At 34.5% G+C, this 69,265-nt stretch overlaps 10 protein-coding genes across 17 annotated transcripts in view; 4 read left to right on the plus strand and 6 right to left on the minus strand.

Moving 5' to 3' along the window:
• Positions 1–5,845: 5,845 nt before the first annotated feature.
• LOC114713792 (AP-2 complex subunit mu) lies at positions 5,846–12,908 on the plus strand. The gene is made up of 13 exons (XM_028898463.1): positions 5,846–6,222; positions 7,064–7,241; positions 8,427–8,517; positions 9,718–9,812; positions 10,209–10,298; positions 10,378–10,426; positions 10,499–10,637; positions 10,836–10,952; positions 11,428–11,518; positions 11,609–11,751; positions 11,897–12,011; positions 12,360–12,404; positions 12,491–12,908. The coding sequence occupies exons 1-13, from the start codon at positions 6,140–6,142 to the stop codon at positions 12,569–12,571; spliced, it is 1,317 nt and encodes a 438-aa protein (XP_028754296.1). The 5' UTR covers positions 5,846–6,139; the 3' UTR covers positions 12,572–12,908.
• Positions 12,909–16,406: 3,498 nt separating this feature from the next.
• On the minus strand, positions 16,407–16,974 carry LOC114713776 (late embryogenesis abundant protein 6-like). Its single transcript, XM_028898451.1, has 2 exons — positions 16,877–16,974; positions 16,407–16,691 (listed from the first exon to the last, which is right to left on the minus strand). Exons 1-2 carry the CDS (start codon positions 16,961–16,963, stop codon positions 16,407–16,409), a joined length of 372 nt encoding a protein of 123 aa, XP_028754284.1. The 5' UTR covers positions 16,964–16,974.
• Positions 16,975–20,456: 3,482 nt separating this feature from the next.
• LOC114713802 (protein LOL1-like) lies at positions 20,457–23,594 on the minus strand. Of its 3 annotated transcripts, XR_003737385.1 has the most exons (7): positions 23,315–23,594; positions 23,081–23,221; positions 22,429–22,548; positions 22,082–22,195; positions 21,849–21,958; positions 21,206–21,454; positions 20,457–21,055 (listed from the first exon to the last, which is right to left on the minus strand). XR_003737385.1 is itself a non-coding variant. In XM_028898479.1 (6 exons), exons 2-6 carry the CDS (start codon positions 23,139–23,141, stop codon positions 21,416–21,418), a joined length of 444 nt encoding a protein of 147 aa, XP_028754312.1. In that variant the 5' UTR covers positions 23,142–23,221; positions 23,315–23,594; the 3' UTR covers positions 20,457–21,415. The 3 variants fall into 3 exon arrangements, 1 of the variants encoding a protein (XP_028754312.1); XR_003737386.1 differs by having other exon boundaries at positions 20,457–21,454; positions 22,065–22,195; XM_028898479.1 differs by having other exon boundaries at positions 20,457–21,454.
• A 3,672-nt stretch (positions 23,595–27,266) lies between these two features.
• On the minus strand, positions 27,267–29,966 carry LOC114713798 (eyes absent homolog). Of its 5 annotated transcripts, none has more exons than XM_028898474.1 (6): positions 29,832–29,966; positions 29,076–29,364; positions 28,830–28,997; positions 28,190–28,283; positions 27,908–28,057; positions 27,267–27,809 (listed from the first exon to the last, which is right to left on the minus strand). In XM_028898474.1, exons 2-6 carry the CDS (start codon positions 29,319–29,321, stop codon positions 27,550–27,552), a joined length of 918 nt encoding a protein of 305 aa, XP_028754307.1. In that variant the 5' UTR covers positions 29,322–29,364; positions 29,832–29,966; the 3' UTR covers positions 27,267–27,549. The 5 variants fall into 5 exon arrangements, with proteins under 5 accessions (XP_028754307.1, XP_028754306.1, XP_028754303.1 ...); XM_028898473.1 differs by having other exon boundaries at positions 27,908–28,102; positions 29,076–29,337; positions 29,832–29,963; XM_028898470.1 differs by having other exon boundaries at positions 27,908–28,102; positions 29,832–29,963.
• A 5,700-nt stretch (positions 29,967–35,666) lies between these two features.
• Positions 35,667–38,465, minus strand: LOC114713797 (plant intracellular Ras-group-related LRR protein 5). Its single transcript, XM_028898469.1, has 3 exons — positions 37,778–38,465; positions 36,290–37,206; positions 35,667–36,067 (listed from the first exon to the last, which is right to left on the minus strand). The coding sequence occupies exons 1-3, from the start codon at positions 38,448–38,450 to the stop codon at positions 35,939–35,941; spliced, it is 1,719 nt and encodes a 572-aa protein (XP_028754302.1). The 5' UTR covers positions 38,451–38,465; the 3' UTR covers positions 35,667–35,938.
• A 6,338-nt stretch (positions 38,466–44,803) lies between these two features.
• LOC114713796 (MND1-interacting protein 1-like) lies at positions 44,804–49,376 on the plus strand. Its single transcript, XM_028898468.1, has 2 exons — positions 44,804–46,670; positions 48,722–49,376. Exons 1-2 carry the CDS (start codon positions 45,006–45,008, stop codon positions 49,238–49,240), a joined length of 2,184 nt encoding a protein of 727 aa, XP_028754301.1. The 5' UTR covers positions 44,804–45,005; the 3' UTR covers positions 49,241–49,376.
• Positions 49,377–52,127: 2,751 nt separating this feature from the next.
• On the plus strand, positions 52,128–55,659 carry LOC114713803 (aluminum-activated malate transporter 12-like). The gene is made up of 6 exons (XM_028898480.1): positions 52,128–52,495; positions 52,661–52,801; positions 54,129–54,401; positions 54,490–54,620; positions 54,711–54,854; positions 54,973–55,659. The coding sequence occupies exons 1-6, from the start codon at positions 52,207–52,209 to the stop codon at positions 55,606–55,608; spliced, it is 1,614 nt and encodes a 537-aa protein (XP_028754313.1). The 5' UTR covers positions 52,128–52,206; the 3' UTR covers positions 55,609–55,659.
• An 8,847-nt stretch (positions 55,660–64,506) lies between these two features.
• On the plus strand, positions 64,507–66,208 carry LOC114713800 (NAC domain-containing protein 71-like). The gene is made up of 4 exons (XM_028898475.1): positions 64,507–64,836; positions 64,921–65,207; positions 65,309–65,545; positions 65,641–66,208. The coding sequence occupies exons 1-4, from the start codon at positions 64,680–64,682 to the stop codon at positions 65,887–65,889; spliced, it is 930 nt and encodes a 309-aa protein (XP_028754308.1). The 5' UTR covers positions 64,507–64,679; the 3' UTR covers positions 65,890–66,208.
• On the minus strand, positions 65,645–67,482 carry LOC114713801 (uncharacterized). 2 transcript variants are annotated; one of them, XM_028898478.1, is made up of 3 exons: positions 67,267–67,482; positions 66,630–67,166; positions 65,645–65,727 (listed from the first exon to the last, which is right to left on the minus strand). In XM_028898478.1, the coding sequence occupies exons 1-2, from the start codon at positions 67,439–67,441 to the stop codon at positions 66,643–66,645; spliced, it is 699 nt and encodes a 232-aa protein (XP_028754311.1). In that variant the 5' UTR covers positions 67,442–67,482; the 3' UTR covers positions 65,645–65,727; positions 66,630–66,642. The 2 variants fall into 2 exon arrangements, with proteins under 2 accessions (XP_028754311.1, XP_028754310.1); XM_028898477.1 differs by lacking the exon at positions 65,645–65,727 and having other exon boundaries at positions 66,561–67,166.
• A 1,780-nt stretch (positions 67,483–69,262) lies between these two features.
• LOC114713784 (protein phosphatase 2C 29-like) overlaps positions 69,263–69,265 on the minus strand; it is a 3,215-nt gene continuing 3,212 nt past the window's right edge. The window contains exon 4 of the mRNA XM_028898457.1: positions 69,263–69,265. This exon is cut by the window's right edge and continues 323 nt beyond it. The gene's annotated coding sequence lies outside the window, so the exon portion shown is untranslated.

Consider the following 69,265-nt stretch of genomic DNA (forward strand, 5'->3'; position numbering starts at 1 on the left):
ATAAGGCCTAATAATATTATATGTGATCATATAATGTGATTTATATAATTATAGCTTCATTGTTTATAAATTTATATTTATTTCATTTATTTCACCGTAGCATTATCTTTGTTTTTAATTTAAATTGTTATTATATATTAGTTAGTCTATTGTAATATTTATATATTTATTTATATTACTACTTTTCCCCCTCCCTCTATATATATTTATATACATTGTCTCTATATTATTGTTGTAACTAATTATTTGTGTTGTTTATCTTTTTTTTATTCTCATATATGTTTATTTGTCATTGTTTATTTATTCATTTATTTTGTTTGTAATTTTAAAGGAATAATTTATTTATGGCTGACTTTTGAATCCTAATATTTTATTATGTTTCAATGTGCATAAATTTTATTATAATTCTAATTTTTGTTATTATCATTTTAGTTTGATTCATGGCCAATCTTACCAAACTCGAGTTTATAGCTCTTGATATCACTGGAAAAAATTATTTGTCTTGGGTCTTAGATGTTGAAATCCACCTGGATGCCAAAGGTCTAGGAAGTACTATTTTACCTGGAAATGAAGCAACTAGCCAAAACAAGGCTAAGGCTATGATTTTCCTACGCCATCATTTGCATGAAGGTTGAAAGTTGAATACCTGAAGGTGAAAGACCTGTTAGAATTGTGGAATAATTTAAAAGAAAGGTATGATCATCAAAAAACGGTAATTTTGCCTAAAGCTTGTTATGAATGGATGCATTTGAGGCTCCAAGATTTTAAATCTGCGACTGAATATAATTCAGCAGTTTTCAAAATAAGTTCTCAATTGAAATTATGTGGTGAGAAAATAATAGATGATGACTTATTAGAAAAAACATTTTTAACTTTTTATGCTTCAAATGTGCTCCTGTAGCAACAAGATCGTGAAAAGGGTTTTAAGAAACATTCTGAATTGATCTCATGTCTTCTTGTGGCTGAACAAAATAACGAGCTATTAATGAAAAATCATGAAATCCGTCCTACTGGATCAGCTCCATTCCCCTGAAGCGAATGTGACTATACGCAATAATTATCATATGCGTGGACGTGGTCGTGGTCGTGGCTGAGGCCGTGGTCATGGTAGGGGACGCATAAATTACCATTATTCTGGTGGTGGAAGTAACAATTATAACCCAAATACCCACCAAAAGAAGAAACTTGGTGATGGGCAGAAAAAAGATAAGAATGGCCCTTCAAGAGTTGTTGAAAATCAATGTTACCGGTGTGGCATGAAAGGACATTGGTCACGTACCTGTTGTACGCCTGAGCATCTAGCAAAACTTTATCAAGCCTTTATAAAAAGAAGTTCAAATAATGTGGAAGCAATGATGTGGAGGCAAATTTTGCATGCAAAAATGATGGTATCAATGAGCTAGATGATGTTAATGGCCTTGATGCTATGGCACATTTGGATGTAGCTGATTTCTTTGAGAATCATGATTAGAAGAATTTGGATAATTTTAGTTAGCTTTATTTATGCTTTTTAATTTAGTTTATGTTTATTTATTTCTCTTCTTTTAAGAGTATTATTAATCATGATGTACTTCGAATTTATGTTAATGAATGTTTTTTTTTCCTTTTGGTGAAGAATATGGATATTTCTCTTCCTTTTGTTGGACACAAGAATGAAAATATATGCCTAATAGATAGTGCTATAACACACACCATATATTTTTCTCATCTTACGATAAATAGTGCAAGCATCAATACTATAGCGGGTAATACAAAACTAATTGAAGGCTCTGAAAGAGCAATTATAATATTACCCAGAGGAACAAAATTTGTTATTAATGATGCTTTATATTTCTCTAAGTCTCAAAGAAATTTATTAAGTTTTAAAGATATCCGCCAAAATAGATATCATGTTAAGACTATAAATGAGAAGAACATTAAATATCTGCATATTACAATGGTAAGAAATGGAGAAAAATATGTCATATAAAAATTATTGACATTATCTTCTGGTTTGTACTATACAAATATTAGTACAATTGAAACAAATGCTATAGTATACCAGAGGTTTACTGATAAAGATACATTTATTGTTTGGCATGATCGGTTAGGCCATCCCGGATCAACTATGATGCGAAGAATTATTGAAAATTCACATGAACACCCATTGAAGAGCTAGAAGATTCTTCAATTTAAAGAATTTTCATGTGCTGCTTGTTCTGAAGGAAATTAATTATAAGGCCTTCATTGACAAAAGTAGGAGTTGAATCTCCTACATTTCTAGAGCGTATCCAAGGAGATATATGTGGACCTATTCATCCACTATGTGGACAATTCAAATATTTTATGGTTTTAATAGATGCATCTACAAGATGGTCCTATGTGTGTTTGTTATCAACACGTAATTTAGCATTTGCTAGATTACTTGCTCAAATAATTCGATTAAGAGCACAGTTTCCAGACCATATAATTAAGACAATTCGTCTTGATAACTAGTGAGTTTTCATCTCAAGTTTTTAATAATTATTGCATGGCAACTGGAATAACAGTAGAAAAATCTGTTGCTTATGTCCACACTCAAAATGGCCTAGTAGAGTCATTCATTAAACGCCTCCAATTGATTGCTAGACCAATGCTCTTGAGAACAAAACTTCCTATTTCAGCCTGGGGACATGCAATTCTACATGCAGCAGTAATTATACGCATCAGGCCAACAAGTTATCATGAATTCTCCCTGTTACAATTGACTTTTGGTCGAGAGCCAAATATTTCCCATCTTAGAATTTTTGGATGTTCGATATTTATCCCTATTGCTCCACCACAGCGTACAAAGATGGGACCTCAAAGCAGGTTAGGGGTATATGTTGGCTATGAATCTCCTTCTATAATTAAGTATTTAGAACCATTAACAGGAGATTTGTTTACAGCACGTTTTGACGATTGTCATTTTGATGAGACAATTTTTCCAATATTAGGGGGAGATAATAAGCAGCTGGATAAAGAAATCATATGGAAAGTATTATTATTATCTCATCTAGATCCTCGTAAACAACAATGTGAACTTGAAGTTCAAAGAATAATTCATTTGCAAAACATTGCAAATCAACTGCCAAATGCATTTACTGATCCTAAGAGAATTACTAAATCTCACATTCCAGCTGAAAATGCTCCAATTAGAATTGATGTCCCAACAGGACAACTAGAAAGCGCAAATGAAACCAAACCACACTTGAAGCGGGGTAGACCAATCAGTTCCAAAGATAAAACTCCTAGAAAGAAAAAAGGAGCAAATAATCATGATGGTCATGATAGTCAAATTGAGGAGGCAAGTCCTATAGGAGAGGACCGAAACATAACTAATCAAAAGACCTCAGAAGAGACTCAGGTACCTGAAAATAATGAAGAGATCTTGATAAGTTATGTTACTACAAGAAAAAGATGGAACCGAGAGAACACAGTTGTTGACAATATTTTTTCATATAATGTTGCTGTTGAAATAATTAATCAACATGAGAATCTTGAACCTACATCAGTTGAAGAATGTAGACATAGAGATGATTGGCCAAAATGGAAAGATGCAATTCAAGCAGAGTTAAATTCACTTTCAAAACATGACATTTTTGGACCTATAGTCCATATACCAAATGGTGTGAAACCAGTTGGATACAGATGGGTTTTCGTGCACAAATGAAATGAGAAAAATGAGATTTTTAGATATAAAGCACAGCTTGTAGCACAAGGATTTTCACAAAGACCTGGTATTAATTATGAAGAGACATATTCTCCTATGGTAGATGCAATCACTTTAAGATATATAATTAGTTTGGCAGTCCATAGAAAACTTGAAATGTGTTTAATGGATGTTGTTATGGCATATTTATATGGTTCTTTAGATACTGAGATTTATATGAAAATCCCTGAAGGATTTAAATTGCCGGAAGCATGTAAGAATTCTCGAGAAAATTATGCAATTTGTTTGCATAAATCCTTATATGAATTAAAACAATCTGGAAGATGTGGTATAACCGACTTAGTGAATATTTGTTGAAGAAGGTTATAAAAATGATCCAATTTGCCCATATGTTTTTATAAAAAGAAATGGATCAGAGTTTGTTATAATTGCTGTCTATGTGGATGATTTAAATATAATTAGAACTTCTGAAGAGCTTTAAAAAGAAGTTGATTGTTTAAAGAAAGAATTTGAAATGAAAGATCTTGAAAAACAAAGTTTTGCCTTGGCTTGCAAATTGAGCACTTAGCAAATGGAATTTTCCTCCATCAATCAACTTATACTGAAAAAGTATTAAAGCGATTTTATATGGATAAGGCACATCCATTATCTACTCCTATGGTTGTAAGATCGCTGGATAAGGATAAAGATCCTTTTCATCCTCAAGAAGATGAGAAAAACTTCTTGGTTCTGAAGTACCATATCTTAGTGCCATAAGTGAATTAATGTATCTTGCCAATTCAACACGACCTGATATTGCATTTGTTGTTAGTTTATTGGCTCTTCCCCAACAAGAAGGCATTGGAATGGAATTAAGCATATATTTCGATATCTTCAAGGGACAATTGATAGTGGATTATTTTACTCTAATGAATTAGAATCACAATTAATTGGCTATGCAGATGCAGGATTTCTATCAGATCCACATAAAGGAAAGTCTCAAATAGGATATTTATTTATTTGTGGAGGTATAATGATCTCATGGCGTTCAACAAAACAAACTTTATCAGCTACCTTTTCAAAATCATGCGAAAATAATTGCAATTTATGAGGCAAGTCGAGAATGTGTTTGGCTGAGGTCAGTGACTCAATATATTGAAAAAAAAAATGTGTGGTTTTTCCCTTGAACAGAAGATTCCAACAGTATTATATGAAGACAATACAGCATGCATAGCTCAATGAAATGGAGGATATATCAAAGGAAACAGAACAAAACATATTTCTCCAAAGTTCTTTTTCACTCATGATCTTTTAAAAAGTGGTGATATAGATGTTCACTCATGTGACAACCTTGCTGATTTGTTTACCAAGACACTGCCGACTAGAACATTTGAGAAGTTAGTGTATGGTATTGGAATGCGCAAACTTAAAGACTTAAAATGATGTTATCATTAGGGGGAGTAAATATTGTGTACTCTTTTTCCTTTACTAGGTTTTTGTCCCAATAGGTTTTTCCTAGTAAGGTTTTAATGAAGCACAATACTCATTATGGACATCCAAGGAGGAGTGTTATGAATATTGCATGAGTGGATGTCCATAACCCTTAATCCTTAGAATTCTCATAGGATTCCTTACCTTCAAGTGTCATAAACTACATAACTTCTCTAATGAATGACTTGGGAGAAGTTTCTCATTGTTAATGCCATTATAATGCTCTTTATTCCTTTATAACCTTAGTATAGGATTTCAATGCTTGGAGGCCTATAAATAGAGGGCATGTACGAGGCATTTGCACCTTGAACCAAAGTGAATGAGAAAAAGCCATTCTCTTCTCTATCTCTTGCTTTCTTTTCTACTCTCCGGTCTCTTTATTTCTTGTAGTTTTACAATATTAATCACTTTATAAGAAAGTTAAAAACTAACTAGCATTAATTGAAATTTGAACGTAAAAATTAGAAAATTAAAAAAAATTAATATATGAATTAGTTAATCTGTTTTTTTTTAAAAATATGTATACATTAGATAATTTTATTTAGTTAACTACTAGCAAGTTCTGGTAAGGGGGGGAGAAAATGCAAGTCAGATAATTTTCGACAAGCGAAAATCGAAAATAAACAACAACAACATCGCTCCTTCGAGGGCCCCGCACGGGCCGTGAAAGTCCAAATAGGGTGCCGAAGGTTGATTCCGCTGACTGGAACCCCGCGGGACTTTACCGAAACCTGGATTCTGCAAATTTCCTTCAAATTTATTTGTATAATTTTCATTGCTCAATTCTCATTTCCACGTAGCTACATATCGACGACGACTTCGTCTGATGCAGCATTTGGTTGCTGCTACCATAGAATTGTTGCTGTTCATGGTCTAAGCCCCAACTTCGGAACCGCAGATCTACTGGGTTATCTGTGAAGTCACGCTTTTTTATCATTTCTGCTTGATCTTCCGAAGCTCGTTGCCGGCGAATCTGGAAGTCAATACGCTGGATCGGAGATGCCGGTTGCAGCTTCCGCTATATACTTCTTGAACCTCCGAGGGGATGTTCTTATCAATCGTCTTTATCGCGACGATGTCGGGTAACTGAATCTCTTGCTGCTTTTCCTACTTCTTTGTCGGTTGTCGCTAATTCTTGATCTTAAGCTGGGGAACAAATTATCAAATGGGATGGACCTATTCATATATTAGTGATAGAGCACTGTCCTGGCTGTAGATAGATTGTCAACAGAAAACAATAAAAACATAAATGTAGAGTATGGTCTCTTTCTGCAGACAATTTTTGTCCCAACGCTTTCCACTTGGCTGGGAATGCAGCTAGGACTTCTGATTACGCGTATTACCTTTAGGGTGCACTTTATTGAAGCCCTGGAATTTGGTTTTAGCTTGCATAAGATCTTGGAATACTGTATTATGCTCCTCCTTGTCGTATCAGAGTTAGTTGAGTGGCTTTTGTTAGCCATTTTGTCTCCTAGAGGCTTGAAGATCCATACATCAGAAGTTTAGTGTGATGTTTATAAAAATTTTAACATTCTTTTGTTATTTGAGACGTGCAAACCTGGAATGTCTGCTCCTGCTGCACCGCTAGTCAGTAGTGCCTTGCATGTACAGTGAGCAGCACATTTCTTTTCAAGTATTGTGAAGTTCATTCTCAGCGTACGTAAGGTACCACAGTGCCTTGTGGATGGGAAGCGCAGAGCACTAAATTGCACACTAGAAATTCCAGGTCCATGCAATAAATAGACTTTTATTTTTCATATTTCTAATACCCAAGTATCTTCTGAAATTCCGAGTACTTGAAAAATTAAATTTCTGTCGTACCAGAGATCACCTGAGCTCTCGTGTGGGCTTCCTTTACTTCTTTGTGGGTGATGGGAGCTCAATCATGGACAATATTGTCTCCACTAATATATAATTTTACAGGGGAAATATGGTGGATGCTTTCCGGACTCATATAATGCAGACAAAAGAACTTGGTACTTGTCCTGTGAGGCAGATAGGTGGCTGCTCTTTCTTTTACATGAGGATCAGCAATGTCTACATTGTGATTGTTGTTAGCAGCAATGCTAATGTAGCTTGCGCTTTTAAGTTTGTTGTGGAGGTAGTTAACATCTACTTGTTTTTCACACTTTGCTGATGACTATTTTTGTGCATCAAATTATTGTTGTTATTGTTGCATGATAAATCTGGATGATGTTTGGATCACTTTACACAGATTATCTGCACGTCAATTTTTGACTTCTACCATTGCTATTTGATTTGTTATTATCATTTAGCTGAAATTATTGGTTATCTAAATGACTGCACATCCTTAAGTTCTTTTGTAGGACTCTATTTCGGCAAAAAATGTTTCTGATTGGATTTGGCATTCACGATCCCGTGGATTTAAGCTCATACTTTTCTTGGCAATTCTATCCTGGTCATTTGAAGTTTTGGGTTGATTGAGAAATTATCTCTTTTATATCTGGATAGCTTTATTTCTCTATGCTTTGCTTTAGTAGGGAAAACAATTATTTGAATGGAAGAAAGATGCTGACTACATGCTAGTTTGACATGTGTTATACACGAAGATGCCTCCTTTTGGATGTGTCTATGCTTCATTTACTACAACGCTTTTGAACAACTGGTGCTTAGGCTATCTTATAGATAAGATGCAAACAAATCAGTGGTAATCTTGTCTGAGTATCTCAAAACCTAATCTAATAATTTTGTACGTTGCCAGCCAACAATGGTGTGCAATGGGCTAGTCATGTCAATGCTGTTTAATTGTGATGCTATTGGACGTCACAAGGGGAATAAAACATTTACCACTTGGAAAATGAATGCTATATTTGGATCTCTCAGACTTAGCAATGTAGTTATATGTTCTTTGAATTTGTGTTGGCATGAATGATTTGAACTTGTTAATGTGTCTTTGCCTCAAATGGATGTTAATGAAATCAGTTTGGGCAGGTTCATTCAACAATGATAGGTCAATCTTGATTCTCATTCCCCATTTTATGTTTCACTGTCATGCTATAGTTCTTTATTATTGGTTTATAACCTCGAGTCTGACAAACTGTTAAGGCTAAGAACATAACTGTGTTATGTAGAATTTATGATTTTCTTGTGCCAATGAAATTATGATTTTCTGCTCTTGATGTTGTGATACAGTTGTCTTCCATCTCTTAATTTTGTGCAGCTTGTTTTTAACTATTGCTGTTCTCCTCATGTGTTTTTCACCATCTGCACTGATACAAAAGTTTGATCTTTGCGGTCCATGACACTTGTACTTCTTTCTTTCCAGGCCGTTGCACTATTTAAATCATATTTTGGTGGAGCTTTTGATGAAGATGCAATACGCAATAATTTTGTTCTCATTTATGAGCTTCTGGACGGTATGTTATTCATATGGCAATTGAATTAAGAGAAAATGTATTTTTGGTCTCTGAAAGATTTATGCTTCAATTACTTGATTCCTAAATCTTAGAAATGACATTAATCCTTGAGCATTTATTGATTGGAGCTAGTGATTAGTGTCTGAGAAGACCTTAATGGACTGGATTATATATTTTCAAGATTCAAGAAGCAAATGACCGAGACATGTCTTTCAATGACAGAATGCTATATTTTTAAGATTCAGAGACTATTGAGGCATGTATCTATCAAGGGCTAAAAACTATATTTCCTTTAGAATTAAAGGCCTTACACGTTCTTTTTTTTTATATAACTAGACCAATCACCCTGCTAGGCTGTTAGAAAAAGGTTAAAGGACAGGAAACTAGTGCAACTCAAGGATAAACAGTAATTGTACGCTATCAGTTTAGTGTACTGTATGTAATTGTTGAAATTGTTTTTCTTTGGCTTTTAATATTTGCTTCACATAACTGCAGAACTGACCTTATCAACTAAGTTCATATATCTGTAAGCTTCAACAAGCGAGGAATATATCATGTATATAAACTCAAGAGGGAGATGCAAGAGCATGATTATGCACCTTACAAAATAGCCATATTATTTCTATTTATAATTGATGGAAACACAAAATAAAGCTTACAGATAACTCATAACCCACTCAACAACAACTAATCTATATATTTGCTCGTTTTGTGTAGAATATAAGAAATCAATTTTCTTTTGAAGTAACATATGTTAATGATGACAAGAAAATTCAGGCAAACTTTGGGAGAGATACTGGTTACTTCTTGCTTTCATAATGCCTCTTGCTGATCTATAAATTCATTCTATTGGTAATAACAACCATACAAAGCTGATTTTTTTTTTTTTTTGAATCTTCAGAATCTGATCATTTTTCCTTGATCAAAATGGGTAACAAGTTAAGGCTTTGTGAGTTGTGAACCGCTATGGTCATTGGTGCTAGCTAATGCTTTATACATAATTTTATTGCCCTATAAGTATGGGGTGTTTTGTCGTGCACCTTTTCTATATTTATGCAGATAGGTAGCTGGGAAAAATATGTTTTTGCCTAGTCCGACCATGTATAACAATGAAAGACCTTGTCTCCTCTTGCTAAAAGGAGAAACATTAGTCATATAAATGGGAAAATCACAGATGATTAACATGATGCGTATTTGCAGAAATCATGGACTTTGGTTACCCACAAAATCTTTCACCAGAGATCTTGAAGCTTTACATTACTCAGGAAGGAGTGCGGTCTCCTTTCTCATCCAAGGTTAGTCCACCCATGCTATTGTGACTACCATGAAGCAAGAAAACATGAAATGGGATGTGTAGGACGCACAATGGTCATTGAAAAATGACAATGTTAAAAGGGAAACCTAGAGTACATCATAGATGATTGAATGAATGCATGTAATTGGACTATCACGTAATTCTTGGATGACATTTTGTTTTGCATATTTATATTTTCACCACTTTCCACTTCTTAACCGTAGGCTGTTGAACCACTTAGAAAAGGCTAACATAAACTTGTAACTGCTGTCTATACAGCCAACTTACCGGCATATATCCATTCTCTCGTCCAAATTTAATTCTTACATGTTTTCTTGATTGAGTATCCTGTTAAATCCTTCACTTCATTTGATGCTGTGTGCAATGGGGGAAACAGCCCACAGATAGACCTGTTCCAAATGCAACTTTACAAGTAACTGGAGCTGTTGGATGGCGGAGAGAAGGTCTTGTTTACAAAAAGAATGAGGTGAATTTTATGTTACCTAGCATCGCACTTATTGATCATTGAATATTGGCACTGTAACTCTAACGTCGACTTATTGCAGGTTTTCCTGGATATTGTGGAAAGTGTAAATCTTCTCATGTCTTCAAAAGGTTGGTTATTCATTCTAATTGCCTCCATGTTGATGTCTATTGTGTTTCATACTAACTGTTTTATGATTTCAGGTAGTGTTTTGCGGTGTGATGTGACAGGGAAGATTCTCATGAAATGCTTCCTTTCTGGAATGCCTGATTTGAAGTTGGGCTTGAATGACAAAATTGGTCTTGAAAAAGAGTCACAACTTAAATCTCGTCCTACCAAAAGGTTTTCATATGCACTATTTCCCTTGATTACTTTTCTTGCTTCTAGTGATAGTTTTCTTTTTTGATATTATTGTTCTCAGTCTTCTCTGTTTTCATCTATTAGAAATATCATTAAAAAAATGTTCCAGAGAGTTGATGTGTTACTTTTTCTCATTTTTTTAAATGGTCCCTTTTCTCATCAACTAAATATATTTTGCAGCGGTAAAACGATTGAGCTTGATGATGTCACTTTCCATCAATGTGTAAATTTGACGAGGTTCAACTCAGAGAAGACTGTTAGCTTTGTGCCCCCTGATGGTGAATTTGAGCTAATGAAGTAAGATTTTTGCTTTTAATGCCATATCATCTCAACTGTTTTTGTTTAATCTACTTCAAACACATAACTTGATGTGGTAGTAGAATTGAAAGAGAGGGTTTCAGTGGTTTGTGACTCCCTTGCTCTGCCCCTTCATGGTAGTCAGTTTCCTGGGATCTCCCATCTCGTTTATTCAAACTGATAGGCTATGTTTACTTAGTTGTTAAATTACTTTCTCCCTCCTTGAATTTTTTGTGGATTAGATCGATTCTTGACTACTTTTTTCAAATCTTATCTTGTTGTTCTTTATTTTTTTGGTAGTTCAAATGAGGTGATTTTCTCATTGCTTGTCACTTAGAAATTTGACATTGCTAGAAAATAGCAACGTCTGCTCCTCTAAGATATTTTTGTAGCTTCCATAAGATGTATAGCATTTCTTGTTGCATAATACTAGAACTTCACTAGCGATATCTACTAACATGATTGTCTTGGGTAGGTATCGTATAACTGAGGGTGTTAATCTCCCCTTTAAAGTGTTACCTACCATCAAGGAGCTTGGACGAACACGGATGGAAGTAAATGTTAAGGTTTGGAATTTTACATGATGAAGGTCCAATATTTTGGAGGTTTGCAATCGTGTCACTCGCTGAATTTTCTTTTTTAAAAATCTTTTTCAGGTGAAGAGTGTCTTTGGTGCAAAAATGTTCGCACTTGGGGTGGTTGTGAAAATTCCTGTGCCAAAACAAACAGCAAAAACAAGTTTCACAGTAACATCTGGCCGGGCAAAATACAATGCTGCTATTGATTGTTTAGTTTGGAAGTGAGTGTTATTTATTAGGAATGCTAGGGGAAAAGTTTGTGTCACCCCGCTTTGTTGTTGCATATTTTAAAGTTTCTACAATCTTGATTTGTATGCTTTTATGGTTCCAGTCAATTATGTTCTGATAACTCCGTTTGATTTATAGGATTAGAAAATTCCCTGGGCAGACCGAGCCAACCTTGAGTGCAGAAGTTGAACTTATTTCCACAATGGCGGAAAAGAAATCTTGGACAAGACCACCAATTCAGATGGAATTTCAGGTTTGTCATCTGTTATTCTACTAATTCCCCAAAGATGGGTGGCAATTGCTTGTAATCTTTACAGTACTTGGGACGGGTTATTCTATACTGCATTGTACAACTCCTCAGTCCTCACTCAACAATCACATCTAAGAATTGGAGCAGAACATTAATTCTTGGGAATCTTCCATGTTATGGGCTATATAATCTTGGCTCATATGTCATATTGTCTCTCTGCTTCGGGCAGAGGCTGGGAGTGGGGAATATAACATCTTGTAGTCCTGGTGACATTTTTAAACAATTCTCCACACTTGTTAAACTTGTACCGTCTCCAAAACATGATAGTTTAACCTTGTTTTGTGCGCGCAGGTTCCCATGTTCACAGCATCTGGTTTACGTGTTCGATTTCTAAAGGTGTCCATCCTGACTTTTCCCCCACTCTCGTTTTTAGATGCATTCTCTTTTTAAGTTGCGGTTTAATTAAATTTTTCTCTCTGCAGGTGTGGGAGAAAAGTGGGTACAACACCGTTGAGTGGGTTCGTTATATTACAAAAGCGGGATCATACGAGATTAGATGCTGAAGAAATGTAGATTGGTGGTTTCAGACGTCATGGATGGAGGACTATGGCTAGAGACTGAAGCAATCCCAAATTTGGCGTTCAATGCTGCACTGTTTTCTTGTTAACCAGAGGATGAGGGGTTACTCATTATAGTGTGTTATTGTTGATGTGAATGCTTGTGTGGAATTTTAGTTTGATATTTGTGAGGCCAGCGTTTTACTGGAATATTAAATTGATTCTTCCCTCCCCCCCTCCCTTTCTTTCTTGAAAGCTTCAATATTTTGTTCTGATGTACCCTCTCCTGTTGTAATGCTAATGATTATTTAGTAATGCGCTCTGTATTGTACATTTTAGATTACTGAAACCTCATTACTGGCCATTCCACAAAGTCAGAACACTGGGAGCGCAGTTTTCTCATCCCAAAATGTCATCACGGGGGAAAGACCAAATTCATAAATTAAATAATTTTATAATTTTGACTCGGAAATTTGACTCAACGCATTTAAAACGTTAGATCCCCTAGAAAATAAAGTTATAGGAATTAAAGTTGTTTTTTTGAAACTAAGGGATTGGTGTTTTAGATGGTTAAAATTATAAAAACTGAGTTGGATTGAATCAAAATCATACGATTTGAGTTAAAATGTTAGTGTTGAGTTACAACTGAATTACTTTTTAGGCCAACTACAAGTCTACAACTGAATAAGAATTACAGAGACCAAATCATTAATTTTCTCAAATTTTTTTAATACAAAGCTAATATGATGAGCTTGCAAAAAAATTCAAAAGTATCAACACAACAAGAAAATTTGTTGATGCTTGGTAACTAGATTTTCTTTGGTCTGAGTACTAATGTGTGACTACCAATTTTTTTTTTTCCCAATTGAATCAATTTGACGTATTTATAAAAAAAGTTTTTGACAAGAACATTTTATGAGGTTTGACAACTTAATTTTCTGTCTCAGTGCTAAGTTTTTAATTTGTAACTACTAAATAGTTGTATTTTTTATAGATAATATTTTGGTCATTTCAGGAATTTTTAATTTGCTAAGGGTCATTTTACTTTCAAAAGTAAGTTGAAAAATTTTGGGGCATTCTTAATAACTAACTCGCCAATTTAGTGGTTAAATACAATAATTTGTCAACCCATACTAGATATAGCACTTTTACCAGAATACTTAAGTCTTATACTCTTATATAGTAGTCATGTTTTAAAACAAATTAACGATATTACACATTAGTCTTTTTTTTTTAATAAAAAATGAAGTATTAGCTAACCTTTTTCAAAATCAATTCCCTAGAATTTTTTATTTATTCTTGTAAATAAAAATAAACTTAGGAATCATTTTAATTTTTTGAAATAATTTAATAAATTAATGACCTTTGCTTACTTTTTGTGACATAATTAGAAGGGAGAATTACAACCAAATCTCACATAAGAGAAATAATTACTAAAAAGTCTCAATAACAACCTCAACAGCCTATAATAACAAGTCCTATAGTGAGAATGACAACATCTGGGACTTGTTTTTTAATTGTTTTCCTTATTTGGAACCTCATTGTAATTCTCCCTAATTACAACTTACATGTGTCCTAAATTTCTAATTGGAAACGTAGAACATGACGGCGGTTATCTTGATTCTTGGCCATGCAAACCTAATTGCCACGTCACAGAGTTATAGTATCTGCCTCTGGCGCTATTCAAGTAATCAATAGACAATAATCATAGTATCGCTTCTTGCCATTCAACTTTACGCTCCTCTAGAAAGATTGCCGTTAACTTTAAGAACATTGTTCCTTTCGTTCCGGAGGCTCGAAATGCATAAGATGAGTGCATGAACCACCATCCTCATTCCTCCGTACTGCTTCTGCCCCCTGTTCTGCTCGGTGCTCACTGTGTTCTTTCCTAAGATCTCTCTTCAATTTGGTAACATTTTGCGTTCTTAATTTCCCGCTCCGTTTGGGGATTGGGTTGCCCAGAAAGTAAGTTGGGTTCCTGGGGTTTGTGAAAGGACGGTCTCCACGAATCCAAGGACGACGTCGATGATCAAACTCAAGCTCAAGCTCATCATGCTCGTGCACTCTTGCTTACGAAAGAAACTGGATTTCGCCGCAAATGCTTTAGCTTCCCAGTTTATATTATCGTTGATCGCCGGCAGAATCAGATAGCTCCTCTCTTGCTCATTGTACGTCAGGTGTGGAGGAGTTCAGGTTCTTCATTTTTCTTCGTTTTCATTCCAATTATCTCTCTTTATTTTCATTACTGCATTTGTGTGTTTGTGTTTTTGTTTTATGGAGTACTATGTCGTGCCTATGCTGCCATCGCGTCCTCAAGCCCTTATTTTCCAGAATTTATCGGGTTCCTCATTGTATATTTGTATTGGCTTCATTTCTGCGTCACTGTTGAATCCAAATCGGGAATCTAACAAAGCAATCCCCTTGTCCTGTTGTGGTAGAAAGTAAAATAATTTTCAAATCCTAAAGTTTAGTAACTTGGCACTATCCTTCAACCAGTGGCGATATTATTTGTCCTTCTTGAGGAGTGGGCTGGGGGGTCTGGTTTCTACGAACTTAGATGCATAAGGAATACGTAAGTAATAATTTGTTTTAAACTGTTTCTTATTTTATTATTTTGTTTCTCCTTTCAGTTTCCACTGTTCTGTGATGAATTTTCGTCATGGTGTTTAGGATTTTGTTGTTATTGGAGAAAAATTTGTTGCATTCACGGATGGTCTAAGCATACTAACATCTCGACGTGCTTGCTTGCCATAAACCCGGGCAAATTATGATGGGGGAAGCGGAGAAACTAAAGTTAGTCGGTGCTTTCTGTATAGAGAGCAGGTTTTATTTGTAGATATAGTTGTTCATGTTATCTATAGCCTTTCGTAATTTAATAACATCCAGATATCTCTATATGTTTTGAAATTCTTCTCTCTCCTTCGTTAACTTTGAAGTTTCATGCATGCATAGTCATTCCTGGCGGTTCATGTTTCTGGGTTCTTGTGTTTCTCAACTCCAGGGTCTGTCTGAGCTTATATGCAAAGCGTCTTAGGATGGATGGAGATGGAGATGGAGCAGATGAATTCTGTTCTGAGGTTCATCCTGAACCATTAACACTGTCAGTGGATCCTCATGAAACTGTGGCCAAGTGTAGTGTAATCGCAGGCTGGTCAAAGTGACGAGGGAGGTCCTCTCCAATGGTAAACTTTATAGCAGTGTGGGGAACACCATGGCAGATTACAGTGGGTATAACTAATAAACATCTTACAAGACCGACATTTGACTCGTTGAGTTTCTGTTTAATGTTCATGTGGTGGGAACCTGCAGTTAAAACACGTTGAGGATGAGGAAGCCAGAATTCTTATTCCGCATATAAAACTGCAAAATCCCGTACTTTTGAGCTTTGTGAAGTAAGCCCAAAGAGGTAAACTTGGCGACCAACTTGCAGATAGAGCATTTTGAAGCTGCCACCTTGTCTAGTAGACACTTTGAAGGCAAGTTCCCGGCGAGTCTCTGCATTTTTCTGTAACTAATCTCTTGCATGCGCGAGACTATCCGTTAATTGTTTCTTATAGCAATTTCTTTAAATGTGCTTCTTGCTCTTCCATTTAATGAAATTCATTATTTAGAAAAATGAACCTTCTGGTTTTCTTTTTGACCAATAACAAACCTTTGTGATAGAATAGAACCACATGAATGTACAACTATGACATCGGTTGCTCCCAAAAGAAAAAAAACTAGCAGCATCACGAAACTTAAATCTAATGAAACCACTGGATACAAGCCATCCTCAGATACATCAGAAGGGACTATATTAAAAAAGGACCCCCCTAGAAGGAACTTCAGCGAAACGTGACATCTAAATATGCTTGTTCACGTGATAGTTTCCTGCATATGGGTGAGAGTTTTCAGGCACTGCTGGAGCTGCCCCATAGCCTGGTTGGTTCATCCCATGTTGGTGAGCTCCAACCAAGGATGGGTCGTGATGGCCCACCAAATGATGTGGTTGCTTGGCGCTTAGCTTCTCAGAGGCATGCCTGCCTTTGGCTTCATGTAGCTCCATCTTTGCTTGAGCTTCCTTAGCCTTGGCTCGTTCATGTGCTATTACCTTCTCTTCCTCTGTTCTTGCCGTTGCTTTCTCTGCCTGCACCATTCAACTCATTTGATTAATTCAATTCTACGATTAAACAATCATGCTGCTGAAACATCCTTTGAAAACTATAATCGTTTTTTATTATCTTTATTAGCTTGATAATATATGCGAGACAGGTTCAATGTTTCTGGAAGATTGAACGGCATAGAAATATATGGGGAAGCCCAAAATCAGACCTTTTCGTCTATTTTGGCTTTGTAGATGTCGATGTGCTCTTTGGCAGCACTGGCCATGTTGCTCAGCTTCTCCTTTGTAGATTGCATCTCTGTATTTGTTCTTCGTTCTTTCAAACAATGAATCAATTTGACAACGATTGATTAAAGGGTTTGTGATGAAGAGCCTTGTTTCTCTATTTTTATATGCAGGTCCTGGAAATTTGAAGTCCAGAGTTTTGAGACAACGAAGACTTCGGAGCAGGGCACGTTGGGCACCACTTGTTCAGCATGCAGGGCTATTACCATTTACTTGTTGCCACGTTGAAACCAATCAAAGACGACTATTAGTTTATCAGTTACCATATAATTGAAAAAAGTGAAAATTACAAATTCAAGATGATTTCTTTTTGAGCATGTCTCCTCACTTTTGTCAGCATGTTATTGTGTAGTGCTTTTTTCTATTTATAGCAGGATGGATAGATATCCACCGAACACATATCTAGCATTTTTTGTTCTGTTCATAAGCTACTGCTGCTCAATCTCATTTCTATTCTTATATTTATCATCTTTCAACTAAGTTATTATTTTACACAAACCGAAACATAGTTATGCCTTGCATTCTCAACTTGGATGCAAGTTTCTTTTTTTATTAATAAATTGGATGCGAGATTATGATATGCCCACATTGTTGTCACCATGATGTCAGAAGAAGAGGATGGGACATTTCTAAGTTTTATTCTGATTTTACAATATTCCTTGTCACAAAATAATACTAACATCTAAGAAACAAAAAACCGGACCGAACACTAAACAGGTTGAGATAATAGTTCAAAAGTTAGTTGGTCGGACCGGGATCAACTCAGGATCCAACCGATTATATTAAAATAATACTCCTCCAATCCTTAATATAGGACTTAGTGGTTGAATTGATTTTGATCTTAAATATAGACCTATTTCTCATATTTATCATTTTTTTCTAAATTACTCATATGGATACTTTCTCAACTATAATCAAGTAGAAAATGAGGGAGGGAGGGTATTAAGAAGATAATTATGGTATTTTAGGAAAAACATGTCATATTTCTTATAATTAACTAACTTGTCTAACTTTTTAATTTAATCAAATTAGTTAAATGAGTCTTATATTAAAGATCGGAGGAGTATAATTTAATTGAAAAAAACAAAATATAACAACATTGATAATTATTAATAACAAAGTATAAGGAAATATTACAATGATTTGATTGTAACAATAATAAAGTATAACAACATTGAGAATTTTGATCTTTATGGTTCATGATTAACTAAAATTAATAATTATTGATACCAAAATTATTATTAAAATTTATTTAAATCTTTAGGGACTAAGATATTAAGAGCTAAATGAGAAAAAATAGGACCAATAACAACATAATCATCCAAATTCATTACCGGTACACTCCTGTTTGACTCACTACCGGTTCAACTCCCCCTTGGTTTAAAATCTAAACCAAATCGGACCAATAGCCGGTTCATCGGTTTTCATATTGAACCGACTGGTTCAGTCCGATTTTTTGTTTTCTACTAATATCTTAAAGAAACCTTCGTTGATTGGGCCTGCTCTATATGAGTTAAACTTGCTCTTTTTATTTTGTTATATGCATGCAGATGCAAATCTAATTGAAGAGAAACCCAGAAAGGAATGAAATTGGGCTCCAAAAATTTAGAAGTTCTAATTTTTTATATTACAAATTACTATCTCCGATCTTAATTATAAGAACCAGTTGACTAATTTGAAAAATTAAAAAAAGAAGTTAAGTTAGTTATTTGTAATAAATAGGTGTTGTTTTCCTAAAATATTCTTACTAATCAAGTATGTTGGCTAAAACTATAATTATTAGAAGAACTATCTTGGAAAAAATTGAGTAAATATGAGAGACAAAATGGATTGAGGTCTTATATTTAGGACCAACATAAAAGACAAATGGAGTTTTATATTAAGGATCGAAAGTAGTATTTAATAACTTATTTTTCTTCAATTACTAACTACTGAGGAAAGAAAACAGCACCGTGGAAACCAAATTATGAGTGGAGGGAACTATGTGTGCCACTATGCACCCAACTCGACAAACATGGTTCATCTTTCATGTTGGAAAAGGCAAATCTGCCTTGGATTGAATTTTGGGGTCCCATGATTTTGATTACATGGCATCAGGCAGAAGCATATGCCCTCGTGGTCCTCTTTCCCAATTGAAACGCCAGTCTCGCCACAACAAGACGATCAAATTCTCAAAAATTGACCCCAGGGTCCCACTACATGAAATGGGTCCCTCACTGATAGTAAGGAACTTGATGCTTCTTCATCCAAAAACATTGTCTTAATAAATCAGTGAAGGCTTTTGAATCAAAGATAAAGAAGTTGTTCAATGACCTATATGGTTCCAAGTCGCCCCACTTATGAGCCTTTCTAGCAAGATGATCAGCACAACTTCAACGCTTCCCTGTAAAAAGATGATTAAATTCCCCAGTAATGGACAAATCCAGGCTTACTCACAAGTTTGCCTCTTTGTACTAAAAAAATATGATAGAAAAGAAGGCTGTCTTTGTTATGAAGATTGGAGTATCTTACATAGACCGAGGCATGCCATATAATCACAAAAGAGTAATTATCAGTTGAGGGAGACGTTTATTAAATGATGGGAACACAGATATTCGCCGGGGAAGAGAGGATCAGAGATAATTAAGAAGAGATGTCCATATCAGATCACTTCACCGTGGTTGATTTTTGCCACTTCCTCAAGGATTGGCACGCCTCCAAACCCAGTGGATGAGAAGAACAAGAGGCTGAAAAGGACGTGATTTAAATTCCAAACGACCAAAAAGGTTGCTTTTGTTATGTGATTCAATAAAAGATATGCCCCAGTTAACATTTCTTTCTTTAAAACTTCTTCGTCATGCTGCTATTTTCAATCTCAGTTTTCTAACTATTCAAAAATAAATTACCTCTAAGAAGTTTACAAAATTATCAATTGGGTCCTTCAACACAGTAGCTTTTCATTTTTATCTCTTTATTACTGTTTTCATTCAATTTAATTCTTTTGTCGAGTTGAGTACTGATGAATCTCCATTTAGTGCTCATGATGTATAATCATCATTGTGATGAGATTTATTTTGTTCGAATGTAAATTGAATGGTTTAAATTTAAACTCCTCATTTGTAATTTTTTAAATTATAAATTTTATTTTATTTTCTTAAAAAAGTGATAATTGGAAGATAATCTTTATTTCAAATTCTGCAACTATTAATTAAAACATGCCAGTAAAGTTAAATTAGATTAAATTTCCCGTCAAGAATTAAAAAGATGCCATTCCATGACTGACCCAGCCTAAGCCATTAAACTGATAAAGATGCCATTCAGACTCCTACAATTTTTCGGACATTAAGCTGAGGCTACTTCATCATATGTACCACGTAAGGGTATTTTGTTAAGACCAGTCAAAAAATGAATTAAACTATACATGTTTTCCTTTGTTAAAACTTGGGGAAAAAAAACCAAAAGAAATAGGAAAAGGAGATATCAGTAAAAGTAGTGAGTTGAATCCAAGTTTGGAGCACCAACATCTACTTCAAAAATACCTTCATAAACACTTTTCAAATACAAATAATACAGCTTGCTATAAAATTTTATATTGTATAATTATCCATGCCAGCCCAGCAAAAGAAGAAACTAAATTAATTGGAAAAAATAATATTCAGAAACCCATTTTGGAGGTTCACTGAAAGTAGCATGGGCAAGTTGGTCAACCAAAGCCAAAAAGCTCATGCTGGATTTTGATAAGGTTTCTAGTGTCTATCTGATTGTTGGTGTGTCTAGAGGACTCATGAAATAAGCCATGCTGGTCAAAGTCAGCAATTACAAAACTCTGCAATAAACAACCTCTGTTGAATAAGCCTTACCTCAATCAATTTTCAAAATCTATATTTGAACAAACCCAGATGTTATCGAACACATTTTTTTTCCCTTGCATATGCACCCAATATCCTGGCCAACCCCTCAGGGAATTACAAACATGACTAATCTAGATCAAACCATAGTATGACCTATATGAGCAGTGACCTTACCACCTATATTATCGTGTTCCCAAAAGACCGAACCTGTAACCTTTGATTAAGCTGGAACAACTCCTTCCAGTTGATCAAAGTGCTCGGTGGCATCTTATCCTGCACAATTAAACCATCTAGTTCCTTATTTTGACTGCTAACCTTGATGGCTATACTTTGACTTTTATGCTGATTCAAAAGACAGAATAGAGATCAAGTTGTGGCGATGCTTTTCAAAAAAGTTGGCAACGAGAGAAAAATCGAACTCACCTTATCTAAACATGCAGATTTTCAAAGCACACAGAATCAAGAATCTTATCATGAATAGTTATCCGTACACCCAAGTTATCAAAATTATTGGACAAAATCACGACAGGGCAATAACTCTATACATGATGTGAATATGAAAATAACGCATCTGCCTTCTGATATCCACATCAAGAGTGGTAGATTCTCATACGACTTTGTTACTGTGAAGATTTAGGCGCTGAACTTCTGCTCAACTGTGCTTGCCGAGGTCTGCATCATTCAGTAAACAAACGCGCTCATAAGAATTATTGAAGCATGCTATTTTATAAACAGAACTTTTGTTCAAGTATCAAATTGCCAAAGCAAGTTCTACATCATTTATTGCAAAAATAGACTATCACCCAAAAAAAAAAAAGAACACTTCTCCTCATATATTGTACAAAATTTGAGTACTGCTTTATATTGTTTATGAATTATACAGGTCTATAAATCTTATATTACATGTTGATACTGATTAATATGGAGTCTTGAACCGCCTAAAAAGAATCTATTTAGTAATTGCTATTGACTAAGAGTTTTTTTTTTTTTTTAGTTGTTAAAAGCAAACGAAGGAAATGTATGAGATAAATGAGCTGTAAGTATAGGACTAGGAGACTGCACTAACCCCAACAGATGTTACAAAATTGCAGACTGCACATTTAACAGATCTTGCTCCATATTGGTACATCAGTAGCATTCTACAGTTTCCACAATTGACATGTGCCACCTGATTTGCTGTCACAAATGCACAGTAGCGATTCAGATCATAAGTTCATAACAATATAATAGCCCACTAGAAAGACATGTCCGGATCCAAGTGTCCTTTATACAGAGGTACAACCTTAAATAGTTGAATACCTTCCAGAGCCAGATTGACAGTGTGACAGCAGGAGCATTTCACGCTTGTCGCCCCACGTATGTACATGAGTAAAGTGTGGCAGACTCCACAAACCAACTGGGCCATTTCTGTGCCTGACCATGTAAAAATGCTTTGTAGATGGTGATGATGATGATAACAATAAGTCTTATCTCACTAGGTAGGCCGGTTATATGAATTGCCTTATACTATTGTGTTTTATCAATAACCAACTCTTTATGTATATCATTCATCAAAAGAGCTTATTTTGTGACACAGGCAGAAAATTAAGCTCATATAACATATTGATTAGAAAACATATAGACCAAGAGAGGAAACAGAAGCATACCAGGAGGTGGCACTGCAGTGACTGCATTGCAAACAGCACAGCACACAGATGTTGCTCCAACTGGATAGAGCAGAAGGTTTCTACACCCACAACACACAAGCTGACTCTGTTGTGTACCTCCTTACAAACCCAGATTTTCACAAATCATTTGTAAGTTTCATTGTCAAATGAATGATCTATGACCAGAAATACTATCTTTTTTCCCTTTTAAAATTGATACTATAGCAAGTAAATTGCAGCTTCCACACCAAGTGAGAAACTGGACTATGAAGACATATTATCGGATAGGTCAAATCCACGTATTCGATACAAAACAGAGTCACTAAGGAATTTTATCAAACACATCTTCATGTTTAATTCACCAATTTTCCGTTCCCTGGGGGAAAGCAGAATTGCCTTTTTTTTAACTCCTTTCAATCTTATATTCGTCCTGTCTAATTACTTGCTCTCTTTCCTACATTGGCTACTAATAACAAAAGAGAACATAGCAATTTCCAAAATGAAATAAGCTATAAAAGTTCAAATCCTCCTTCAATCTATCCATCATCACCACAAAGTTCCTGGGTGCTAAGATTTCTAGGCTACTTTCTTAGCAAGCGACCAGAGAGGAACGACATGAATGAGTAAAGCAAGCACAGAAAAAGAAAGATACCATTAGCTGGAGGCGTATATGGAGCTGGGGGTGTAGGGTAAGGGGCAAGTGGAACTGGCATTATAATCTCTCAAGAATAATATTTCTTTCTCTTCCAATATCTACGCAGAGAACAAAACTCTCTCTCCCATTTCACAATTCCTGGAAAAAGAGGAGAGAATGTAAAGATTCAAAAAATAAGGGAGGAAAGTAATACAAATGTCGATGGAGTTAAAAGGCATGAAAAGACAATACAATTTGCCATTGATGCCAATTGCCAATGAGAGCACAGCCTGTGTAACTGAATAGTAGAGTCAGATTACACAAAGTTCTCCTCAGAAAGCCATGCAAGAAGCCCAGAATCAGAAAAGCATGAGCACCCTTCTCCACAGGAAATGAAATTTAGTTGAATAATGGGGGTAGTGCGGCAAACACGTGCCCTTAGCTACTCTGCTTCTACGGAAGAAGTTTGAGGAGAGAGAAAGAGAGAGGGAGGAGAAGGAGGAAATGAAAGAAAGGATATAAGTGAGCATTTGAGAGAAATAGAGCTAGAAAAGTTGTATTGTAAAAAGACCACCTATTTTTTTTCACCTTCATTCTTTAAGTTTTAGAAACTTTCATTGCTTGCTTTCCCACTATATATCTGGTTAACTACCGTTTCTGTTGGTGGCATATCAAGATCAGCCCCGCCAAGCAATCCTGGGTCCTACCCCTCTCTCCCCCTCTACCTCTCTCTCTCTCCCTCCCCCCTCACCATTGGTGAACAATACAGTGCACGCACGTGAGTGATGCAAACTAGCTACGCTTCCTTTTCTGTCATGGAGTTTGATGGTATAGAATGAGCCACGTTGCTTCTACAGGGCAATCAGGGCCGTCTGCAAAACTCTTCTCACCACTCTGTGTGCTGTGGATGTTGAAGCCACAACCAAGCCTGAGTGAGCATTTAAGCTTTGTGGTCCAATGTTTTCTCTGTCTTTGCGCTTTTAGAGAGCATCACATTATTGTTAACTATTTATTAAAATTCCTCCCAGAACATGATTCCCTTGCAAAAACAGGTTGCAATATCAAGTTTTTTCCAGTTGTAGTTAAGAGTCACTTCTTCTCCTTGATCAGCAAGGAATTTGTAATTAGTAGGTGAGAGGATTATTTCTCATGGATTAAAACAGCAACGTGATAATTGCACAAAAGAAGATGAGATGATTGCTGTAGTTGGTGAGTCAGAGCCACGTTAGGCTTCTGAGTATGTCCGTGAAAAGTTTTGCTCTTTTCCCTTCCTGGGTATATGTAACTCTGCAATGACAACACACAAACCTGTTACCAAATGTACCAAGACAAAATTTACTTGTACAATCATTGCAGAAAGAAACTGTATCTGGATGTATAATTGTTAAGGGAAAATAATGAGAGGGGGGGGGGGGATTTGAGGCGTAGAATAGAGAAGAATATAAAAATGAAGAAGACAAAGAAAGTGAAAGAATGGAAAGTTAAGATTTGAGAAGATCCAAGGAGAGGAAACCACTAAGAAAAGTCCTTATGAGGTATGGGCAGAACAGAACCAGCAATTTTTGTAATTGGAGAAACATTATGATGATACAAAGAACTAAAAACAAGGCCCATAGATAAGCTTAATGCATGCAAGATCAGAGGGACCACCAAAGCTGTGTACTTTTATAGGATTTTCTCCGCGTTCTAGCCTCCGGACCCCGTTGGAGGGGGAAAAGAAGGCCAAAAGGAAAATCAAGAAAGAAAAGAAAAGAAAAATAAAGAAAGCATATTTAAAAGAGGAACAAGTTAGGTTATATTCATTAGGTCAAGCTCCAAACACATTTATTATTGTGATATTACTAATTGTTAAAATGCTTCTGTGTACTTGTAAAGTTACCTGCAAATACTCATAAATTTTTGTATACCGATTTCTATAATGTAAATTAGAATTTGTAAATTTTGATATAGACATTTGTTATTTTGTTATTGTTAAATACGTATGTGAACTTAATTTAATGGACATGAGCAACTTAACCCAAAATTTGTCCTTAAAACAAAGGTAGAATATGGTATTGAAATTCATCCTTATTAGATTGTAAGAAGGAGGTTGCAGGTTAAATCATGCACATAATTTCATATTACTTTATGCCTCATTTATTTCAAAAAAAAAAAACTATCTTTGTTAGGTAATATCTCCGGTCCTTAATATAAAACTTCGTTTAACTTTTATTTTAGTTCTAAATATAATACTCCAATCCATTTTGTCTCTCATATTTATCAATTTTTTTCAAGATGGTTCTTCTAATAATAATAGTTCTAGCCAATAAACTTGATTAGTGAGATATTTTAGTAACGATAACACGTATTTATTATAAATAATGAATTTAATTATTTTCTTAATCTATTCAAATTGGTCAACTAAATCTTATATTTAGAATCGGAAGTAGTATTATAAAAGAGAGGGGGTAGAGAAGGATTGGGGGGCAACCTTGGCAGGATCCGGAGTAAATATCAGCATTACAGGCCAAAGTTGATAATGAAACTGCCCCTCTTGTTGACAAATTGGAACGATAAGCTTACCTTAGTAAGTAATCCCCACAGACTGAATTATTAATCAAATGAACGAATTGTTCATTTGGAGATTTTGCCTCGATCTCATCCATATTGAAATATTGAGTGAATAATCTTATCCTTAAATCAAATCAATCCATCTATGCGGCTATGCCTCAAACTGGCAAAAGACAGTTAGTGAGTGGATTTATAGCATAGTATAGCTTACGCCAATCCTCATTTATCTGCTGTCAAAAAGACAGACAACTAATTAATGAATCAACAGAGTTTTGCTGCGGCATAATTAGTACCACTCAGATTTAATTGATTATTAATAATATTCGATAGCATAAATAAAAAAAATCAGCAAATATTTATAAAAGCGACAAAAAAAATTATATCCAAGTGAAAGATAATGACAAGAGGTTAAGGATAATATGCCAAAGTTCATATTCCTAAAATTTAATACAAATTTATAAATTTTGTTGCTTAAAAACATTGAAATGAAAAGTCATTATCATTCGTGCAATTATTGAGAGAGGCAAAAAACTTTACACGCGCAAAGCCTCGAAAAGAGAAACTCTTGACCAAAAAAAAAAATCATTATCATTCCTAAATATGCCAAAATCATCAATGGTACAAGTAATTAAGTTAAATGAAAAGAACTCTAATCCTAAGTAAGATTTAAAATTAGAGTCTTGTAAATAAAAAAAAATATAAGGTATTTAAATACCTTAAAAGTATTCATAAAAAAAAACCTAACACCGGTTTTTTTTTTTTTTAACTGGAAGTTTATTTTCAAAAATACCTTGGACGTCATTCGTCATTAAGTTTAACTGTTAAATTACACAGTTTGATTGGTATTTTTAACAGTCAAACTTAACAACAAAAAATAATTCATGTCAGAAATGTTACTCCTCCGGTCCTTAATATAAGACTCATTTACCTAATTTGATTAGATTAAGAAAGTTAGGTAAGTTAGTTAATTATAAGAAAAGTGACACATTTTTCCTAAAACACCATAATCATCTTTTTTAATACCCCTTCTCTTTCTTCTACTTGATTATGGTTGAGGGAGTATCCATAAGGGTAATTTAGAGAAAATTGATAAATATGAGAAATGGGTCTTATATTTAGGACCAATACCAACTCAACAATTGGGTCCTATATTAAGGACCGGAGGAGTACTAAATAAAACTTTCAAGACATGTAAGAACAAAAAAAAATCTCAAATACTGAATGCTCATTCGTGTATATGTTTAAAATATTTAAGCACAATATCCCTAAAAGAATAATAGTGTGAGAGCTTCTCCGAACTTTTTTGTTTTTTTTTTATACAAAGCTTCTCCGATTTTAGGAGTTAAGTTCACATCCTAGATGGATCTTGGGCCAAAAAAAAATGGTTGCAGTCGCCAGGGGAGTGAATCAACTTTCCGAGACCAGAACAAATAAGTGCATAAATATTGAAATCATCAAATTATCAGGAGAAAATTCCCTGGAACATTGACATTCGATCAACGGTTCTAATTTATTCAAGTTATGTGATTGATTTGCGTCGCCTGAAAACTATTCTATTTCCAATCTTCCAAATCTCGCTTTGGAAGATAGTGTGGCAAAAGGCCGCAGGGGAGGTGTCTTCTTCTGGCCCTCCAAATATGCGCCAACCCAGCAATAACGGAGAAGGACAAACGAGGGCCTTTACAATGTACAATCCTATATGCATTATTAAGAGTGACAGACGATCCACAGCTTAAATTCATATCTACAACTTACTATCTAACAATTGTCAGAGAAAAGTAGTTCCCCTTACCCTATTCAACATCAACTAGCAGCATAAGCTGTACTAAGCTGTGACGACCATCTAAGCCGTGATCCACGCATGTGCTGAAACTTGAAGGCCTGGAATTTTGTACAGATTTGGAATCCTAGAAAGGGGGATGACAACATCATGAACACTATTCTTCATCGTTCTCATCATTCAGACTTCCATACACCACAGAAAAGTAGTGGCTCACTGTTCTCAATGTGAGCCCAGGAAATCTGTATGGTGTGCCTGGCCGTGGGTCAATCTTGACAAACGGCCATTTCATGATTTTTGCCGCTTCACACTCTTCCCATCCATCTCCAATCACACAAAAACGTACATTGGGAAGGTCAAAACGCTCCTTTATCCATCGGAAGCACTGAACTTTCCCCACGTCCCATGAGCTATAAACTGCAATGCAATGGTATGTCATTACGAATTGTAATCATATTAGGAATGAGGAGTCTATTCTGCAACATGGAAATTAAACAAAAGAAAATCGGACTCACTATTTTCATGAGTTATCAGGTTGTCAATACGGAAGAGCATGCATTTTACAAGGGTGGGTATCAACGATCCAGATGTCACTAAAACATTAAGATGCCGGTGTGTCATATTGGTTGAGTTAGCACTGGTCTCAGGAAGCGCAACAGAGGAATCTGCATCCTTATTTTCACCCAAACATTCCTTCAGAAATGCCCGTGCTACAGTATTTCAAAGATGAGGGATATAAATAAAACAAGTCATAGGACACCATTAAAATCACTAAATTGTCAGAGAGTCAAAACTACCTGAGGAAAGCCAACTATCAGTATATGCATCAGTTGTCTCATACAATTGATCCCAGAGTTTAAGCGTCTCCTGGTCTAAGAGATTCTTTAAACCCTGAAGCAAGAATAAGAAGGTTAAGTTTCACGCCAGATCATGCTAGTGATGAATGAGTTTGCAAAAAAAGTAAAGCACCACTTGTTTGGGTTACAACCTTATTCTCAGTTCTAACATATTCATGCTCCATCAAGTGCATCAACTTTCAGTCATTAAAATCACTATCTGCATTTGATGCACTTATGCTTCTAAGGGGATTTTGAAAAGGTAGTCTAACCCTATATTACAAGAATTAATTTGTCAAAAAGTTTTTTATCATCTATTATAACTATCAGTTTGTTGATATGGGAATCTAGAAGTTAAATTCCCAATCATTTTGCAGTAGCTACTTACAAATTTAATGAAGCGCTTTCTCTTATCTTTGTGATGGATCCTCGGTCAATTCATCACAGATGTAACACTCATTTACAACTAAACTTGTTACGAAAAAGTGAATAATTTAATATTTAATTAGGAAAGGATATACATTTCATTATAATGCGCAGAGGTAAAAAAAAGTGAACTCATACAAAGATGCGTATAGCATAAGCTATATTTTATTTTTACCAATATGTACTTTTGCGCTATAACTCGATGCCTGTATGCAAGCTTTCTTTTGTTGTCATCATCATGGGGAGCACCCAAGCCATCTTGGTTGAAGTCATAATCAGAGAGGTCCCTTCCATCATCATATTGGTTCAAAATATCAAGAAATGGCTTATTGTAATTTTCAATCTGCATAAAAAATCCACATCAAATTACGAATATTCCAGAAATCAAACAATTGATCTCCACATGATAGCCAAACTTTACTTGCTCATAGAAGAAATAATCATCACATAATTGCAGGATGAGCTTTTCCCACATCCTCCCAATTTCCACACCCTTCTGGACATCCTTCAATCCATTAAAAGCCTCTGCATAGGACTCCTTCAGCAAAGAGTTCAGCAGTATAAGGGTCTCGTCCATGTCCCATATGTACACATCCAAATTTTGATTGATCTTATTTTTGCCAAGCACTTTCAACTCCTCGTCAGGTCTGCTGGACTTCTCAGCCATTCCGATCCAGTTTGAGCTCTAGAATGTAGAAGCTTATCAATAGCTACCTTGGCAGAAAAAGATAATGTATCAAAAAAAAAAAAAATCCTCAAACCTTTACAATGCATATTCAAATGACCTTCAAATGTAAAAGGACATATCAGTCATAAGAAGGGGTTTCACATCATTACATGCTGTTAGCACTCTCACCATATGAGTTTTAGCTTACAGATTGTGCATTGAAACTCTACGAAGCAAAAATTAACTCTTCCCAGACGAAATTGCCAAACATGCTCATCCATTGACGTGCATAATGATTATTCAATAAGCTGTCCAATTGATCGGGTCTTTATATACATAGCGGGGCGTTATCAACTAAATCACAAATAGAATTTGACTTGTACAATCAAAACCTGATTTCAAACGCAATAATTCCGTAAATCACTAAAACAAAATGTTTCTGGATGCATAAAATCGACTAACAAATCAATAAATGAACAGACAAAGCGACGACAAACAAAACTGCGGTACCTAGGATTGAAAAGCGAGGACTAAGGAGCTGCGCAACAGACGGGTTGATGATTTCAGGTCAAACAAGCGTTGAGATTTGTGCGGGAGGAGTAAGACTGGAAGTGAAATGAGAAGCAGTGAGAAATCTGGGGTTTCATTCCCAAACCAGATGGCCTTCCGCGAAGACTTGAAAGTTGTTTTCCCGTTGAGGCCCAACGAACAACTGGGCCTGAAATGGTAAAGTTGTACCATTGAGTATTCATAAATATTTGTAAAACTACCAACCAACGGGGCTTTGGTCTAACAGAAGAGACTAGTTCCTCACAACGTGGTCTCTGTTAGGGGAGGTATTCACATTTAGTATCTGACAATGTCTCGAATAGGATTGTCTCCAATAGGAGGATACTTATGCTTTAGCAAAAAAAAAAAATATTTGTAAAACTACCAGATTGAGTCTGATGAAAAGAGTTGATCTTTTGTAATATGATAAACTAATGTTTGAATTTTTACTGTAAGAGATGCCCATATTTAATACCTGATAGTGTCTCAAACAGGATTACCCGCTGAAAAGCGCACTTGTTAGGAGAACATTAACCTTGATGCTCCTAGCCTAATAGAAATTAGTTTTAAGTCCAAAATAACTTAAATATACTCTGAGTTGTGCCAAAACAAAATTTGTAAATAATACTACCTCTGATCCAATTAACATTCACTTAACTAATTTGAGCATATTAAGAAAAATAATTAGATTCGTTATGTTTTGAAAGTACATGTTGGTTTTTTTCCCCCTAAAATACTTTCTTAAATTATTTGCATTGAAATTGCTCACTGATGCAAATTTTATTAACATGTGCCATCAATAGAGGTACTTCAAAAAAAATGATAAGTATGAGATCAAATGAATTAAGGTATTGTATTTAGAGCTAAACTCAAATTTCCAACAAGCTTTTATATTAGGACTGGAGGTGGTGTATATTATTTTTAGTCTGTCTTAAATTTTGTAGGTGTGGAATCTAATTAATATATAGTTATAAATATGATTAGTTTTTTTCATGTTACTGTTTATCTTACATATTGCTTTCAAAATGGCTTGAAAAGGATCATTTGAGATAACACTGTGGAATTATATATATTAGCTAGATTTAAATAAAAAAAATTATAAAAAATATATACAAATTTATATTTGGAATTATGAAAGACAATTTAAAATTATTCAATAAAAGCTTCATACATTTTGTTCATTATATCATTATGTTAAATGCTCCAATCATATATAACCATGTGTCTTTTTTGTGTTTTATGTGGATTTATAAGTAAAATGCTAATATTTCAAAAATAAGACACATGACCATATGTGATTAGAGAATTTAACATAATAAATATAAATAATTTGATGTAAGTATTGTCTGTTCGTAAATAGTTTTATTTTAAGAATCATAAAGACATAATAGATCTTAACTATTTTTTGCGTTGAAATAGCTCTTAATTATCAGTTATATATGTTTTTAGTGTATGATTAAACTTTTAATCCTTAGTTGTTTTTGTTGGCGGCAGCAAACAGAAACTAGCAAAATTCGGTCCGAGTCGCGTCACAAGGTCACTGTCCTTGAGAGATATTCCGTAACCCCTCGACATAACAAGAAGCGGCACTCTCCAGGATCAAACGAACCCTTCTCGCGGAGGAAGGTGGCAAAACAGTGAAAAGCAGTTGCAACAGAAGGAACACAAAAATAGAGAAGAGGAGGAAGACCACAGTGGATTATTTCACGTTCTCTCAACGAGCCTTATATAGACATGAACAGCCACACCACCAGAGAACACTTCCCTCTATTTCGCTGTAGGTTCCGTTGAAGATAGAACGATCCGAACATGTCTGGTCAGCCACAAAACAACACGACAACGTTTTTAATTTTAACAGGTTCAAAAATAGGACTTTTCCGGTAAGCATTTTTTATTTAAGAAAATTTAGTAAAATATTTAAAATTGATTTTCGTAAAATGAGTGTGTTACCACATCTAATTCACACACAGGGGGGGAAATCACCAGTTTTTAACTACGTTTTCCTCCTGGTGGCCCGTTGTTGTGTGCACAATGCCTACTTTTCTCTTGGTCCATTTACCTCCCTAAGGAAGCTTGATCTCATATACACACTTGTCTTCCTCTTATCTTTTCCCCGTGAGACTTTATTTGACACACATTTTGTAATGTTTTCACAACAGTTTTGAATTTTTTTTCACATTAGATAAATGTTCAATTAACATCATTCAATTCAAGGCAAAAAGAAAAAACCCAAAAAAATGTAAGAAAAATTTGTTTATTTAATCTATTTTAGCAACAATAAGAGTAATTTAGCAAGAATTTTATTATGATTTAATTTAAATCTCTTAAATCTTATTTACTCCCTCCGACATACAATAGAGGGCAATTTCTGAAAGCTTTGCTTCATCCAAAATATAAGAAAGTGTGTAGTTTTCATGTTTTTTTAATTAAATCATTCATATATTATTTTAATGCAAGAAATGAGGAGTATTTTAAAGGAGTATAACTGAAAAGATATAAAATTATTGAGAAAATTGAAGTTTTGACGAACAATTTCTCTAAAACACGAAGTAATTATCACTGCTCTGTATTATAGATTCATTGGAGGAGGTAGCATTTTCCATTGCTGAAGTAAAATAATGAGCAATGACTTTAGAATTATGAAAAATTCCAACAATATTTTTGTCATTAAAAAATTACTGTCCTGTATCGATTATATTATTTTAAATCTTATATGCATTATCAACTTTCTAACACTATGTTCTTACAAGCCTTCCAAATGACAGGCAAGAAAGTCAATTTTATAGAAAAGGATACTGTCAATTAAATATGTAATGCTTGGACAAAAACAACGTCATATAGATTTGAAGTGAGATTTTGATGATGAATTAGACTAGAAAATCATTTTATAGAAAACATTTGATGCAATTTGCTTCAAATTTTGTATAGAAAAATGTATCATTTTTAAATATTAAATATGTCAAATCAGAAGAAGGGGGTGTTTGGATAGAAAGCAAACCATGATTCTAAAAATACTTTTACGATATGTGGAAGAGTTTGTCTCGTTTTAAAAAAAATACTTTTTAAAAATACTTTACACTCCCAAAATCCAATATCAACAACGCAATGCTATAAAAATAATTAGAGAAAATAAACAACACAGTACTTTGTAAGTTATGTCATCAAATTGGAAATTAAAATTTTTTTTTGGCTATGAATTTTGTAACATGAATTTGATAACGATGTCCCATGTGAATGCAAACACTGTAGCATTTTGACTCTTCTTTTATTTTTTTTTGGGTAAATTTTGACCCTTTATTTTTAATAAAAAGTCAGAGCTTTTGTTAAGAAGGATAGAGATGAAAGAACTCTCATACTTTGATCTTTCTTTCATTGGACCTTTTGATTCCTTGTTATATTTTTTTTTATCAACAAGTTGTAGATAACGTACTATATTCAAATTTAATAAAACCAGTTGGCCAAAAAAAAAAAATATTTAAGATTGAAACATTTTATTTTGTAAAGAAGATCGAATAAATCATCATCATCAAATAAATTTACTAGCTTGACAATTCATACCATCTAACAAAATATTCCTTTGTTTGAGATAATTTAAAACATTAAAATATTTTTTTTTCTATTTATAGGTATCCTCCTATTAGAAGTAATCATATTCAAAACAATGTCAAATACGCAGTGTGAGCACTTTACAAAGGATTTTTTTTTTTTTTATCTGGATTCTTTACACGGGAATCTAGATCATAAGAACACTAAGGAAAAAGATGCGCCGGTTTAAGCCCATCGTTTTGTTTTCTGGAGCAAACTAAGCCCATGGTTTTCATAGACCAGCTTTTCATTTTAAGCGTTTTATGAATTACTATTATATTATTTTATCAATAAAATTAACTTTCTTGGCGGAAAAAAATTATTATATTATTTATTTCTACTCAACCACTATTACTGTACTTAATATAACTATTTGGGAGAACCTAACTGATGTTATGCGTCATCATTCTTACATCTCCATTAATATTGAGTGCGTGTGTGGGTGTGTCTGGTTTTTAATTAATAAAAAATCGGTGTGGTTAAAATCCAGTTACTGTAACGAAATTTATGTTTAAGCACCTCTGAAAAAGTCACTTTAAAGAAGCTAAAAGTAATTTGAAAAGCAACTCAAACTAGTTGTTTCTATGTGAAAAGTAAATGGAGGTTGAGAGAAACCAAACCCAATATACTCTTCCGGTCCTTAATATAAGACCCAATTTTTAAGTTGGTTTTAGTTCTAAATATAAGACTTATTTCTCATATTTATCAATTTTCTCTAAATTACCTCTATGGATACTCCCTCAACCATAATCAAGTAGAAGAGGGAGAAGAGGTATTAAGAAAGATGATTATGGTGTTTTAGGAAAAATGTGTCACTTTTCTTATAACTAACTAACTTACCTAATTTCCTTAATCTAATCAAATTAGTTAAATGGGTTTTATATTAAGGACCGGAATACCTTTTTAATTGAGAAAAACAACTTCTATAATTCAGCCATGGCTATATCCAAATGAGATAAGAAGGAATACACAAAATTATGATGTACTGGACTCAATAAGAAGAAAAACATAAGTTCAAATTTTAAAAAATATATTTGTTAGGAGAATTTTAATTTTAAAATTCCCGGCCAGACAAGGATTAGACTCAAGCCGTAAGTGATTTGAGGATTTTTAAGATATAACCAGAAAAAATTATGCCGTACTGGATAAGATTGCTTCATCCCGCTGTCATTGATTTGTTTGACTCCTAATCTAAATCCACTCTGTTGAAATAATTTTTTGCAGATGGGCCATTAAAAAACTCCTAGTACCGAATTATTTATAATGGGAATCTTCTTAAACTCTGTCATTATTTTATTGTCAAGGATATTTAAGTCAGTATGGCTTGTTTACCGAAGGACACTTACAATTTATTTCTTACTCTTCCCTAGTGATCTCATGCTTATCCATTCATCTTTCTTTGTTACCGTTTTACGCAACGGGCATTCCCATGAACCAATGAAACCAAACTCCGCTCGAGTTCAATGACGCAAGCAAGAATTTTGTTTTTTTTTTTTTTTTTGGTACAACGCAAGCAAGAATTTAACGAAACAATCAAATATCTGTACTCTTTTCTCCCTTTAATAATAAGCTCTTATACTGTTTATTTTTGAAAAGGTTGATATCATTTTTACTCTCTAAAATTTGTTTTTATTTTAGTTTTGGTTCTTTAAATTTTAAAATATAAATTATAGTTCCTTTAAGGTTAAAATAATTCACGGTTTTATTGAATTATAAAAACTAATATTTTAAATAAAAAAACTTGAAAAACCAAAACTAAAATAATAACAAACTTGAGAGATAAAAAAATGTATTCACCCCTCTTGAAAATAATAAACAAGCATAATACTAAAGTATTGACTCTAAAATTCAAAGATTTCATTAAATTTAGAATATACAGTAAGCCAACAAAAGTTGGTTTAGTTCATAAAAGAGTTAGTTCATTACCTACAAAGATCGCAGTAAATATCTCTGTAAATATTCTCTGAACCAAAAAGCCAGAGGCATTCCTTTCAAAGACATGTTGTGATCCTGGTCACTCATGAGATAATATAATTATGTAACATGAAGCAAGCACAAAGTTTAATTATAAGTTTAATCATTTGAAATGACTTTGATTTTAGATTTACGCTTTGTTATCCTCTTACCAAATATTTCCCTTAAAAAAAAAAATCTGACGTCACCCAATTTCACAAGTCCAGTAGAAGAGGTACACTAGAAATCACTGTAAAGTATATGAAATCACGAATCACAACATAAAGACAAGATTTTATACAAAGCACAAGCAGGATGATGTTCCTGTTATTACTATCACATTATTTTGTTTTCGTCCATTTCATTTACAACTGACAGGCACACCATAGATTTACGGTGTTATGATGAAAACACTCGCAGCACGATTAAGCAAAAGTCCACAACTATTGAACAGTTCCCCTCAGAGAGGCTTACCAAATCACATAAGAGGGTTAAATGTAACGTGAGAGAACTTAACGGCATAGTTTCATTTAAAGTCGTCTCTGCTGGGGACAAAATATTGAGCAAAACCAGAACCAAAACCCCCTCTTCTTCTTCTTTGGTATCAGAAATTTCGCATCCCTCTTGGCTACAAAATCGGCCATGTACCGCACAACTTCCTGGAGAACAAAAGAGAGTGGAGTTTAGGTCAGTTCTGTTGAGAACAGAATGACGTTCCAATGTTACCCAGGGATATTATATTTTACCTCTCATTAGTTAGTATTGTAAATACTTCTTGAACTTCAAAATAATTAATCCACTCCCTACCCCTCCCCAAAAGCATTGTTTAGTGCCAAGTATTTGTGAGATAAAAGGTAGTTTCTCTGCAAGTTTGTACATACCTGAGCACCCAACTTGACCACTTCTCTGGGCGGTACCTCGAGAGGAGTCTGATCAGCACGAAATACTCGCAATTTGGACAAGAACCTGAAAGACTCTGGTAACGCTTTTATTTGATCATCACTTATATCCAATTCCTCAAGCATTTCAAGATTCCCAATTGATTTTGGCAAGGCTCTTAGGTCTGCAAAGTTATTCGACACATTTAATTTCTTCAGACTCACAGCAAAACATAGGTTCTCCTGTAAAAATTCCAGTTCATTAAAGCTAGCATCAAGTTCCTTCAATCTGCACAGGTTCCCCATTGTAGTAGGCAACCTTTTAATTCTGTTATAGTGCAGAGTTAAAATCTCTAACAACTCAAGATTCCCAATTGCCTCAGGAAGGGCTCTGAGCTGATTAAAATCTACTCTCAACTCTGAGAGTGATGAGCAATTTCCAATTGTGTAAGGTAGCTCCTCAAGTTCGTTTGTCTCAACATTTAATCTCCTCAAGCTTCTTAAATTCCCAATCAAATCAGGTAACTTTGTGAATTCATTTGAACTCAAGTCCAGATCAATGAGATTCTCCAACTTTTCAAAAGAAGCTGGCAGTGATCTCAATCTATTCCCGCGGAGGTCAAGATCAGTGAGGTTGATCAATTCCCCAAACGAGTGCGGAAGGTTTATAAGCTGGTTGGCATGAAGATCAACCTTTGTTAAGGCCTTGAGATCCCCAAAGGTGGAAGGAAGAGCCATGATTCTGTTCTCAGATAAGTCCATCTCACAGACATAAGAGAGTTTCCCAATTGAAACAGGCAACCATTCCATCTGGTCCACAAGTCTCCCTCTGAGCTCAAGGATTGCTGCTCCACTATTAGCACAGTTTTCAATAACCGTGGCCACTTTCATGAGACTTAATTTATCGGAGTTTCCATCATCTGCAAAATACTCTCAAGTCAAAGGATGAGAATTTAGCTGAGTGAATGGATTGATAAGATAAGGATTGCAAGTTACAGAAGCCACCACACACTACTGTAGGAAGATAAAATCGCTCCATAAAATTGATTAATACAAAATTACCATAAGTACCAGATTCCGTTGCCATTTTTGGCTTTCATGTTTGATCATGTCAAATCCTAAAGACTAGAGGCCAAATAAGGGATAATACAAGTGGGATAATACGAGTGGTTAACAACAGTAATTGAAGTCTCCAGAGGCTATGAGTTCTTTTAATGAATCTCTATACTCAGGCCGAAAAAAGGAGGGGGGGGGGGGAACCCAACACATATAACAGAGCATCTAAAAAAAACTGTGCGAACATAATCAGACCAAATTATGACGGATTTGGCCGTTCGGTGTTTACTTTTCCAATTTGAAAACATAATCCGGATATAAAATATGTACAGGAAAAGCAAAAGAAGCATTATCCCTGTTAACTATGTTATTGGATTACTTTTTTGGGGGGTGGGGGGGGGGGGAATCACAAGAGTGAGAGGAATTGGAGCTAACCAGCAGAGAAAGATATCTTCGAGGAGGATCTTCTTTCAACCTCGAGATTGATTTTCTCCATTTTTTCTCCGTCTTCCTTTCCCTTCAGCAGACTCTCATCACCGATACCAACATCTGTCTCGATTTTCCCCGCTGGTTCGGCCAATTTGGGCGGTTCCGGTTCCGTAGCGTCCCCAGAAACGAATTGAGCAGCCCTCTGAATAAGATCAGCAAGGGTCTGAAACATCTTCTCTTGTTGAAGAAGGTGAAGAGGTTCTTTCCTCTGTTCATGGCTCTGGAACAAGACCACGGTCTTCTTCAATTCTTGTAACAGAGAGAACAGCTGCTCGGGAACACCATGGGGTACTTGCTGCATTGAGATTTCCTGGAGCTTCATATTCTCCTCGCTATCGATAGTTTCGATGGCAGAAGTGGCAGCTTCGACTTCTTCAATCGAAGGTCGGAGCGGAAGCGATCGGTAAATTCTCGTAATCTCGTCAACGGTGGCGAGAAAGGCCGGTGATGGCGGGTCCTTCGTTGGCACCATGGCCATAGAGTAAGGTTGTTTTCTCCGCTCCGCCTCGACCAAGGTGGAGGATGAAGCAAAGAGATGAGGGAAGGAGCTGGTTTTACGAAGTGTTCTGGTTTCTGAGTCTGACCTCCCTGGACAAAGGAAGCGGATTGGAATAATCATCGGCAGTGCTACCTTGGATCAAATATCAATATAAAATCTAAAATCCAGAGGACTACACGTCACTATCATCACTGTTTATTTACAATGACGGTAAATCCTTTTCTTTTAACATTTTAAAATTTTTTTTTTTTTTTAATCCTTGTCAGGATTGTTGATCTTTTGAAGCAGCGTTTTTGAGACAAAAACAGATAATGTTAAATTTTAGAAATCAAAATTAAAATAAGATTAAATTTTAAGAATTAAAAATAATTTTAATTCTAAATTTCTAGATTGTTATTGAATTTTAGGCAATTTTACTCTTAATGTAATAATCCTATTTTATGTGTTTCAAAAAAAATCTGGGATAGTGACAACTTGATCTGTTTTGTAAAATGAAGTCTTTGATCGTCCAATTTGAAAAAAGCACGTCTGATGGATGAAAAATATTGTAAAGCTCGACTTGAAAATTTTTGAAAATTTAATATTTATAAAAAAGATGAGTCATAATATACTACAAACTGATGTCAATTTAAGTTACAATTAATTACTTAAAATTTATAACTGTATTTGACTTATATATAAAATTGTTTTCGAATAATTTACAATCACAATTTATCCTCTAAAGTTTGTGACTTATTTTTTAGTGTTTATAATATCTATTAAAATTTACAACTATCCTATTATTTATGTGTCTTTTTGCAAATTTAAATAATACGTCATTAATTTCTAAATAGAGAAATAGTGTCCATTTTAAGATAATTTTAAATATTAAAAAGATCATTAAAATCATTAAAAAAATTAAATCACTCATGAAAAAATGGTTAATGTAAATACTATATAAACCTACAAACTGAAGAATTGACTTACTCTCTCTTTTTTTTTTTGACCGGATTGACGTACTCTCTTTAAACCCTATTCTGTGTGCCATGTCGTTATATTTTTCAAAGACACGTATTATAGGCTAAATCACTGCTATGAATAACTTGTAAAATCATGACAACTAACATAGTCTCACTTAGGGGATGTTTTGATAACATGACAAATCAAAATAAGTTTCTTTATATATTTACTTTGTATATTATAAATCACTTTTAAAATTATAGTTTGGATTCTATCCAAACATCTTCTTAATGAGGTTTTTTAAACATCTAGTTAGGCAAAAGCTTATGCCACAAGGGAATTAGTCATTGTAACTAGTCCTCCACAAATAATTTAAATATATAACTAGGTATTATAATCAGTAGATGGTAGAGTAACCTGCTGCTACCCTGATCTTTTTAAATTTAGGAGGCGTTTGGAAACCTTCATAATTATTTTAAAAAATACTTTTATGTAAGTCAAGACAAAACTCTTTTAATATATTTATTTCAAACTTCGTAGAATTATTTCTGAAAAAATATTCCAAACATTTCCTTCCATCCTATTCATAGATATGTCTAGCTAGGTAAGCACGTCCATCTTATCCAGGCGCAAGTCTTAACCTACTTATGGTCTATGCTTGGCCACCGGCAAATTAAAGGTAAGTTTTGGATTTTGCTCAAAAGCAAGTCCATGGATGTTCCAATAGAGCTTGTTTTTGCGCCTGCACAATCTTGAGCAGAATCCTTAGTTAAAAGTTAGAATACAAATCATTTTGAACGTTGATAATGGGTTATTGGATCTTCTTATGATTCCCACTTTGATAATCCAAAACATACTCCAACGTTGTTCTCTAATTTCAACAAGTAGTTGTTGGACAATGGCATTGATTTTTTTTTTTTGGGGGAGGGGGACTTCTTTCGTTATATGATAAAATATATATATATATATATGTATATATATCAATCACGTTTTCATGAAAACTGTGACGTGTTAAGGCTAGAAATTGTGCAAATGAGCTTTGACGTGTCAAAGTAGGAGACCAAAAAATACAACACACAAAATGTCAAACGTGATCCAGACTTTAATGTTATTTGTAAAATGCATCAACACCTTACTTTTATTTATGATCTTTCTAACGTCTTGATGTTATACTTTTAGTGTTTTTTAATACTCTAAATCATAAAAAATTAAGGTATTGAATGCATCAAGAAGATAATATCAGAATGTTAAATATACTGTTAATAAGATTAAGCGGCTAGATATAAAAAATAATACTATTTCTAGTTTTTGATATAAGAACTAGTTTGACTTTCAACTTGATTATAAATATAAGATCCCAATCCATTTTGTCTCTCATATTTATTTATTTTTTAAATATAATTCTTAGTAATTACATATATTAAATGTTTCATCATATAATAAATTCTAAATAATATGCATAATTAGCAAAGAAATAACATCTATTTATTATAAATAACTAATTTAAATTATTTTTTAATCTAATTAAATTAATTAATTAATTTTTATATTAAGTATTAAAGATATATGATGACGTTTGATGATACTTTACTCGAATAAAAATACCGTTAACGTCAATATCACTGAAAGCGTTGCAGTTTAATTTAATGCAGGGAAACGGGCGGACCGTGAGGCTAACGGAGATTAACGTGAATGGTATGAATGAAATTACTAGAACAAGCTGACGTGGGGACTAAAGAATAGGCCAATCTTTATATGGCAAGCAATACAATTTTGTTTTTGTTGACAATTTTTTTGAATCATTTGGGTGAGACAAGCCACGAGGGGAATCCGCTTAAAGCCGGGGGAACGTTCTTGAAATTGGCCTTATATCACGTGAACTCCACTTGCTTTAGTTGAAATTTGTGAATTTTTCCTTATTTAATTCTCATATAAAGTGATATTATCTACTTCGTCATTCTCAAAAATTATACTATACTTTCCGATCCTTAATATAAGACCCTGTTTGACTTTTATTTTGGTTCTAAATATAAGACTCCAATCTATTTTGTCTCTCATATTTACTCAATTTTTTTCAAAGTAGCCCTTCTAATAATAAGAGTTCTAGCCAATACACTTGATTAGCAAGGATATTTAGGAAAGACAACATCTATTTAGGACAATAACTAACTCAACTTACTTCCTTAATCTCCTCAATTAGTCAACTGGCTCTTATAATTAGGACCGAAGGTAGTAGTAAAACTAACTCAACTGTATTTGTCCTAAATAGATGTTGTCTTCCCTAAAATATCCTTACTAATCAAGTGTATTGGCTAGAACTACCATTGTTAGAAGGACTACTTTGAAAAAAAATGTATAAAATGAGAGACAAAGTGGATTGAGATCTTATATTTAAGATCAAAATAAAAATCAAACAAGGTCTTATATTAAGAACCGGAGGTAGTACTTTTTTTATTAATAAATGAAAGAAGGTAATAATTGAGAAAAATACTGTACTACGCTGTATATTTTGGAGTCAGAGGAGTATGTAATTAATTTAAGTAACTATTTATTCTGTTATTCATCAATTATCATAAATTTGAAACCGAACCCTTGTCATAAATTGTTCGTTAATTATTAATTAATGCGAACAACTAAACTAAAAGCTAAATCCGGAGCTTGAACCAGGAAGCGGAGTAAAGGATGGGAGACATTTTCAAGAAGAGGAAATTTTAAATAAAAATCATTATAAATACTCCTCCGGTCCTAATTATAAGACCCAATTGACTTATTTGAGGAGATTAAGGAAGTAAGTTAAGTTGGTTATTTATAATAAATAAGTATTGTCATTCCTAAAATATCCTTGCTAATTAAGTATATTGGCTAAAACTATCATTATTAAAAGGATTATCTTGGAAAAAAAAGCATAAATATAAGAGACAAAATGGATTGGGTCTTATAATTAGAACCAAATAAAAAGTCAAATTGGGTCTTATAATAAAGACCGGAGGAGTACTAAAGAAAAAATATAATCAATTAAAAAGCGAACAACATAAATCTTGTTATTATTTTCTAGTAGTATAATTGAATTTGTCATTTGCTTATTATGAAACTTTTTGATAATTATATCATTTCCTTTTGAGATCACATAGTGTGATAAGAGCACGATGGCATCTTGTAAGGCATCAAGGTGGCGACCAAGTGAAGTTGCACTTACAATCAATAAGATGATGTTCATATTACTCAAGAAGAGTCTGAGAAAGTCCACAATCCTCTTCCGCTCCATGACACCAAGGGCCTAGTTACTAGATACTCGATAAAAAGATGAGATTTTTCGAAGACTAGGGAATTTGTTGAGGTTGCAAATGCGACTTTAACTAGAGTTGGTAAAAAAATAACCTAACCTAACAAACATGGCAGGCTAGTGTCAAGCTGTCAAAGTGAGTTATTTCAATGTCTTACATATAACTAATTTTTTTAATATTTATAAATTAATTATTTAATTCTTATAGTTTATAATTATGGAAAGTATTAAATAATAATAGAATAAAATAGCAACACATGCCACATTAGATGCAATTAGGTATCACAGGAGCAGATCGTCTCAAGAGCAGGTTTTTTAGCGTCTCTCAGAATCTACATATCTTGCCCGTCCATTCCATCATGATCATCCATGAAGTGACATTTCATGGAATATTTAAAATCGCATCTAAACTGTTCATCTTGTTATAATGTTGCCGTCCATTCATTTCCAGAATCCTTGCGGCCATCACGAAAACACTTTCTTAGTTTGCTATGAATTTCCAACCCCATCGATGACGCAAACAGGAAGCTCCATGGTTACCGTCAATTGGGCACTATGAGAGAATCACCATAGTTTTGCCAAAAGCAACCTATTGGGTCTAGTATGCTTCTTTCTCCATATCTTTACCCTTCTTTCCACTTCTTTTTTAATTAGCTTTTAACTAGCTTAGTTTCTTATTATATATATGTATATAATATTCTATATACTCATTTTTCAGTTTTTTGGTTTTAAACCAAATTTTTTTAAAATAACCGAACTAAAAACCGATCACCAAAATTTAAGAAAAATAAAATCGAACGAAAACTGAACACTAAAATATCCAAACTGAAAAACTGAAAATATATTCGATTCAGTGATCAGTTACAGTTTGATTTTGCTCACCTCCCCTAACGAGCATATTTATTCCAAAAACTCCATGCCTCCTCTAAATTATCAATTGTTTTCCGAATCCAAGAGCCAAATCAGTTTCCATAAATTAAGACTTGCAAAATAAATCTATGTAATACACATAACAAAAACTTCTGTAAAACTCAAAAATTACATAAATTAAATACAAAAAAAGCTACATTTGAAAGGAGAGCTAAACATTCTACAGCATTGATCTTGTGTAATGAAAAATACATTATATTAAAAGCAAATAATCAATACTAAATGTATATAATACGAGTAACAAAATGCAACATTCTTTTCTTCTTCTTCTTTTTTTTTTAATAAACTAAAAATGCAATAAATTTTATATAATCAATAGTAAATGCATAAACACGATAAATAAATCTTCAACAATGTTAAACAAGAACCATCTCGTGTCTTTTATGAACTTAATAAAAAAACCTAACTTTAAGTGGAGAAAATTTCATAAAAGTTTTTTTTTGGGTTTAAATTCCAATTATATTACATAACAAAGGAAATACATTTTGCAGCGTCAGTAGATAGAAGATTAAATAAAGACCTACTTACGATACAACAACACCTAGCAAACAGTAAAGACATGTGACATTGGAGATTTGTCATATTGTCTACGAAAATAAAAAGCTATTATCTCTCATTACTAAAAAAAAAAAACAACTAGTTTTACTTTACCTTGCCTCTGAGAAATGAAAATAGATAGCCACTAAAGTAGTCTTGCAAATTGGAGAAACAAAAGATTGGAATAAGGAGTAGGATTCATGAACACGTAGATGGAAAAGCAGAACAAGGAAAAACTTTAAAGCTGATGAATGGAGACCGCATGAGTAAATTGTTAAGTTTTCCCGCTACTTAATTCTTTCAATAGAAAAAGTGTGGCCAGGATTTGTTGAAAATGAAGGGTGATCATTCATTTTTAATATCATGATGATGTGGTGTATTGTTAACTCTTAGATCATATGAATGGTTAGGATTAAGAGATATCGAGGGAATTTGACAACAGGGCAATGAGAGGATCCGTTCCCGGCACGATGCACCCCTTGTTTTAGACCGTGGGCTATTCATGATGGACCCAAGAGCCAGGGATGTGATTTCAACCCGGAAATACTCGGGGCGACGAAGATCGAGTACTGAACTAAAAATATTGCTTTTGACCAAAAGAAAAAGAACTAAAGATACTGCTTCTGACCCCAAAAAAACAACAAAGAACTAAATGTACTGATTTACCAAAAGAAAAACTGAATTAAAAAAAAAGCCCAAAAACACCTAACAACAGGCAAAGAATAATAAAGCTTTCTGAGACTATTCATCTTTCATTTCTGCATGCTGTCTTCTTGATATCAAAATTTGACATCGATACTCAGAACAGACTCAGACGACGATCTTCAATCCGCCTCTGTGAGTCTTTTTCATCGCCCCTCATATTCTGATTCTCCATTCTCATTGGGATCATCTCCGTCCTCCTTCCTCCATCTTTACTCGTCTCTGTTTGTAGATATAAATACATCTCTATTTTTCTCTCGCATTCCCTGTATATAAATTGATAGATGGGTTGCACTGTAAGGGAAAAGCACCTCCGAGCGAATCGGAGGCCTCGATCATCTAAGCCCGATATGGATTCCTGTTGTTATCTCGACAAGGCTTCCATCTCCAAATCTGTACTGGAATCAAGCTTGAAGCCTCTGAAAAACCATCTCGCTCTCAACGATTCTTCTCAGAATCTAAATTCCAACTCTAATCCTACCCTTGACCCTAATTTCTCTCTTAATATTGAGGAAACCGGCTGGGGTTACTGCACCGAAGAACAATTAGAAGAAATTCTATTAAAAAACTTGGAATATATATATAATGAAGCTGTATCAAAGCTTGTTGCGTTGGGCTACGACGAGGACGTTGCTATCAAAGCAATATTGCGAAATGGACACTGTTATGGTGGAATGGATGTGCTCACCAATATAGTACAAAATTCGTTGGCTTATTTGAATAGTAACTGTATCAGTACTAATACTAGTAGTAATGGCAATTCGGATGAGTCCGATCCTGTTTTCTCTGACTTGAGGCAGTTGGAGGAGTACTCTCTGGAAGGGATGGTCGGTTTGCTGCAGCAAGTCAGGCCGCATTTGAGTAAAGGCGATGCTATGTGGTGTTTGCTTATGAGTGATCTTCATGTAGGACGGGCAAGTGCTATGGAAATCCCAGTGCTTCCTGCTCCAGGTAATGGTTGTCCAGCTCCTAGTGCCTCTGAGGCCGTTAGCAATTCAGTTGGTGTCTTGGCCCCTGCCCTGTGTAGGTTTCATGGGGGTTGGGGATTTGGAAATGGGGGAGGCTCAGATCTCCCCTTCAATGGGTTCTTCTCTTATACTGCAGAGATGAATTTACAAAGAGATATTGAACTTCCCAAAAGGTTTAATCTTTCTCCTTCAATGAAGTCTTTATTGAAAAGAAATGTTGCAATGTTTGCTGCTGGTTTTAGGGCAAATTCAAAACAATTGCGGACACAGGCTAAGGCCTCTCCAAGCACTTGCAGTTTGTCAAGCATGGAATCTCCAGCTGTATCTGGCACTGATGTCCCAAATGAGCAGTCTGGGGATTCTCAGAATCTGAATAACCATGACGCTGTGAACTCAGTGTTGAGCAAATTCCGTGATTTGAATCTTGATGAGAATCTGGAGTTTGTGACAGAAGATCAGAAAGATGAGGTAATTGTCACTCTATTTCATCAAATTAAGGATCTTGAGAAACAAGTAAAGGAGCGAAAAGATTGGGCCCATCAGAAGGCAATGCAGGCTGCAAGAAAGCTTAGCAATGATTTGACTGAGCTGAAAATGTTGAGGATGGAAAGAGAGGAGACTCAGAGATTGAAGAAAGGGAAACAAGCGCTTGAGGACACAACCGTGAAAAGACTCTCAGAGATGGAGAATGCTTTACGAAAGGCCAGTGGTCAAGTGGACCGTGCTAATGCAGCTGTGAGACGGCTTGAGACAGAGAATGCAGAGATTAAAGCAGAGATGGAGGCTTCCAAATTAAGTGCATCTGAATCAGTCACAACTTGCATGCAAGCTGCAAAGAGGGAGAAAAGGTGCATGAAGAGGCTTATAGCTTGGGAAAAACAGAAAGCTCAGCTACAGCAAGAGATTTCAGGTGAGAAAGAGAAGATATTGGAGATACAGGAAGAATTGGTTCAGATTAAACAGCGTCAAAAAGATGCCGAGGTGTGCACTCCACCATCCTTTTTCTGGTTAATCTAAATTTGTTTATTAATGAACAATATCATTTACGCATACCTCATAAAAAGGTGAAAAAGATCCTATGCATTTACATCTCTAATGTCATAGCAAGTATAACCAATAATAAGATCAGATATCTCAAATGCGGCCCGGATGGGTGTCAATTTAAACACGGCTTATTATATTCACCTTGTCATATCTAGCTTCTACATGAAGCTCTTTTCTTCATAAGTGTGAATGGTATCGTGTTTAATCATATTTGAAATTAGAGTCCGCAATGTGTTGTTTAACATGTCTTACATTATAGGACTTACATTTAATTATAATCACAAGCGGCTGGTTATTAAGTGTGATTTTAGAAAGATGAAACCCTATTGGACATATTGTGTATGCGTAGACATGTGCTTGGGGTTTTAGCATAATATGCTGAACAATACTAGTTCAATTTTACATTGTCAAATTGAGCAACTCAATACTTGAATATGTGTACTTGGCTCCACGGATTTCAACTTTAAATTCCAATATTCACAGAATCTTTGATTAGGTTATGATGTGTTGTGATGTTTTACTTGCCTCTAAAAAGGTTTCCATCTCTTGGTGATAATTTGGGATAATGTAGCAGATTATATAGTATACTGATAAACACTCTTCAATATGCTTAGACTGCAGTACCCTTATGTGGGATGTATAATTTATTAATATTATTTGATCTGGTGAAAGGGAACAGGTAGTGCGTGAACATGTTATGCTTTCCACTATTTTTTGGCGTTATATTCTTATTGGTAACTACGATCTTTCTTTAGTTGGAATCTTCAATGTGATTATAAATTTATATTACATTCAACAAATGCCAATCAAACTAAACTCTTAAAGATGTATTGAGATGCATATTTGCAGTTTGATTGTAGGTCTGAACATAAATCTATTTATGATCATTGTTTCTAATTTTTGTCAAATTGAAATCTAGTGCTTTCAATCAAGATCTAATTTATGTCTTTCTTGTTTTAATTTTTTTATCTTTAGTGCAATATTGCAAGTAGAGTTTACATTTCTTTCTACCTTTAATGTTATTTTACCCAGTTTAAAACCAAATGGAAATTGAATTCCCTATAGCTGAAGGAACTCACTAATTTTGCTAATATTTTGGAGATAATTTCGCTGATAAATTGATCCCCAGTTATCAGCAACGGAACTTTGCTTTTCTGTGTACTTTTATGTTTTGCGGGTCAAGAACTGATGTCCCTGGTTCTCCTATATCGTACATATTATATATATTTGTTTTCTCACCTATAATCCTGAAAATGAAATTATGTGGTTAACCGAAGCTAATATGAAAATGCTATTCCTGAAATTTCCCTCTATTATCGTCATTCAAGTCTCTTTTGAATAGTATACTGTGATTTTGCCAGCATTCAATCTGATACAACAAACTTCTTCTGGTTACCATTATTTCCAATAGGAATCTGATGCTGTGAAAACTGTTGTTTCTGTCTGGCCCTTCTTTGTTTTCCTTCTAAAGGTGTGTTCTGATGGGGGATATGGGGGAGAAGGGAAGGTTACCTTGAAATCTCTTCCCCATTTGGAATTTGCTATGAAAAAAAGAGGGGGAGGGAGGAAGACGGGGTTTTTGTGCGTGTTGGGGGAAGGAAAAAAGGGGGAGGGGGTCAACCAACCCTCCGAAGTCTTTCACAGTTCTCTCTCCTTTATGATTTTAAGCTCTCCCATTTTGGGGTTTCGTTGGAGGAGGAGTTTTTCCTGAACAGAGGAGAAAACTTTTCCTGAACAGAGGGACGGATGAATGAAGGTTGACCCTTCAATGTCTTTCACAATTCTCTCTCTTAAAATTTTAAGTTCCTCCAAGTTGGGGGATCTTGGAGGAGTAGGTTTTCCTTGAACAAAGGGAATGAAACGCCCATTTAAGCTTTCCTTTTCATTCATTCTTTTCCCTTCCCTTTTGATTGGATTCCAATCCCTTGCCTTCCCAATTCCCATCTGCGTCTACTGAATCAGCTATGTTGCCACGCATCTTATGGCAGGTCAAGTGGGGGGAGGAGCTGAAGGCTAAAGAGGAAGCCTTAGGATTAGTTGAGGAGGAGCAACGCGCTAAGGAAGCAGCGGAGGCTAATAATAAGAGGAACCATGAAGCTTTGCGCCTGAAGATAGAGATAGATTTCCAGCGCCACAAGGATGATCTCCTAAGACTGGAGCAGGAGCTGTCACGCTTAAAAGCATCTGCTCTGTCTGCTGAGTTTCAAAATCAATTAAATGCTTCACCTGCAAGTGAGTCTGAAGGTGCAAAGCCCCAGAGAGAGACAATTGCTAAGCTGCTTCAAGAATTAGATAAACTGCAGGCTTTTTCAGATAAAGAAGTAAACTCTGATAGGGAATGCATAATATGCATGAAAGATGAAGTCTCTGTTGTTTTCTTGCCTTGTGCCCACCAAGTTATGTGTGCTACTTGCAGTGATGAGTATGGGAGAAAGGGCAGAGCTGCTTGTCCTTGCTGTCATGTTCCAATTGAGCAGAGGATTCGCGTATTTGGGGCAAGTTCGTAGCTGATAGTTTTTTTTAATATATGCTATGAATTTTCATACTTGTCCTTTATCTTACATTGCATGCTGTGAGGCGTCAGCATAAATCGGGATTTATGTAAATAAAAGCCTAGTCCTGGCGCTAGCTCGCCTCCTGGAATATCTCAAACTCGTGTTTGGTTGCTGCTGAAAATAGGAAATAAATATGTCCATTTTTTCCCCAAAAAACAAGGTCGACCTTTTGATGCTTGTATGAATAACTACGGCAAATGGAGAAAATACGAAGGTGACGCTTCATGCATAGCTCCATATTTGAGAAAAATGAGCCATTGAAGATTACTTGAAGCAGTTTGCCTTGGCTTTCAGGTATGCTTGCAGTTCTGCAACTGCATTATATCAAAAGGGTGTTTGGAAAACCATAGAAGTATTTTAAAAAGTATTTTTTTTTATGAATTGAGATAAATTTTTTTATATATTTATTTTGTATACTATAAATTACATGGTTTCGTTTCCACTCAAATATCCTCAAAATGCCATGTGAATGGCCTTTTCTTGGACATAATTAGCATTTTGGATTTTTAAAAATTACTATTCATAATAATTAGTAATTCGTCCTGCTCAATGCATGAGCTAGCTCGTTTATATCACGAATCAAATGGTCATACACATCCGAGTATTGAGGTCTGAGTCTGAGGATTTGCCCTTAAGAGGATTTATTCTCTTTTGAAAACTTTCTACTTATCAATCATGAATTAATCAAACACCCCCCATCTACCTATATATTCATATATAAAAACATAATTGCATGCGTGTCAATAGGACATTGAAGTGGATTTTCGCGAATATTTTATACTTTTCTCATAGGGACGATCAATCTCGCTTGATAATGCCTAGGAGTAATAATTTTTATAGCTGGCACTTGTCTAAATTGCCTTTCTATGAGTAGGAATCCCTTGTTTTGAGAAGCATGTATGAGCAATTCCAAACCTTGAACATATGATATTTATCCTCAACAAGGCCAACATCAGGTGGTAAATAGTACCGAAGAGAATTCGGCTTGTTCAATTATTGTAAAACTGGAGAGATTTTTCAAAGCACTTCTATAACGTCCACAAACTAAGGGTATGTTTGATTAGCATTGAGCAAAACTGACTTTTAATCCATCTGACTTTTGTAACTGAAGTTAGAATAAAAGTCAATTAGTGTAATGCGGTTTATGTTTGGATATGTGCTTTTAAAAAGTCAGTTGAAAAAATTAAAAATTGTTTGAATGATCAATAGAAAAGTTAGTTTAGTTGTAAAATGACTGAAAAGGGCATGAAGTAGTATTTGAAATTTTATGTTTTTAATGTGATAATAGTTTAAAAAACACGTAAAATTATTATGATAAAATATAAATAGTTTATTTGTGAAATTATAAAATAAAAATATTTGTTATGGAGAAAAATTTGAAAGCACATTGTAAATAATTAATTAAATATACATAATAGACAAACATGAATATAAATTAAAATTCATTTGGTCTCTAATTAACGTAAATGGAATCACATAACTAATTAGATCGTAAGCTTTGTACAATTTTTTCATAAGTGAGTTAGAAAAGTTAATCCAGATTGCGTTGGATAAGTTAGTTAGAAAAGTTACTTTTTCCCATAAGTCAGTTAGAAAAGAAGCCCCATCCAAACAATCTTCTGAACCACAATAAGCCACAAACCTTAGTTTCACGCTTCTCTGTGTGCTTTTACCATCTGCAACCGCAATCCAAATGAGGCCTAAGCCATTGAAGAAGGAATACAAACCCAAACCTCTACCCAAAAAAGAAGAAATAAGAAAAAATGACCCAAAAAAAATGAAAATTACAAAATATTAAATAAGAAATATTAACAAAAATTTATTGTGATTTACAAATTCAATATTATCAACATTAAATAAGATGTTGATAGCAAGTCGAATTTCAAATTTAGTAATTTTTACCTTCTTTTTTATTATTTTCCCGAGAAATAAAACCCCTCATCCCAAAAGAAGAAATCCAAAAAGGGAAGTTCATGAGAATAGCAAAGAGGGGCAGGTGGCAGCTGAAAAATAGTGCCACGTGGCCAAATAGAAGACCGATAAATTTAGTTGGAGGAGTTCAGAAAGCACGAGAGAACCGTTCTTGTATACAAAAATATCAACCCGGCTGTTGTGAGAACAAGTACTGTTAATAACAACAAAAATAATTTCACAAAAAAAAAAGGTGTAACAACAAAACTAATCAAAAGACGACGACTCTGAATCTCTGATTCGTAAAGTTAACAAGAACAACAGTCACACGGTTCCTTTGGTTGGCAATGTCCATTAATTGCTCGTATGGTCCATTTTTCATTTCATTTCCCGTGAACCTCAAGATCTGATTGATCTCCACTAAGTTAGAAAAGCAAGTGTATTTTAATTTCAATCCAACGAGACTCCCAAAAAAGTTGGAGACTACTTAAGTGATCTATTTGTTGAACTGTATCACCATCGTACCTCTGTGTACATAACCCGTGATGTTCACCGTCATATATGTTATAAAGGTCATTATTGTTCTCCTTATACCGAAGGTGATCACAGAATTATAAATATGCTCATGACAAGTTCTGTAACAAAATTCCAGCCATTTATTTAGCCACCCCACGATTTACCAGCAGATTACAGTAAGTTTCTGACCACTCTTATCAAACCTGTATTGTAAAAAAAAAAATCAGCATGTTGTGGTTAGATTTCTGCTATAAGTTGACTTCCGAGACTTGAGAGAGAACTTTCTCACCTTAAAGTGGTGTGTACTTTAATGGATTGCATGTGAGTGCAAGAATGACATCACCCTCTCTTTCTAACACGCCAATATAAAGTTCACACATGCATGTTGGAGAAGCTTGGGATTCTTGACGCATCTAGACTCCCCAGAAGAAGAAAATAATATTACTGTTGCCATTAAGTTTTGCAGGGTGTGAAGCAGAGGAAGAGGAAAAATGGTGGCAAAGTTAGTTAATGCAGGATTGGAAATGGCAATGGGCGAGAAAATGAAGAAGAAGATGAACAGAATTGGTGAGAAGGCGAAGAGGTTTCCAAGCATGGCCTGGAAAACTACGTGGAAAGTTGGACGTGAAGATCCCAGAAGAGTGGTCCATGCACTTAAAGTGGGTCTGTCTCTAACTCTCGTCTCTTTGCTCTATCTTCTTGAACCACTCTTCAGAGGGATTGGCCAGAACGCCATCTGGGCCGTCATGACCGTCGTTGTTGTGCTTGAATTCACTGCAGGTCACTTTCTGTTCTTTGTTTCTTCTGCAACTTCTCAAATTTCTTTTTTATTAGTTCTGCATGATCAAATTTACGTAGACTTTATAATATGTCAGGTTTTCTACTGAATCCTAGCTTCTTCATTGATAAGACAAAAGTTGATGGGAATTAAGATTGGGTTTGCAGGGGCAACATTATGCAAGGGGCTGAACAGAGGGTTGGGGACACTGTTGGCTGGATTATTAGCATTTCTTTTAGAGTATATTGCAGAAGCCTCTGGTCGGATCTTTCAAGCTGTTTTCATTGGCGCTGCAGTTTTCTTTATAGGTAATATACATATACGTATACATACATATATATATATATATATCATGCTCTAAAAGTTTAAGAGTTCTAATGGTGATGATCAGGAGGGAGTAAGAGATTCTCTGAAAACTGATAGCTTTCTGAGTTCAAATGTTCATGCTAACTAGTGACTCTCCTCTTTGTTTTGATTTATCAGATTTTGTTGGCCACGAATGGCAGGGACTACTTTCTCTAGAATTTGTTGAAATTGTATAAATTTAGTCTTTCTTTCTTAGAATATGCATAAATCTTTTCCGTGAATTACAAAAAGAAAATTACACCTGCCTCTGTTTGAATCTTTACCAATAGTAAATTACACCCGACTTTTATTTTATTTTTGAAATTTACACAAACTTCTTAGCCAGATTATAAAAGGTGATTTTGAAAATATTTTCATATAAGATAAGTCAAATTTAAATATAGGGTAGATGTGTATGATTTTAATTGAATTTAAATATCTTTTTTTTTTTTATCAATTTTAAAGATAGAAATAGTTTTTATGTAATTTTAATAAATTTTTTAAAATATTATAATTTACTTATTATATTACCTTAATCAATTGGATTAATTGCACATCAAGTTCCAGAGTAAAGAAAACCAATGGTCAACTACCTATACTAGAAAAGTACAAGTTTAAAAAAAAAAAAACGAAAGAAAGAAGTACCTAATTTTTGTATACTATATCTATCCTGATTATAAGACACGATTTTGAAGGATTTGATGTCCCTATATAAAAAGCATTTTACAAAGTTTTAGAAGTAATAAAAATTTTTTTCTTGAAATGCTCACACCTTGTAAATTTTTAGAGATAAACTAATTTCTCAACATCTGTGAATTAAATAATTATAATTTAAAATGAGCAGTAACTATATATTTGTGAAAGAAGCTGTATTTGGTTTATGAATAATGCTTTTACTTACTGCTTCTAGTCTTTAATATAAGATCTTATTTAATTTTTATTTTGATCTTAAACATAAGATTACAATCCACTGTGTCTCTCATATTTATACTTTTTTTTTCCAAGGTAGTCCTTCTAATAATAGTAATTCTAGCTAAAACTTTTGATTAGCAAGAATATTTTAGGAAAGATAATATATATTTATTACAAATAACTAATTTAACTTATTTTCTTAATCTCCTCAAATTAGTCAACTAGCTTTTATATTTAAGATTAAAAGTAATATTTATTTACATTTGTATATTATTAACATAACTTGCTATTTCGCATGCAACCCTGGAAACAGAATTATAGTTTATATTCATTTGAAATTAAATGGTTTTTAATTTCCATCAACCTTCTCATCAACAGGAGCTGCGGCAACATACATGAGGTTCATTCCTTACATCAAGAAGAACTATGACTACGGCGTAGTCATATTCCTGTTGACCTTCAATTTGATCACCGTGTCAAGCTATCGTGTGGACAATGTCATCAAGATTGCCCATGATCGTTTCTACACCATCGCCATTGGCTGTGCCATTTGCCTTCTCATGAGTCTCCTCATCTTCCCCAACTGGTCCGGCGAAGACCTCCATAAGTCCACCGTCTTCAAGCTCCAGGGCCTCGCCGATTCCATTCAGGGTACCCTACCTACCTACCTACCTACCTTCTCCTTTCCTTTTTCTTCCATGTCTTAGATTCATCATATGAATTTATCCAAATCTTGCAGCTTGCGTTAATGAGTACTTCAAAGACGGTGTGATTCATGAAAATCATGAGGACATTAAATCTTCATCCGAGGATCCTATTTACAATGGTTATAAGGCTGTTTTGGATTCCAAATCCACTGATGAAACACTGGTAATTTTAACACAAATCCATCACATGTTTAGAGAGCAGAAACCCCATTTTGAGATCATTCTAAATCCTCGTTTCTGTTGAGTTGAGCAGGCATTGCATGCAAGTTGGGAGCCGAGGCATTCAAGGTACTGTCACAGATTTCCATGGCAGCAGTATGTGAAAGTAGGAGCCGTTCTTCGCCAATTTGGGTACACTGTGGTAGCCCTCCACGGCTGTCTCAGAACAGAAATTCAGGTATTGCATTTAAGTAATCACGCATGAACCAGAAAGTTAGTTTTTTTAGTCTTGGAAAGATTCACTGCAAAGTTAGTGTTCTAGTTGAGAAGTTTCGATTTCAATTTGTGTTTTTCAGACTCCACCGTCTGTTCGAGCCATGTTCAAAGACCCCTGCAAAAGGGTGGCGGCAGAGGTATCAAAAGTACTGATAGAACTTGCCAACAGCATCAGGAACCGGCGCCACTGCTCCCCGGAAATACTCTCCGATCATCTTCATGAAGCCTTGCAAGACCTCAACACCGCCATAAAGTCCCAGCCTCGGCTCTTCCTAGGCTCCGACGATAGCAGGACCACCAACATGCTCGCCGCCGCCGCAGCAGCAGCATCACAGAAAAAGCCCGGGAAGAAGAACTCATCAGGAGTGACATTATCAAGTGTTAAAACTGATTCTTCTGCCTTGCTTGAATGGAAGAACAAGAGGGCTAGCGCTGAACAATCCAAGGAAGCATCAGAGCGAAAGACTTTGAGGCCCCAGTTGAGTAAAATCGCCATTACTAGCCTCGAGTTCTCTGAGGCTCTTCCTTTCGCTGCTTTTGCTTCGTTGCTTGTGGAGACCGTCGCAAAATTGGATCTTGTGATAGAGGAAGTTGAAGAACTTGGGAGGTTGGCGGGCTTTAAAGAGTACAGACCCGATGATGAGATCGTCGTCACTTGTGAGCAACCCCGGCTTGACGTAACTCAGAACCACTTACCATCTCATGGAGTGGACTAATTTGGAGAGAGACCTTAGGAAGTGTATTCTATTCATTGACATGAACAACGATGATGATGATGAGTTTCAGATATATATGATCAATCACTCGACTGTTTGAATAACTCTATAAACTATAAGATGATGTAACCAGATTTAGTTAATCTGCTAGTAATAGGAAATTGCATATCACAGTTGCCATCAAAGGCCAGCTCAATAAATTCCTTTCACAATTTTCAGAAAACAATATCTTTCTCAGAGATACAGAGTAGGCTAGTCTTTCTATGGATGACTATCTTTTGAAGATCAAAATGAAGATTGTGACCCTTTTATCAATTCAGTATCATTAAGATTATATCCTGCCTAATTACAGATATTTACTGTTATTGGCTCAAGAATCAAGGTTTCAAAAGCATTCAGAGGCTGTAGATCAGATGACTGCTGATCCAGCAAATCTCAATTGAAGAAAAATAGAAGCATCAATGAGGTGGAAGAGTTTTCACTGGTGGCTGAATGGGATGAAGAGCTTGAGTCTGAAAACAGAAAAAGCCAAAGCTGTTAGTAATGTGATAAACTTGGCCACATTATTTGAACTTGCTATTACAGATTGGACCATAAATTCAACTTCCTACAATCTCATTAACAGGTTAATCAGTTTGGGAGTTGCAAATCCAACAGACAAGGGCGAGTTATGGTATCTACTTCTGATTCAATGGGGGATTCAGGCAAGTATTCATGCTTGGTGCCAGAAATCATACTTGATGATATTTCCTTTTTGCATATTAATTCAAATGGACATTTTGCAAATCCGTTTTCCTAAAAATGACTCTTCCCTTGTCCTGTACGTTTGGACTTCAAACACCAGAATGAACTTGCTGAGAATTTCACCCCAGTCTTTGACATGTGAAAGAGGTAGGTATGTAGAACTCTTACCGGAGGGAGCCTCAGTGAAGGATTATATATATGCCTGTTGATTTTTGAGCAATCATCTCAGCGAATCCAGCTCCTGCTTCAGCGCCTCAGATTCCAATTATTTGTTCCGGCCAACAAAACAAGGTTCCTACCATTTTCTCATCAAATAAATGTAAATTCAACTCAGTTACAGGCTGCGGATTTGTCTTCCGTTTTCTTCCTTAATAGGTTAGGCCATCCCTCCTTTAATACTGTCAAAAGTGTATTCTTCTGACATTGCAATTCCCAATTAGTAATCAAATTCAGTCTTTCTTTTGCAGACCTTCTTGTCGTAGTAAATCACATAATCTCCCATTTTCCAATATACTACTGTTTATTCAAAACCTCTTCAGCTGATAGATAGTGCTATTTCCAGGCCCTCACCAATGAAATACAAACGTTATTCATGGATTCATCCTAAAAAATATGCATTCAAATAAGTTGAGTGTTTGTTTCTAGTTCTATGTCTGCCTTTGCTAGTTTTTTCAAGAACCTACCACTCTATCAACTTGGTTTCCTTCACAATCTCTTCCATCTGCACTTTCTCCAATAACTCGTGAAATGTTGAAAGTGAAAATTTTTTGTTCCATTACTTAACTCTGCTTCTACTTTGAACTCATAAGGAGCGTGTTCTACCAATTTTTCATCTGGACAAGACTTTGATGCTTGGCTCTGTTGCAAATGGTGCAACTCTATTACAAACTACTCTGGGTTCTGACTTTGATTATTTAATTCAGGGATCTGGAAACGCCTCCATTCCAGCTGAATCACCTTTTCCAGCTTCTAAATCTCAACTTAGCATTAATCCATCTTCAACTACGGGTGTCAGGCTGAAGTTGGATCCCTCACAATCTGGCTGCTAAAAATTTGGTTGGTTGTCCAATAAGCTCCATCTTCTCTTCTACATTCTTTGTTATCTTTGTACTTGAGATATTAAAAATAAGTGATAAAGGCTTGAAGGGTCAGAGATTAGAGAAGATGGTGCTGAGGCCATGCTCTTGGATTAGTGTGGTGGAAGGCGCTCTAGTGGGTTTTACCATAGTTGTGCCCTGATGTCACCTCTCCGAGGATGAGGCACAAAACTACATATATTTGAATAAAATTAAAGAATAATAAAAGTAAATATATTAATTTGGGAGAAAAAATTTAATGTGAATTTGGGGGTGAGTTTCAATACAAAGGGTGATCATTAACCGAGACAATAGTAATGTTAGACAATGCAGTTTGACTTATGACCACAGATGACGATGCATTGAATGTACATTTCAACAAAGTCAACATTCTAATTGATTTCATTCCCAACAGTCAACATTCTGCGTCCACGCTTATGGCTTTTTAATTTCACCCTCAAAAGTCAACGTTTGTGCAGCAAAAATTAATACTACCTCGGATTCTTAACAAAAAAAAGAAACTAATTGGTTAATTTGAATAAATCAAGAAAATTAGTTAGATTAATTATTTATAATAAATATATGTTGTTTTTTTTAAAATATCTTTACTAATCATGTGTATTAGCTAGAATTATTATTTGATGAAATTTTTAACATGTACAACTATTGCAAAAGCTACCTTGAGGGAAAAAAAAAGATAAATATGTGAAATAAAGTAGATTAAGATCTTATATTTGAACCAAATTGAATGTTAAGCAAGCTCTTTTATTAAGTGAAAGAGACAGTAATGTGATCCCACAGCTCGTGTGCGCCCAAAGACTCATCCAATAAACTACATCCTGCATTCATCCATTGGCTTTGTCTTTTCTAATTAATCACATTATTTTAGCTTCATTCTAGGCTCATGCAAATTACTAATAATATTAGTGTAAAACCCTTTAAAATCTCAAAGATCAAATTTAGAGTTAATATAATTTTTAGTTCCTCAAATTTATACAAATTTTAATTTCAATCTATCGAGTTTCAAACTATAAGTTTTGGTCATGGAAGGGACAAAATGCTTTATGTTTTCATTAAATTATAAGAATCAATATTTTAGATGGAAAAAAACTTAAGAGACCAAAATTTATGATTTTAAATTTAAGAGATCAAAATTAAAATAAGAACAAATTTGATGAACTAAAAATTGTATTAACGCGTGAATTTGAAATCAATACTTTCTTTATATGTATCGGAACTTCGAAGGGAACACTACTTAATGCACCTGAAGATAACTTGTGTAACATACTATTTTTTTTCAAAAAATTGTAATTTAAAAAAAATATATATATGAATAAATAAAATAATATCTTATTATTATTTAAAAAAAAAACCCACCCCCTTTTATCAACAGTGGAAACGTGGGTGGCAGTGTAAAGAAAGTTGAAAAAGGGGAGGAGTATTAAATGGAGGAAGAAAAAGAAAGGAAGAAATGGATGAAGAAAGAATGTTAGGAGAGTGTTAAATGAAGAAGGAAGAAAATGGAAGGAGGATGGTTGGAACATGAGGAAAAATAGAATAAAAAAGAAGGGGGAGACGGGAAAGAAGAAGAGAGCGGGAGAAGAGAAAGAGAAAGCGGGAGGTAGAGAGGAAAATTAAGAGAAAGTGAAAGAACGTGCTGTCCAGAAAATAAAATAGGATTTAAGAATCATTTAGATACACAAATATTTTTTTTAATCAAATTTTCTTTTTGAATATTTTCCATATATTTAGAGCTTCATATTATTAGTTTTATTATAATGTTTAAAGAATTTATAATTTGAGTATGGAGTAAATAGTGAGTTTTAACAATATAAGACTGTAGAAATATAAAGATACATTATTAAGAAATTTTAATCAGTTTATATTTATTTAATGATTGTTTTGAGAATTTTAAATTAAGATTTTAGTTGAAAATTTTGTTATTCAATGATATATAGAATGTTTTTACCGATTAAATTTAAGTTAAATAATTTATTTGAGTTATTTAGTATATTATTAAGATTTTAATCGGTTTGAGTATTAAATAGGTTAAAGATATGTATTTGAAATCAAATTTTTTGAAAGCTTCAAAAATTGTAAATTGAGAATTTTATGAAATTAGATAAAATTACAGTTTATTTATAATTCAAAAGAGTTGTTTGGTTTGAGAAAAATTTTAAATGAGACTATAATAAATAATTAAGATTTTAATATGAAATATTTATATTTTTGGGTAATAAAAAATATATTTACTTAAGTTATTAAATGTAAATAGTCTTATTTGTAAATTATATTGTCAAAATAATATTATATCCATTATAAATACCAAATCTGGGAGAATTAATATATTTATGTAATTTTAGTTTAGAGAGTAGTCTTAGAATTTTAGAGTAGTTTTGGAGTAGTTTTGAGTTTTTATTAATAAATATTTATGTGTAATTTTGTAGACTCTTGAGAATTTTAGAGTAATCTTTGTGTGAATATTTATAAGCTAAAGAATACCAGGTAACTCTGAAAATTCTTTCATGTACATGTGAATTGCGTATGATTATATCATGGATTTACTATTTTTTTATATCATATTATGATTTTTCAAATAAATATTTTGATACGTCACTTGATTTTGTTAAGATTTATTGCTATTAATTATAATTTCTATTTAAATATATTGATAGCTATGGAATTATTATGAGTTGCTGTTAAATGGTATAGAAATTTTATTGCTATCTTATTTTTTATAACATATTTGAGGACGTGTTTATAATGTAACATTATTTACATATGACATATGCATTGTTGAGGTAAGAATAGAAGGAGATTTGTATGGATATAAATTACCACGTGGTATGCCATCACTCGATACACAGTGGATGGCACTTGCCAAAGCCCCTTCTTCTATGTTTTCCTTTGGCTGGGAATTCATTGAAGCTGTGAGACATGTGACACCTTCTTATTTTATTGCAAAGGAAGGGAGCCATAGTCTAAACTTGAACTCTATATCTTTGGCCGGATATACCTCCAGTATTGGTGAGCTTGGAATAATTCAATAAAATGGATTAGTTCCTATTGGACTATGTGTTAGCCTATGACTCCAGTCAGTGGTATAAGGGGGGACAGTGATACAAAGGAGGTTGCATATTGCATTATTTTTGGATATATTAGAAAAATGATATTGGTGTATTATTAAATCAAAAATGAAATTGAGTTGAATGTATAAATCCATGATTTTCATATATAAATATATATATACATATAAACAAATTTTTGTTTATCATATATGGTTTACTTGTATATGTTAGAATTTCAATAGTTACTAAGACGTTTGATCTCATCCCCTATCGTAACATTTTTTTTAAGTGAAGGATCTAGTAAGAATCAAGGCATCGATAGAGTGAGCCATGACGGTTTCTGTGCTCCTTAAGCACATGCTATGTTATATTAAACACATGCTTCAGTAGCTACTTCGATCATTTATTTTGTTATGTCTGAAAATGCTTTGAAATTATGACTTGTTTGAAGTGTTGGATATACATATGGATTTTTAAATGAAGTATTTTATCGTGTACGTGGATATAATTATGTGAGGTGTTACAATTTGAAGAGATATTCACTGTATGGTTCCAAAGGAATTTAATTATCAAAAAATGTCATAACGAGTGAATCATAATTTCCAGCGCAAGAAATGACAATAAGATTCAGATCAGACCTCAGTTATTTTTCATAATTTGAATCCACGAATGCCAGAAGATAGCCATTTTAGATGACCTAGAGTTTCATCAACTACGCGTGGAGTTGCATAGTGCAAATTAATGGAATCAGAATGTGACATTCCCATTACTAAATGCATGGAGGATCCATCTAAATCAAGCAAGCTGGAATGATCGTCCATAAGTTGACTTGCGTGAACTTGGCACTAATGAGGAACCGAAAGGAGCATACAAACAGCGACGAGGACAAGTTTGTCCTGCTCCCACGGCGTTTTACCCACTTCCCCATGACAAAATTTCCATAGCCTCTTCTATAATTGCAATCCCAACATGCACTTCTTTGTCTTTTTATTCTTTTTGGTTCATTCTATTGGACATTTCTGGAGATTAATTAGATGTGAGCCCCTGAATTGCACAAAATCCAAAATAAGGATACTGATCCCAATGGTCTTGCAGCCTTGTTAGTAGAATATCATGAGTTCAATCTCGCTTATAAGCTGTTAGTTATTGTTCCTCTAATTCAAACAAAATAATAACATCAATGCAAACTTAAGCATGCGATCTTTACATTGAGCAACATTAGATGTTATGGCGTTTCTTAAATTGGTTGTTCTCTGATTTCAATACCAAGCTTTTGTGGAGAGTGTTCTTGTTTTAGGTAAACTTTTTCTTGAAAGAAAGACAATTATATTATTAACTAAATAAAACGATACATAAAAAAAGTTCCAACAACTAACCTACCAAAATAAGCAATTGTGAAGCTCAAGCACAGATATCAAGAAACAAAAAACAACGAAAATAAAAGGCTTAGCAAACAAACTACAAGAAAAACACAAAAACAAATGTATCAAAACTAAGTTTCAAAGATGTGAAGGAGGGTTAACATAAGATATTTTATATCTTAATATAATTATAATGATTTTACACTTGTTCATGGTGGCTTCACAAACCAATCTCCATGACAAGTCTGCTTCACAGCGCGCCATTACAGAAAAAGGAAAAGAAGCAGGAATGATTAGTTTTTGAATTTTCATGTCAACAGTCTATGAATGCCAAATTGTCGTTTTTGCCTTCCCATCAATGTGAACGCAAATATCGGAGTTAGTGGCTTTGATCAGAAATTAAAGCTAAAAACGATTGTTATATATTCTTGGACCGCCCAAACCCAAAATATCAAAATAGTAACAAAGGAAAATTCAAGGGTTTGGTTTCTTTTGCCTTTCCATATTTTGAAAGAAAAAAGTGGCAATACATGCGTGCAATCTTTATCATTGATTTGACAAATTTAAAACTTATGCCACGAGCGGGAAAAGAAACATATCATTGTTAAAGTCGAAACAGAAAGCAACAACTTAGATACCCAAGATATATAGGCAATGATTGATGATGGTGATGATGATATAGGAACTTGCATTCACTTTAAAAACGGAGTTGTATTATTATTGATCATTTACATTAAAAATTACAGATAGAAGCCAAATTATGATTTTAAAAGTGATTTTACAGTATATGAAATAAATGTGTGAGAGGAGTTTTGTATCAATTTTGTATAAAAGAACTTTTAAAAAGTACTTTTATTATAAACCAAACACCCCCTAAGTGTAATGAACATTTCAAATTTTATAGCACCTTGTTGTGTACTTGTGTCAGTCTTAATACTATGATTTGTCAATGTCTATTGTTTAATTGACTCTTAATGAAATTCACAAAATTTTAGATAAATATTAAAGGGAGAATGACAAAAAAACCTGAAAATTATTAAATCTCAATTCAAGTTTGTTAACAACAATTTATTTGGTATTGATAATATTAAATTTATAAATGATAAGAAATTTTTGTTGACATTCTTTATTTAGCATTTATAATGTTTTAGCTATTTTTTTTTTTGTCATTTTTCCAATATTAAACCTGAGAGCATACTAGTTCCTGAAATAGGAACTTTTTCCCTCTATTAGGATTCGATATTAAGATCTCATATACATAAAGATGATTATTACAGAACTGTGCTTTTTCACTAAACCCTGAACTTAAAAAGCATAGGTTAACGTTCTACCTAACGACCCCTGATCTTTTGCGAAATCCCACAAACTAATAATAATCATATGCGAGTAAAACGCATAAAGGTAAATAAAGCATACTAAATCAGCTGCTAATTAAAGCAAGCCTTTATTTTAGTTTCTGTTTTTTGTTTTTTAACTTTCACCCTTTTAGCTTTTGGTGAGACGCAAGCAAGATATTCCATCAATTACCCAAGATTTTGATTGAGCAAACAATGACTTGTTGGTCCCATTAATAGTGGTTTGGAGGGAGCTTTACTGCATTAACATCTTTTTCACGAGAATTGAGGAGGGAGGAATGAGTTCTGAAATGTTCCAAAACAAAAGTAAAATCACTAAGCACTTTTCTGAAATTACTTTTTTGGTGACGCAATCAGCAGTGAATTTTTAAAAAAGAAAGTTAAAGTTGTTTTGTCTGACTCAGTAATGACGTGAAAGAAACCTGGCGACAATTGCAGCCCCAAGAAAGAACAACTTCCCGCACTAATACTTGACTTCCTTACACTAACTTGTCCATGTACGCATTTTTCCCATGCAAAACAAAATTATATTTGTTAGGAAATATTTAAATATTGATCCCATGGCAAGTGGGTGACTCATATGGGTATAAGCAGGGGAAATTTTCTATAAGATTAAAAAAAAAAAAGGAATCTAATCACTAAAAAATCTAATAACAAGTGAACAGTATGAATTTACAATTTACAATTATTTTTTATATTGAAAGTTTTCATTATGTGCTGCTTACTGTTTATAAGATTTTTTGGTGATTACATTACTTACTCAGGATCTTGTAGTATAATGGTTTATGAATAGTAAAAGCTTGACATTGTCACCTGACCTAGAAGCTCTTTATAGGCACCAAACTTTTGTTAACATCCTTGGTGTGAATTGGTTCATGTGGTGGGCCACTTAGTTTGGAATTTTGGGGTGCACAGTGCACACGAGGCAAGCAATCTCAAACTTTCGGTGTATCATGTATATGTTTTTTTGGACTGCTGATTCCCTTGCCCAATGATAACACTATATATATGATTAGGGCCTTTGATTTTACTCTTCATTCTCATTCTCTTCTTTTGTTAATTTCTAGAAACTATTTCAGTTTCTTGCTGAGCATTCATAATAGCGTCCACCTTTAGGATTTCTGTCAAGTCTTTAGATTTGTTCTCATTCTTTTTTCTTTCAAGAGCCTTGCAGGGACTGAGTATTGAGGTAGCCTGCCATTAGAGAGACCTTGAATTTCTGCCAGACCATGATTCTGACATGTAACGGGTCATACTTGACTCTGGACAAAAAACACAAAAAGCTCGTATTTTTGGATCTTTCACATTTTTATTACATATTCTCCGGCTACTTAGCAGCACTTCATATTGCATTCCTTTTCTCTTTCTCTTTCTGAAGTTTTGGGTGAGTTTCCCTTTCTTTGCCTTTGTTTTTTGTGGGTTTTCACTTTTTTAGTGAGATAAAAGTAAGAACCAGAGAAATCTTGAATGGGAAGTGCACCATTACCACCAGGTTTTCGTTTCCACCCAACAGACGAAGAGCTGGTCGGATATTATCTTAAGAGAAAAGTAGAGGGGCTTGAAATAGAGCTTGAGGTTATCCCAGTCATTGATTTATACAAATTTGATCCATGGGAATTGCCAGGTATTCTTAAATTTCATATTTTCAACAATACTTGTATCTACATACGAGGCATTATAGTTTACTAGAATCGAACATATGATGCAGAGAAATCATTCCTACCGAAGAGAGATATGGAGTGGTTTTTCTTTTGTCCACGAGATCGAAAGTGGCCAAATGGATCGCGAACAAATAGAGCTACCAAAACCGGGTACTGGAAAGCCACTGGAAAAGACAGAAACATAGTGTGTCAATCAACTCCATTCACTGTTACAGGATGTAGAAAGACCCTTGTTTTTTATCGCGGAAGAGCTCCACTTGGAGATCGAACCGAGTGGGTCATGTATGAATATCGACTCAATAATGACTCTGATCTCTCATCACCTTGTTTTCAGGTAAATTTATTACTTGTGTGTGTGTGCGCGCGCGTGTGTTATATGGCTTTAATTTGGCTGAAATTTGAGATTGAAGTTGGTTGCTTTATGGCAATTTGTAGGGTGGTTTTGCATTGTGCAGAGTGATAAAGAAGAATGAGAAGACCAGGAGTTCGCAAGAAGAACAAAAGGGTAAGGCTGCAGGAAGAAGTTGCAACAGTGGGAATGAAGAAGCTTCCATGAAGACTTCACACCATGTGGCTCCAACAGTGGCAGAGCCTGAGCAAGCTTCTTCCTTGGAGTCCATCAACCCTTCACATTTTGATGTCTCTCCTGAATTAATTCTAGATTCTTCCATGGTACTAGGAATAAAGAAGGGAACTTCATATGCATTAGCTAAGTTTCAGACATATATGAGTTCTGACTTCATTTGTTTACTCCTCCAACTCTGCAGGACTATTGCTCTGAAGTACAAGATTCCATGTCTGGATACTTTCCACAGTACGACTTATCGTGTTCAATGAATCCATGGCAACCATTCCTGCCAAGAGAAAATTCAACCTCTTCATCTTACTCAAATGTAAATGGAGAAATTGAATTTGCTGAAGATATCAATCAATTTGGCTGCTCATATGTAAACGGGCATGTGGCTCATGAAGGCTTTGATCAGATCAATTCATTCAGATATCCAAAACCGTTCTGAAAAGTTGCTATCTTTGCAGCCAAGACAATTTCAATGCCTTTGAGGTTCCAATCTCTGTGCGTCTAAGTTAGCTAAAGTTTCATGGTGTTTCCTTGGGAGGGGGATCTCTCTCTGAGACAACGCCTTTTAAAGTACGTCTTGGAGTAAAAATTACGTGCATGTGCAATCCCTTCCTAAGGACTAGATGTGTCACTCCTACTGTTATAGTGCCTGCTCTGGAAATAATCACTTCTGTCCGCTTCATCAGAAGCCGGTTTACATTCAGCCATCTATGTATCAATATCAATAAAATAAGCTAAATGGAGAATTCTATATGTGCTTGCCCTTCAACTCTGCCTACTGCTTATGGATTCATCATTACTGCATCTTGGTGCTTAAATTTCTAAAGCTCAAAGTTGAAAGCAAATTAACATGTACGTTATGCATGTGAATAAACTGGACTCCTGATTCTGCTTGAAATCAGTTTTCTCTTTAATAAAAAGAGCTGTTCAGCCAAAAAAAAAAGGAAAAAAAGAGGAGATAAGATGAAGTTTACTTTTCGAGTTGACAAGACATTACCCTGTGCAGTTGCTTTGATAAGCATCTAAAACTCATTATGCCTACAAATTATTTAAGCCTAGCCTACATAAATTAGAAGCTTCAAGGAATTAGCAGTTTGAACCGTACCATAATTGAGCAGAAAACGGTTTCAATGCAATCATCATGAAAGGCAAAATAGTAGCAGTATGACTATTTGTTACCCATTATGCAGTTCTAGTACAAGCTAGCAATTTGGGGGCTGCAAAAAACTTCAACTTCTTCAAGGGTAGCCTTGGACTCGTCTCCAAAAAGAGACTCTTTGCCGTCTTCCCTCTTAGCATAAGACAATCCCAATCTAGACTTGGCTTGCCTTAGGTTACCAATGCCAGAGTTTGTATCAGGTCCTGCAAAACCACCCATAACTGGGGCCAAGGGGGGCCCAATGAGAAGCCCATCCGCCCCAAATTGTGGGCCCCCACGAGCATAATCGAAAAGAGCCGCACCACTGCCACCAACCTTGGGCAAAACAATGGGTTGGGTTTGAGCACCAGTTTCAGGCCAGTAGAACAAGAAAGCATCAAAAGTATCGTAGTAATCGTCAGTGCTTCTGTAGCCTTCAGGGTTAAAAGCCCCAAACTTGAAAGAATTGTCTGCGTAGCCGATGATCACACATGGCCCCTTGAAGTCGCAGCATTCGTGAAATTTCGTCGCGCTAAACCCATCAATTGTGGCCCTATAGCAGCATTTGAGTTCCTTACCTGATAAATTTCACAGAATTTTGAAGGTCAGGACCTGCAAGTATGAAACTTACAGAGAGAGAGAAGAACAAATAGAGAGAGAGAGAGAGAGAGAGAGGACCCTTCAAGAAAGTTTTATTGAGAAGAGAAGGTGGGAAGGTGAGATCCATATCATGATACTTAGTCTGTGGTTTGTCGTCAGCTTTGTTCTTGCCAATGTTCCAACCGAATAAGCTATAAGGGGTGCTTCTCTTCCAGCCCTGTAATGATACAGGGTTTGAGATACAAGAAGCCATTTGCACACATAACCACCAACGCTAACTTCCTGCAACATCTTATCCTTATTTTCACCCACAAAAATAGTTTTTTGAATGAAAGTATGAATCAGTTGGGAGCTGATCTAGAGGTTGCGAGTTCGAACCAGGATGAGACTTTTTTCTGTTTCTTTTCTTTTTCATTTATGGTATTAAAGATTTTTTTCCTCCCTTTTTTTGACCTTCAAAGAAAAATTTAAGATTGAAGTCCAGGTAATAAAAAAGGAGAGAGAATAAAGGTAACACAAAAAATAGAACTGGGGAGAGTAGGCAAAAAGATGATGATGATGATACAAAGTAGAAGCATCAATGAAAACAAACCTCATCCAAGGGTCTGATCCCTGTCGATTGTTCATCCCGATGAACGCCAAAGTCAGGTCAAAGGATCAAAGGTTTGAGCCAAGTTTTGCACAATGCTGCTTCTGATATTAAATACTATGACCGGTCTTTAATATAAAAACTAGTTGAATAATTTGAGTAGATTAAGAAAATTAGTTAAGTTAGTTATTTGTAATAAATAGGTATTATCTTTCCTAAAATATCCTTGTTAATCAAGTGTATTGGTTAGAATTACTATTATTACAATGACTATTTTGAGAAAAAAAAAGGACAAATATGAGAAATAAAGTGGATTAGGATCTTATATTTAGGATTAAAACAAAAGTCAAATGAGTTTTTATATTAAGAACTGAAAGTAGTATAAGAACTAGTTGATTGATTTAAATAAATTAATAAAGTTGGTTGAGTTAGTTATTTGTAATAAATAAGTGTTATCATTTTTAAAATACCCTTGCTAATCATGTATCTTAGTTAGAATTACCATTTGATGAAATTTTTAACATGTATAACTACTACAAGGACTGTTTTGAAAAAAAAATAGATAAATATGAGAGTTGAGACAAAGTGGATTGAAGTTTTATATTTAGGACCAAATTAAATATCAAACTAGCTTTTATTTTAAGGATACGATGTAGTATAAAAATTAATATAAAAATTACAACATAAAAAAAAATTGATTTGTAGCTTTTTTTCCTATCTACAGTTCAGACCAAAAATACATTTCTAATATCTAGCGCGTTGCAATTCGAAAATGAAATTGGGTAAGGTAAATGTATTGTCAATTATTGACTACTAAAATTGTGATCTTCAACGAACGATAATTAGATTTAGTAGAAGAAACTAATCCCTCAATTAAAATTAAAATTAAAATTCAGTGTGATCTTTATTCATAAGTCCCAGATCCTGACAACATATAATTCATGAGTCCAACCAAATATTTGGCTCAATTTTTTCATGATGATTCATGTAATTGAAGCAAATCGCCCTAGATAATGCATTTGCTCAGTTTTTCCTTTTCCTTTTTTAATTTTTTTTTTTGGTTACAAGCGTTTGTTGAATTCGTAGCATCCTATAATTCGCATCTATTGGGATATCTATTGGATGCTCAAGGCCCAAACATAATTTAAACAAGAAAAAGGAAAACTAACGCTTGCCATCAATACATGGGTTGGACATTTAAGCTATTCTGGGCAGCTTTCTCAAAGGAACTATCTCGTTGCAATGCTTTGTAAATTGTAACAAACAGATCTTAATGGTTCTGTAAAGTAGTTTAAAAAAAAAAGAGATCCTAATTCTGAAGTATCTTAATCCGCAGACGCCCTCGATTACAGGTGCTCGCTGCTCAGTCAATACATGTATGCATATCCCCACCAATGTACACCAAAATTCTTTTTTGGTTACCTTGAAGAAAAGTGAAAACTTCACTTTGTTTTCTCAGGAAAATTTATTTGCAATTTCTCATTGTTA

The sequence above is a fragment of the Neltuma alba genome, unplaced genomic scaffold (assembly GCF_004799145.2).
Source record: "Neltuma alba isolate B1F8T4 unplaced genomic scaffold, ASM479914v2 tig00011468_pilon, whole genome shotgun sequence".
NCBI lineage: Eukaryota > Viridiplantae > Streptophyta > Magnoliopsida > Fabales > Fabaceae > Neltuma > Neltuma alba.

Coding starts and splice junctions, on each gene's coding strand:
- LOC114713792 (XM_028898463.1), top strand. CDS start 6,140: ATGCCGGTTGCAGCTTCCGCTATATACTTCTTGAACCTCCGAGGGGAT. Junction 10,299..10,377: donor TTGTTTACAAAAAGAATGAG/GTGAATTTTATG, acceptor GACTTATTGCAG/GTTTTCCTGGATATTGTGGA. Junction 11,752..11,896: donor ATTGATTGTTTAGTTTGGAA/GTGAGTGTTATT, acceptor TTTGATTTATAG/GATTAGAAAATTCCCTGGGC.
- LOC114713797 (XM_028898469.1), bottom strand. CDS start 38,450: ATGATTATTCCAATCCGCTTCCTTTGTCCAGGGAGGTCAGACTCAGAA. Junction 37,207..37,777: donor GAAGATATCTTTCTCTGCTG/GTTAGCTCCAAT, acceptor AGTATTTTGCAG/ATGATGGAAACTCCGATAAA. Junction 36,068..36,289: donor TGGTCAAGTTGGGTGCTCAG/GTATGTACAAAC, acceptor TTTGTTCTCCAG/GAAGTTGTGCGGTACATGGC.
- LOC114713776 (XM_028898451.1), bottom strand. CDS start 16,963: ATGCAATCTACAAAGGAGAAGCTGAGCAACATGGCCAGTGCTGCCAAA. Junction 16,692..16,876: donor AAGCCAAAATAGACGAAAAG/GTCTGATTTTGG, acceptor TGAATGGTGCAG/GCAGAGAAAGCAACGGCAAG.
- LOC114713803 (XM_028898480.1), top strand. CDS start 52,207: ATGGTGGCAAAGTTAGTTAATGCAGGATTGGAAATGGCAATGGGCGAG. Junction 52,496..52,660: donor TGTGCTTGAATTCACTGCAG/GTCACTTTCTGT, acceptor TTGGGTTTGCAG/GGGCAACATTATGCAAGGGG. Junction 54,402..54,489: donor CCTCGCCGATTCCATTCAGG/GTACCCTACCTA, acceptor CAAATCTTGCAG/CTTGCGTTAATGAGTACTTC.
- LOC114713801 (XM_028898478.1), bottom strand. CDS start 67,441: ATGGCTTCTTGTATCTCAAACCCTGTATCATTACAGGGCTGGAAGAGA. Junction 67,167..67,266: donor CAATAAAACTTTCTTGAAGG/GTCCTCTCTCTC, acceptor GAAATTTATCAG/GTAAGGAACTCAAATGCTGC.
- LOC114713800 (XM_028898475.1), top strand. CDS start 64,680: ATGGGAAGTGCACCATTACCACCAGGTTTTCGTTTCCACCCAACAGAC. Junction 64,837..64,920: donor TGATCCATGGGAATTGCCAG/GTATTCTTAAAT, acceptor CATATGATGCAG/AGAAATCATTCCTACCGAAG. Junction 65,208..65,308: donor TCTCATCACCTTGTTTTCAG/GTAAATTTATTA, acceptor GGCAATTTGTAG/GGTGGTTTTGCATTGTGCAG.
- LOC114713796 (XM_028898468.1), top strand. CDS start 45,006: ATGGGTTGCACTGTAAGGGAAAAGCACCTCCGAGCGAATCGGAGGCCT. Junction 46,671..48,721: donor AGCGTCAAAAAGATGCCGAG/GTGTGCACTCCA, acceptor ATCTTATGGCAG/GTCAAGTGGGGGGAGGAGCT.
- LOC114713798 (XM_028898473.1), bottom strand. CDS start 29,321: ATGGCTGAGAAGTCCAGCAGACCTGACGAGGAGTTGAAAGTGCTTGGC. Junction 28,998..29,075: donor ATTATTTCTTCTATGAGCAA/GTAAAGTTTGGC, acceptor TTTTTTATGCAG/ATTGAAAATTACAATAAGCC. Junction 27,810..27,907: donor CCTGATAACTCATGAAAATA/GTGAGTCCGATT, acceptor ATTGCATTGCAG/TTTATAGCTCATGGGACGTG.
- LOC114713802 (XM_028898479.1), bottom strand. CDS start 23,141: ATGCCAGTTCCACTTGCCCCTTACCCTACACCCCCAGCTCCATATACG. Junction 22,549..23,080: donor ATATACGCCTCCAGCTAATG/GTATCTTTCTTT, acceptor TGGGTTTGTAAG/GAGGTACACAACAGAGTCAG. Junction 21,455..21,848: donor ATTTTGTAACATCTGTTGGG/GTTAGTGCAGTC, acceptor TGAATGATGCAG/ACCTCGGCAAGCACAGTTGA.